Source organism: Sceloporus undulatus, chromosome 1, assembly GCF_019175285.1.
Source record: "Sceloporus undulatus isolate JIND9_A2432 ecotype Alabama chromosome 1, SceUnd_v1.1, whole genome shotgun sequence".
NCBI lineage: Eukaryota > Metazoa > Chordata > Lepidosauria > Squamata > Phrynosomatidae > Sceloporus > Sceloporus undulatus.
In genome coordinates this window covers 90,478,177-90,550,265 of record NC_056522.1, presented here as the reverse complement: position 1 = coordinate 90,550,265, position 72,089 = coordinate 90,478,177, and the positions used below count along the sequence as shown (strand labels likewise).

General features: G+C 41.1%; 2 protein-coding genes across 4 annotated transcripts in view; both read left to right on the top strand.

Moving 5' to 3' along the window:
* The window catches only part of GJE1 (gap junction protein epsilon 1), a 12,850-nt gene extending 8,354 nt beyond the window's left edge, over nucleotides 1-4,496 (top strand). Inside the window, exon 3 of one of the 3 annotated variants that reach the window (XM_042445438.1) lies at nucleotides 4,284-4,496. In XM_042445438.1, coding sequence (XP_042301372.1) covers nucleotides 4,284-4,442 — 159 coding nt within the window. In that variant the 3' untranslated portion in view covers nucleotides 4,443-4,496. Of the gene's footprint in view, nucleotides 1-1,158; nucleotides 1,555-4,283 lie in introns of those variants that run through there. The other 2 variants (XM_042445437.1, XM_042445439.1) reach the window with 2 other exon arrangements.
* Nucleotides 4,497-14,518: 10,022 nt separating this feature from the next.
* VTA1 (vesicle trafficking 1) lies at nucleotides 14,519-59,898 on the top strand. Its single transcript, XM_042473391.1, has 8 exons — nucleotides 14,519-14,707; nucleotides 24,996-25,090; nucleotides 36,907-37,034; nucleotides 37,514-37,589; nucleotides 46,207-46,315; nucleotides 50,546-50,722; nucleotides 52,177-52,257; nucleotides 58,826-59,898. Exons 1-8 carry the CDS (start codon nucleotides 14,599-14,601, stop codon nucleotides 58,969-58,971), a joined length of 921 nt encoding a protein of 306 aa, XP_042329325.1. The 5' UTR covers nucleotides 14,519-14,598; the 3' UTR covers nucleotides 58,972-59,898.
* Nucleotides 59,899-72,089: the final 12,191 nt, after the last annotated feature.

Here is a 72,089-nt window from a genome sequence, read left to right as displayed (position 1 = left end):
AGATACATTACTAATAATCTTGTAAATGTTAATTCTAACATTTAAAAATATGCAGAGATTTTAAAAAATGCATGATTCTTCAAGTATACCTTGTAAGTATCCTTATCTGCTTCTTTACGGTTGTGGAATCCCTTCCATGTTGTTTAGACAACAACTGTTATCACAACTCTTTCATGTTACAATCTCTCAATAATGGCTAAATCTAGCAAATGAATGAAGACCTGCATGACTTCAGTGAGCTCACAAAATCCTTCTGATATACACTATGATTAGAGAGTGTTCATGAGATTCTTGCTCCAGATTAGACAGGAGAGTTGTCAGTAAGCAAACACCAAATCCACTCTTCCCTCCTCCATATCCCAACCGGGTTGGTGTTTTTTTTTTCATAGTTGTGATGGAGACAACCTTCTGCTTTTTCTACTTACTACTTATATCCAAATTTCCAGAATGGTACAAATCATTTCAGACTGTGCTTTCTGCTTTGGATCCAGCCCATCCAATCCAGACCTGATCCAAACCAACCAATTCACTTCAGAATTTGGCTATACTGGTTTTGCAGCCTGATTTTGATATCACGACTAGCACAACATGTTGATGTTAATATTGCTATAGCTGCTACTAATATACCTGTAACAGCATCCATATAGTATGTAGTATTTCTTGCGTACAAGATTGTTTCATGAAAACTTTTCTATGATAGTAATAAAGTAAGTACTGAAGAACAATTTATTTACCATTACCAGTGTTTCCAGAAACATTCTTTTACACACTCTCCATTCACACATGGCCCAGCAACCAAGCTAATTCTCATTCAGTGAATTTAATATATTCCCCAGAGCAAGATCCAGAAATTTCTACAACATGTGTAAAGGATTTCCCAAAGGCAGAAAGTCTGAAAACTGTCAGTTTGGTTTTACAGTATTATCAAATTTTCAAAATGTTGATAGGGAAATTTTAAATGAAGTTAATTGATAATGAAAACATCTTTTGGAATAAATTATAATATCATATTTCATATAAATGCTATGTTTAAATTAGAATTTAAGATTATCTACAAAGAACAAAAGAAAAGTTTCAAGGCACTCAGAAGGATGTCTGTATCAGGTAATATGGTACAGTCATAAATGATCTGACAGCCGAGTTTCTGCTACACTTTAGGTATTCTGGGCTTTACAACTAGTGACCGTACTGGTACCTGGAGCCATTTTCCATCTTTATGCTGCATGTAAAAGCATCGCTCAGGAAGATATCCTTCAAAGACCTGCCTACACCGTTTTTTATATTCTCTCTGTTCTGTTAAGGATCATCCTTGAAGTTGTGGCTTTTTGGCTTCAGAGTCAGCTCTTTGGTTTCCAAGTGAACCCACTCTACAGATGTGATGCAGGAGCCCTTGATAAAAAGTTTAATATTACCAGATGCATGGTACCAGAACATTTTGAAAAGACCATCTTCCTTATTGCTATGTACACATTTACTGTGATCACAATTATGTTATGTATTGCAGAAATTTTTGAAATCTTGTATAGAAGGTTAGGCTTCCTGAATACTCAATAACTTTGTTATAATTAATTTATCCTGTTTGTTCATCAACACATATTTTTATGTACAATGTAGTTCTCTGTTTTAAACAGAAATTACTTTCTTCTAATACCAAAGTTTGGTGACTCTTTAAAGGCTAACAAAAGCAGCTAGCACCTTAAAATACTCTTTGAATATTTCACCAAGGAATTCTTGAATACCTGAACACACGTTGTATATCTATATTTACATAGATATATAAAATATCCTGATTTGAAACATTCTTCTTGTTTGTGTGCCCTCAAGTCATTTCTGACTTACCCTAAGGCAAGATTTGTTCAGAGGGGATTTGCCCTTTCCTTTCTCTGAGAGAGTGTGACTTGCCCAAGTCCACCCAGTGGATTTCCATGGCTGAGCTGGGATTCAAACCCTGGTTTCCTACACTGAAGTAAATGCAGCGGGCTTATTTCCAGGCTGAGTTGTGATATTATAAAATTTTAAGTGAAATCAAATGTTCCTGAACTCAGGTGAGACTTCCAAGTAAACTTTGTAACTTTGGCTGTAAGTATACCTAGGATCACACTATAAAAACATCAAAGGATATTTATAACTTTACTGACTATAATGGAAACAAACAAGATGCTAAATCTTGTATATCATTTAAGACAGACTTACCAGAAAAAAATATACTTAAAAAAATCAGAAATACATTTTAACTTTAATGTTCTGTGTTTTCCAACAGAGCAGGTTGGTTGGTCATAATTAGGGAATTTTATTTTAAACCTCATATAGAGCAAGAAGAATAACCATTTTCATTGACAATTACCTGTTGCATCAGATGCATGTAGTCCACAAAAGTTCGTAATAATAAGTGTGTTAGTCTTTAAGATGCCAAAAACCTCCTTGCTGATTTTGTTGCATAAACTAACATGGCTATACCTCAAGAGATTATATTCATTGAGATTCCATTTTATAACACCACTTTTAATTGTATGAAGTAGTTTCTGTTATAAACAGAATGAGCTATGTTGTTTGCTGCTTGTAAAGTACTTTTAAGCTACCATGTTGAAACTGTTCTTATGTTGTCCTGTTTTCCATTCTATTTTTCCTTGTTCTATACTATCTCTTTATCTTAAATAAGAGATAGTGATAATTTATTTCCTCTTTTGTTTTATATTTTGTATTAATACAGGAACTTGTTGAAGATATATTATGCACAGAAAATTATCTCTGGTGGGATGAAAGAGACTTTATTCAGTATTTCCTGTAGTTTTAGATAAGATAATAATAGAGCTCCAATTTGTTTAGTTATCAGTATGAAATTATGTTTCTGAGTGGAGGAAGGATGTAATCATGTTGTGCCAATTTTATTAGTTTCATAGATAGTGGATAAGAAAAGCAATGAGGTCAAACAACTCTGCCATATTTCTGACACACAGTAATGGGAAAATTGCTGGACATGTTTCTATATTGTTTCTATATTTATAAGGTTATAAATACTTCATACGGTTTTAGCAACAGAAAAGCTTCCTCTTATTGCACTGAAAACCATATACATGCTGACCAAAATGCAGACCTCATGCTTTAATTTCAAATACTTCAGAAATAATCAAGTAATAGTTGAAGTTTCCTGCATAGTAAATTACCTTTTCAACAGATTCTTTATGGACTGCTATTTAAAATTAAGGGCTATTGTGTATGATCAGAAAAGGTATCTCGCAAACATACAGTATTTGAATATTTCTGTGATATTTATATATGCCCAATCCAGTAGTCCAAATGAATTTCTAAATAAATATCAATAGAAAGGAAGTACATAGATAGTACCCACACATAGCTTGCTACTGATTTTTATTTTCTTTTTCTTTTTTAAAAAATTGATAGTATTCCATCACTAAACCTTGATTGAAATACAGATCATAAGCTAAAACAACCAGTTCAATTTACTGATTGCAGCACAAACACACTATACAAAACAGCTCATTACTCCCCCCCCCAAAAAAAAAAACAAATAGAGATTAGATAGAACTGTATGATCCATCATAGCTATGTCTAACCTAGATACTTCAGGTCAGCTAGGCTTCATAACAAGCACAGTGTTAAATTCACAGCACAGTATAAATTTCAAAGGTTTAATGTGAAGGCAATGTATGATATTTCTTACATTCTTTTCCTAAGTCTACTTTCAACATAATACATAGCATTGTTGTCTCCTTTCTGTTTTTGAGTCCCTTCCTCTTACACCAATGATAGATGCATGGCATCTCTATGTATAGCTTTGGCAGTAATTTTAGATCATTAATGCACCATGGCCATGCTCCCAAGTCCAAACAAAAAGGAAATACAAACAGCATGTGCTCTTGGCTTCTTCATAATCTTCCCAGCAGTAGTCCAACTTCTCAGCCTTTGCATAACTCAGTACTTTTATAAACATAGAAATACAAAATAAAAGCAATCATTGATTTTCTAAAGCAAGCCACCAGGAACTATTGGAAAAGAAAGCAACAGAGAAAGCAGTTCCTTTGCATATCACTTCACAATGGTATCTATGTATTTTGTACATTCTATGTACAACACTTTTAATGGATTAGAATCCATTAAAAAGAGAAAGATACCTTTTAAAGTTAACCTATTTCTTAAAGTCTCAAGAAACATCCCAGCCCAGCTTTGACAAGTAGTCAATGTCTTATTTCAAACAATAGTGACATACCCATCACTCCAAGGGTTCAAAGTGACACTTTTTTTTCATCTCAATAACCTTATAGGTTAGAGAGTGGCTTACCCATGATTATCCAGTAAACTTCACAGATGAGTGGAATCTGAAAAGCAGCTGCCCCACACTGGATCTCATTCAACATGTGAATAATCTCTATTGGATCCCTGACCTGCTGTTCAATGGAGCACCACTCTTAGTGGTTGAATGAAGAAAGTCAGAATCTACTTATATTGATCAAAATATAACAATTACAATTCTAAGTCCCAAGACAGTTTATGTTATAGGTGAATGCTTTGTTTCTGCATAGATATGAGTTATGTGTTATGCAGATCTACATGTAAAAAGGGATGCTGTGAATGTGGCTTGCCAGCTTCTTTTTTTCAACCCACCCCCTGCTTTTAATAGCAGCTTGATTATGTCACTTGGCAATAATGTTTATCCTCACACTATTAAAAACTTTTTTGGCCAATTGCTGGAAATCAAACTGTTATTAAAGGGACAAGAACTGGCCAGATATTGTTTACTAATCAGCTGTCAATGCTACTTTATATTATGCAATGTCTTTTGTTCAGTGGCAAAGCAATGATTATTGTTTTATCAAATATCCATCCATGTTTCTATTTAAGCAGAGACGTTGTCGTTTCCCCCCAGATTCCAAATGTATAATCTCAGGTACAATAAAAACTTTTTATTCACAACAATATGGGGTATGTGAATGTATTACACAAAAGCTATACATACACTGCCTATTCTGGTTAAAGTAAATTAGATTATAGCCAAAGCCATCCTAATTCTGTGCATGGAAGACAAAGTTTCATAAAGTACAAATGCACTGGTGTAGTGGGGCTAGGGCTCACCGAGTGAGAGTGACTTTTGATTAGCAGAAACACATACTTCAGGCTTTCCTACTTTCTCTGAGTTTAACTGCAGTCCCTACAGTAGCTAGGAAGGAAATGGCTTTCCACAGCAACAGTATATTGATGGGAGAGACCTGTACTGGAATGTAAAGTGCTTCTTGATGGGTTAGTTTTAAATAGGCAGTTAAGACCCATTAGCTTTACAAAAGATGTAGTTATGACAGAGATACAAAACTACTAGCACTGATAAGGAGCAACACAACTGGGCTTTTTAGATTATTCCTAGGGCATAGGTGGCAAAGTGTAGTTCCCTAGATGTTGTTGGACTGAAACTCCCATACCTGGCCCAGAGGGACCTTGAAACTGTCGTACATGCTCTGGTAACCTCGAGATTGGACTTCTGCAATGCACTCTACATGGGGCAACCCTTATACCAAACCCGAAAGCTACAAATGGTACAGAATATGGCAGCCAGGCTGGTCACTGGTACTTCCAGGGCCAGCCACATAACACCGGTGCTCCAAGATCTGCATTGGCTGCCTATTCGCTTCCAGGCACAATATAAGGTGTTGGTGATGACCTATAAAGCCCTAAATGGCTTGGGCCCAGGATACCTGAAGGACCGCCTCTCCCCGTACATTCCGTCCCACACCCTCAGAACATCTGGGCAGCAATTACTTAGGGTGCCAGGGGCTAGGCTTACCTCTACCACGAGGAAGTCTTTTTCTATCGCTGCCCCAGCCCTTTGGAACATGCTGCCCACAGAGCTCCGCTCAGCCACCTCCCTGGCCCAATTTAGAAAGGATTTAAAAACCTTTCTATTTAAGACCGCATTCCCCCAATTAGAGTCCTAGTAGGCCTCCCCTCCTCCGTATTCCGCAGGAGGACTGACTAACGGGGGCTTTTATTCTGTTTTATTCTGTTTTATTATATTAGATGTGTATTTGATTTTTGTTGTTCTTATTGTAATTTGTGTGTTTATTATGATGTAAACCGCCCTGATCTTAGGAAGGGCGGTATATAAATAAAATTTTTTATTATTTATTATTTATTATAAAGTGTAGTCAGCAAAGCCAGTGGTGAAGAAAACATTGAAAAGTGCAGTTCAAACATACTCTTCTTCATGGGAGGGTTTTAAGCAGAGGTTGGATGGCAATACAAAAGGGATGCTTTTGCAAGAATTTTCTGGATCAGCAAGGGGTTGGACTAAATTACTTTTGGGGTACCATGAATCTCTATAGTTCTGCCATTCTATGAAATGCCTAAGAAAGCTTGAACTCCAGCACCAAAGGTCAAAAACACACTGCAGAGATAATCTAATTTGAGACTGTTTTAACTGCCCTGGCTCAGTGCTAGAGAATTCTGGGAACTGTAGTTTTGTGAGACATTTAGCATTTTCTGTCAAGAGCTCTGGTGCCACAAAAAAACTATGATTCCCACAATTCCCTAGCACTGAGCCAGGGCAGTTAAAGTGGTCTCAACCTAGATTATTTCTGCAGTGTGTTTTGGGCAAAACTTAAATGAAATCCTACAACCCTCTCCTTTAAATGTATATCCAAAATCAAACCAGAAAGTGATGGTTCAATACAACCATCTCTTTTGTTATACCGTCTGCTCTCTATATCCACAGATTAAACCACCCATGGCTTGAAAATATATTCAAAATTCCAAAAAGGAAATCTTTTGACTTCTTCACTATTTTATAAAAGGTACATCATTTTACTATACCACTGCATATAATGGAACTTCACCATCCATGGATTTTGGCATTCATGGGAGGGGTGTGTGTCTTGAAACCAAACCCCAGTGGATACTGGGGGTATTATGTACTCTTTCCCATATGAAACTATGATTAGACTCCTTGTGTTGGGGAGATGAGTGATGGGGGGAAACCATGGAAATTATTACCGGTTAATGGAATTGACGTATAAACAGGAACAAAACATGATGCAGGCTTAAATAACTACTGTATGTTTTCACTACTGCAAAAGTTATTTTGCTTCCTGCTTTCTATTACTTTATGGAATAAAAATTGCTTGCTGGGAACATGGTGACTTTTAATGAAGAAACTGGCCAATTGGGGATGTAAAAAGAAGGGAGATGAACAGATAAAAAATAAGAAATTGTTAATCATTGTACAACATCAATTAACTGGGTATTCATAAACAGTGATAACGAATACTGTATATACTCATGTACCTGTATAAGTCTAGACATTTTTGTCAAAAATGAGACCCCCAAAAGCTGGGCCAACTTGTCCACAAGTCAATGTAGGTAGTGTACTTTAACTCTTCTTCTCTGAGTAGAGTGGCAAAAGGTAAGTTCATCCTGGGAGCACCCCAAAAAAGCCCACTAATCCCTCTACTCTTTCCACCAGGATGCTGCGTCTGGCTTTTTTGAATGCTTGGATGGGAAAATGGCAATGGTGGCACCTCTTTGGTGCTTCCCCTCATAGGAATGCTAAGAGGAATTGGGCTTAGAAGGATCTGAATAAGACATTTCTGTATGAAGACAGTAAACATCATTCTTTACATCCTTTGTTACATGCCACTAAATTTTATCCTTATCCATGAGTCATATCAAAATCCATAATTTTGGCCCCAAAACCTATCCTTGACTTATACATGAGGTCGACTTATAGTCGGGTATATATGGTAAGTATACCCTACTTTGCCTCTGTTCAAGCAATGCTATGTAAACGGCAAAATTTAAAGCAACATGGTCCTTCCCAATTCAGATTACATAATCTGCTAGAGAGGAAGGGGGATGAAGAAGATCTGAAGTGGACATTTAGAACTAGATGGAAAAGTAAAATGAGAATGGGTTTGGCCAGAAAATGAAAAGGAGATTGTCCAACAGACGCTTGAGAAACAAAGGGCTGAAACAGACATAGTGACAATGTGTACAGTCATGGTTACTAGTAAAAACATTCTACTCACACCCTATTCCTGCAAGTAGTATACTTGGCTCTCCACATTCACGTCTTAGCCACTTGCAATTTTGATTATTCACGAGGTCAAGGCAGGGTGCATGTGCACTCCTCTTTCCTCCTGGGCTTTTCCCCTTGGGGGGAAAAAGCCAGGAGAGAAAAGTTGGGAAGGGTGCACACACCAGTCGTGCCCCTTTCCCAGTCGGATTACTACCTTTGCCAGGCATCGATCCACCTGGGAAAGAGGCTTGGAAAGGATGGATCCATCTCCTCCCCTCTCCTGGGTGGATCAGTGCCTGAAGGCAGGCACTCATCCACCCAGGAAAGAGGTTGGAAGGGGATGAATCCATCCCTCCTTTTCCCAGGTGGATGGGTATCCATCCACCTGGGAGAGGGATGGGGAGCCAATTAAAGGGACTGGAGGGTGGGAGGAAAAGAGAAGTGTGCACACCTGCTCCTCTTCCCCTGCCCAACCTCTTTAACTGGCTTCTGGCCACGCCAGTCTGTCCTTTGGGGCTTCTCTCTGCTCTGCGGATGGCTATGGCTAAGTTCTGGGGGAGAGGAGAAAAGGGGAAGGAAGAGGGAGAAAAAGCCCCACACCAGTCGTTCTCCTCCATCTAAGGCAGCCTCCTCTTCTTCCTCTTCCTCATACTCTTCTTCCCCCTTCTTCTTTTCTTTCCTCCTCCTCTTCTTCCCCTCTTCCTCCTCTTCTGTTGTAATTGTGAGCCCTGAACTCCTTTCTGACTTAGGGCAGCCCTGCAGAGTTCCCTTGGCATAGTTTCTTCAAAGGAGGGGAGGATTGCCTTTACTTTCTCCTAAGAGGCTGAGAGAGTGTAACTTGCCCAAGGTCTCCCACTGGATTTGCATGGCCATTCTGGCTCCTCCAATTCTCTAGCCACCAAGCCAGCCCCCTCTTCTTCCCCCCTCCTTCTTTTCTTTCCTCCTCCTATTTCTTGTGTTGTTATTGTGTGCCTTCTTTCTGACTTATGCCAACCCTGCCTGGATGTGGAAATTGTAGTTTGCAGAATGGCTGTGGCACCAGAGACTTAGAACTGAAAAGCACTTTGAGACCATAATAAGACAAACCTATCCTGGGGTTTCTTAGCAAGATGTTATTCTGAAGAGTTTGCTGCCTGACCTATCATCTCTCCTTGAGGCTGAGAGAGTTGAGATTAGGACTTCCCCATACTCTATTTGTTAATTCCAACCTTTTGGACCTTCTAGTATTGTCATTATGATTCTTCACATCGTCTATCTTTCAGGATTACACTTATCAAGAATGTTCACACATATTAAAGCATTCTATGCTAACAAATTGGACACACAAGTACAGTAACAGCCAAAATCTACTATGCAGTGATACCTGTATAGTACCAACCAAAATGCACAAAATATATCATGCAAGCTTTCAAAGCTCCACTGACATCTTCATCAGGCAAAAGTGTTAAAAATCCAACAGAAGCAAGAAAGCAAGAAAAAATGATAGTGTAAATGTGCTATGTGTGTGTGTGTTTTAGAATTGGGTGTGTATGTGGCCAGAAAGGAAAATACATTCCTGGCATCTGTCCAGGAATAATGTCAAAATGTCCTCCATTTTGGTCATGCCTAAGAAACATGCATTTAGATTAACATTTTTTTTAAAATCACCATTTTTTTCCGTGTGTCCTCCATTTTTTAGAAATGTTGTCCTACACTTGTCCTACATTTGTCCCGGTTTGGAGGTCCTGACTTATGGCAACCCTAGGCGTGGGGCTTTTTCTCCTTCCTCCTTCCCCTTTTCTCCTCTCCCCAGAAGCCATAGCCAGCCACTCGCAGAGTAGAGAGAAGCCCCAAAGGAGGAGCAGGAAAGGCAAAGCAACGAATGTTAAAGGGTGTCCCTGGTGCCTGCCTCCTTGCCTTTTGCCTTTGTGCTGAGCCCTTGGTGACGGAGGAGGAGGAGGAGGAGGGAGGCTGGGGGGCAAGGGAGGCTGCCACACCAGGAGACCCCCCCCCGCCCTTCTCTTTCACCCTGGAGGCAGCCATCTTGGCTGCTGCCTGAGCTGTGTCCTGGCTGAAGAGGAGGAGGAGAAGGAGGCGTGACTAAGGGGGTCCCATGGGGGGAAGGAGCCAATCCTGCCTTCTTCCAGGCAGGCAGAGCTTGTCAGTTAAAAGTCTTGACTGGGGATTGACAAAATCTGGCCTGGAGTCAGCAGGAACCCGGGATTGAAAGGGCAAAACGGGCAGGAAACGTTTTAAACCCTCCAATCCGTGAATTTCACGGGGGCAGCCGGGTTATGGCAAGCCTACTTCCGGGGGGGAGGGAGTTATTTGCAGTTATTTCACAGTCGCAGGGTTCTTGTGCCCTTAAGCCTCCTGAATGTGAAGGGCCAAGTGTACTTTTAAAAAAGTACTTCTGGATCATACCAAGGGTGTCTCTAGTCCTAATCCACACATTGGCCAATTAGGTTGTCCACAAGCACCCCATGAAGGCATTATGGGTATACCACATTATTCCTCCCCACTCCTGTAACTTCTATTAAGTAGAATACTGGAAGTATGACTAATAGCTATACAGAACAATTTACACTCAGTAGTGATAAGGCAAGACTTTGTTGCACATGCCTAGGGCTCCACTCAACAAGATAAGAGGGGTGGAGTAGAACAAATGCAGCAATGCTGGTTCAACACATTTAGGAGAAAGATACCAGTCTGCAAGATCCCTGCATCCAGATTCAGTCATTAACTAACTGCAACACTGTGGTCGTCATTAGCAGCTACCATTATATACAGTGACTTCTTTAAACTAGAAGTCATGTGAGTCAACCCATTAATGTATCGAGCTTATGACTTTATCACACTGGGGAAATAAGGCAAAATCGGGATTTAAACAGCCAGTTATCCCGTGTAAAATGTGATATAGCATTTAAGATTTTCACATAATGTTGCTATTAAAGAGGTAATAAAAAGGGTATAAATTGCAACAAATCATTCATGGGGAAATCCCAAAAATGATTTGTTGCTCTTTATTGCTGTTTATTGCCTCTTTAATAGAGGTGTGACTGAAAATCTTAAATGTGATATCATATTTTGCACGAGATAATCAGCTGTTTAAACCCCTGATTTTCCCCGTATGATAAAGTTCTTAGTGACAACTGTCAAGAGCCCCAACAGATGGGTTATTTAGCATGCTAACTCCAAATGGAAAGGTACCAACTCACCTGATAAGTAAGATTTGAGGGAGCCTGCACAGAAAGCCTACATGGACAAATACTTTTCCATCATAAACTTCACATCTCTAAAATGTACACATCAAAAATTAAATAGAGGTGTCAGATCGGGGTGTAAATGTTTAGTAGAAACATGTTGTAATGTTTAGCTGTTGCAAACATATTGTTGGGCTTAGCTGGGAAATCCTCATTGGTCTTTGGCAGAAAATGAAAATCAAGCAGAATTTTAAAGTCTGTACCTGTTCAGTTTCCACTCACATCATAAGCTATGAAAGAAGCAGTAACCTTACCCCAGACATCTCCCATTCATAACTTGTTTTCTCCTTTTAAAATAATGGCAGAAAACAATGCTTTTTGAAGCACTGAAACGCAAAGGATCTAAACATTTACACTACTTTGTCTTTAGAAGCTAGGGGACACTAGCAATTGAATAAAGACAACCCTTTCTTATCATTTACTATCTAGCAAATTCATTTGCTAATACTGTACATTTATTAATTTATTTCTACTGACCAAGTAACTTATTTCTATAATTTCTGTAATTTGTTGTTGTTAACTGCCTCAAGTTAACTGTGACTCATGGCAACCCTGTGGATGAGGCATCTCCAAGACCCTCTGCCATCCACTGCTCTGCTCAGGTCCTGCAACGTCAGGCCCACAACCTTTCTGACTTGAGTCCGTCCATCTAGCATGCCATCTTCCCCTCTTTCTACTACCTTCCTTAGCACTATTGTCTTTTCTAGTGAGTCATGCCATCTCATGATGTGACCAAAGTACAACAGCTTCCATTTGATCATCTTGGCTTCCAGGGGGAGTTCAGGCTTGAGCTGTTCAAGACCCCATTTGTTTGTTTTTTGGCTGTCTGTGGTATCCTCAGCGCTCTTCTCCAATACCACAGCACAAATGAGTTGATTTTCTTCCTCCCTGCTTTCTTCACTGTCCAGCTCTCACATCCGTATGTGGTGATGGCGAATAAAAGATCTTCATTGGCTGCCCATTCGCTTCCGAGCTCAATATAAGGCGTTGGTTATTACCTATAAAGCCCTAAATGGCTTGGGCCCAGGATACCTAAAGGACCGCCTCTCCCCGTACATTCCGCCTCGCACCCTCAGAACATCTGGGCAGCAATTACTGAAGGTGCCTGGGGCCAGGTTAGCTTCCACGTCGCGGAGGACATTTTCCACAGCTGCCCCAGCCCTTTGGAATACGCTGCCCATTGAGCTCCGCTCATCTACCACCCTGGCCCAATTTAGGAAGGACCTCAAAACCTTCCTATTCCAGCAGGCATTCCCCGATTAAAGATCCTGTGGGCCTCCCTCCTCTTCCGTGGCCATGAGGATGGGCTATTGGGGGCATTTTATCTGTTTTTAAGATGCTGTATTTTTATTGTATGTTTTTAATCTTTTGTAATTTGATTGTATTGTGTTTTGTATTTTGTAAGCCGCCTTGATCTTTTGGAAGGGCGGGATATAAATAAAATTTCATTTCATTTCATTTCACAATGGATTGAACTATTCTAACTTTAGTGCTCTGTTGTAGATCTTTACTCTTTGGGATCTGGTCTAGTTCTTTCATGGCTGCCCTTCCCATTCCTAGTCTTCTTCTGATTTCTTGACTGAAGTATCCATTCTTATCAGTGTTTGATCCAAGGTATGGGAACACTTTAACCATTTCAGTTTCCCCAGAGGAAGTTGAAAGGCTCTCCCTACATCTTAGCTGCTATCACCCCGGCCTCAGGGGGAAAGAAGAGGCAGGCACAGCTCCACCATACCTAGCCCCAGAGGCAGACAGAAGACCCTCCCTCCATACCAACTGCCACCATCCTGGCCTTGGAGAGAAGAACTGGCAGTATTTGTTGGACTTGATCTCCTCCCCCATTGCCACGCCCTTGTCCTTTTGTATCCTATCTTTTTAGACTGTAAGCCTGATGGCAGGGAACTGTCAAATAAACAATCTGTAGGGCATTCTGAGAGCCTTTGTGGCTGAAGAGCAGAATATAAATAGTAATAACAAATAAATACATAATCTAGGTTGAACTTGTGTAGAATTCCTGTGGTCATTATTTTTGTTTTCTTTATCTTCAGCAGTAAGCCTGCCTTTGCACTTTCTTCTTTGATCTTTCTTAGTATTTGTCCCAAGTCTATGACGTTTTCTGCTAGTAGTATGGTATGGTATGGTATTTTAGATTGTTGATGTTCATTCCTCCTGCCTTTACTCCTCCTCCTCCTCTTCATGAGTCTAAACATGCTTTTCCTATGATATTTTCTGCATACAAGTTGAACAAATAGGGTGAGATAATGTAGCCTTGCCTGATCCCTTTGCCTATTGGGAACCAAAAAAGTTGGCCGTGATCAAATAAAAGTTAAAAACAGTAATATAAATGTAAACCCCTGCTTCTTAGTGATGCTCAAAATGGAGGCCATTTTGGAATTCCTCCAGGAAAGAAGGCAGAAATGGAGGACAGGTCCTGGAAAAGGAGGACCTCAGGTCACTCTGTCTCTTTCATCAGCTTCTGATGCACTTCTGGAGGGAAGCATTCCAATTCGCAATCTGATTTGATGGTTATTTAATGCAGCTATAAGAAGTAATTTAGATATAAGACATCGACTAGGAAAGATGATACAAAAATTACTTTTAAGCAAGAATGTAAAGCGGTCGTATTACATTTCCCTTCTGTATTTTCAAATGACGCTGTTGCTGACGTTTTGTGTTCTATTCATTTGATATCACCTATTTGTTTTTATATAATGATTTTTTGAGTTCTTAAAAAAATGGTATCCTATACAAAACTAATCATGGCCAAAAAAGGCATATGTATGTATACTTTAGTTTATTTTAGAATTATTTTAAGAGATGTTTTGGTTTTATGTCCCCTGTTTACTCTCAGGCTGCATCCACTGTGGAGAAATAACCCGGTTTGGCAGCGCTTTAGCGCTTTATCAGGCTGAAAGCTATGGAATTCTGGGAGTTGGAGTTTGTTGTGGAGCTCTGGGCCCACAACAAACTCCAGCTCCCAGAATTCCATAGCCTTGAGCCAAACAAAGAGTTAAACCGCTGCCAAACCGGGTTATTTCTCCACTGTGGATGCAGCCTAAGAGAGGGATTCGTTTCACTTCACAAAAGGAAACCGGAAGTGTCTATTGAAAGCTTAAGAGAATAACGTAACGCGACGCGACCCCTTTTGCTGGTCCTTCCCTCATTTGCTCACTAGATGGCGCTGCGGCCGCGTTTGGGGTGCAATTCGCACAATACGCATGCGCCTTTTAAGCCGAGCCAGGCTAAGCCTACTCTTCAGCTACCCCACCGGAAGCGGAAGTGCCTGAGAGAGACTAGATTGGAAACCCTAGTCATAGTGGTGATACAGATAGCGCTATGGCGGCCTCGAGTCTCCCGCCGCTGCCCTCGCAGCTGAAGCCCGTCCAGCATTTCCTGAGGACCGCGCAGGAGCTCGAGAAGCGCGAGCCTGTGGTGGCCTATTACTGTAAGTGAGAAAGGCGTCAGCGGCCGGCAAGGGCCCCGCCCACTTCGAACTTGGGCCGCGCTGCCCCGCCCCCTCCCTTTCTTCCGTTAGTGGGAGGAGCCAAAGGCGCTCCTGCTGGCGCCCCCTTCGCACTTCGAGTGCGCATGTGCAGGGACACTTAAGGGTGCTGCTGTAGCATCTGCGGTGAAAGTCCTGGAAAGCTGTTATAGATCCCCCACGAAGCCCCCGCATCCCTTAATAATAATAATAATAATATTTATTTCTGCCTCTATAAGATGGAGGCGGCTTACAATAATAATAAAAAACATACAGTACAATAAAACAAATCCCATTGTCCCCCCGACAAATCATAATTCCAACATAATAATAACAATAATAATAACAATATAATTTATTTATGTTTAGGCTTTTCCTGAGGGAATCAGGGCGGATTACAAAAAACAAATATAACAATAAAACATAACAAAATGCAAACTTTTAAGATACAGATTTTGTTTATTTGTTTATTTATTTATATGATAATATATATATTTTTAAAAGTACATTGAAAAGGATTTTTAAACTGGTCCAACATCCCAGCCGGTCCTTATAGCGATTCCCTAAACGCCTGTGTGAACAGCTAGGTCTTCACTGCTGGCGGAAGGCCCTCAAGGAGGGAGCCCTTCTCATCTCCTGGGCAGGGAGCTCCAGAGTCTGGGGGCAGCCACTGAGAAGGCCCTCAGCCGTGTTGGGAGGGAGAGAAGGGCCTCTCCAGAGGGTCTCAGAGTCCATGCCAGTCCAGACAAGGAGAAACCGTCTGCCAAATAGTGTGGCCCTGAGCCATGTAGGGCTTTGTATGTAATTACCAGCACCTTGAATTCTGTCTGGAAACAAACTGGCAGCCAATGAAGCTGTTTTGCATATCTAAAACTTGTACGCCAGCTGCACCCATTCCTTGAGCAGCCAGATTTGGCCACGGTGGTACATGCCTTGGTTACATCTCGTTTGGACTCCTGTAATGGGCTCTACATGGGGCTGCTTTTGAAAATTATTCGGAAAATTCAGCTGGTTTAAAGAGCTGCTGCCAGGCTGTCATACATACTCCAGTCCTAAGGACTGCAGCTCACCTTTGGCACAACTTCTGGCCTCTTAAGATGCATGAGTCATTTAAACAGCTTACCTCCAAAGTGACCTGAAGCACCTTTATTTTGGCCTGTCTGTTTGGGCTCTAAAAGCATATGAAGACACCCCACGGAAGGTGCTTTAAACATGTGAGAGGACTCCGGGACACAGGCACACGCAGGTTTGTGGTGAAAGGGAATCGCCATTTTGAGCATGGTCAGATGTGACTGTCAGGTTTTTTTTAAAAAGGCAGAGTACATTTTGTTCTGATATTAGAAGCTTTTTTGCTTGACTCGATTCTCCCACTTTATTGCAATACAATGCTTGTGAACCCCATTTTGCCTCATGCACACTTAACGTCAGTGCTCTGGACAGACCTGTTCAACTTAAGATATGAGTCTCAGGTTGCAAATCATTTGTCCACCTCAACTCATGGTGACCCTGCGGTTGAGACAACTCCAAGGGCCCCTGTCCTCAGCTCTGCTCAGGTCCTGTAAATTCAGGCCCCTGGCTTCCCTCATTGAGTAACCATCTGGCGTGTGATCTTCCTCTGTTTCTACTGCTCTCTACCTTCCCCAGCATCATTGTCTGTCTTAATGATTCATGCCTTCTCATGATATGGCCAAAATACAACAGCCTCAGTTTAGTCATCTTGGCTTCCAGGGAAAGTTGAGGCTTGATTTGTTCTGGAACCCATTTGTTTGTCTTTTGGGCTCCCCATGGTATATCCAGCACTCTTTTCCAACTCAAATGAATTAATTTTCTTCCTACCCTCTTTCTTCACTGTCCAGCTCTCACATCCATACATAAATACAGTTGGCATTGATCAATCCTCACTTTGATGTTCAGAGTTATCTGTTTACATTTAGGATCTTGTTCAGTTCAGTTCCTTCATAGCTTCCCTTCCCATTCCTATTCTTCTAATTTCTTGATTGTAGCCTCTGTTTTGATCAGTATTTGATGCAGGATATGGGAACTCTTTGGCTATTTTCTCATTATTTAGGATGAATTCTTGTAGAACTTCTGTTGTCATTATTTTAGGTTTTCTTTTAACATTCAGCATTAATTCTACCTTGGCAATTTCCTTCTTAGCCTTCTTCAGTAATTGTTCCAAGATTTTGTTGGTTTATGTTAGTAGTAGACTCCCCTGTCCTTTCTCACAGACTTCAGGTCCCCAGTCTTGAATATTCATGGAGGGGTGACCTCCATTACTTTCAATGGGGTGTGCCCCTGCAGCGCACGCTCCGCACACGTTTGCAGGCACACGCCCTATTCAAGGCTATGGGGCTTGGATATTGGCAAGTTTTCACGGGGGGAGGGGGGCGGAACAGATCCCCCGCGAAAATGGAGGGCCGTCTGTATTGTCCCATCTGCTTATCTTAAGTTGTTGATATTCTTTCCTCAGCTCTTCACTCCTCCTGTTCCTGAGTCTAAACCTGCTCTGCATGTGATACTTTCTGCATATAGGTTGAATAGGTAGGGTGATTTATTCAGCCTTGTATGACCCCTTTGTTGACTGGGAACCATTCTGTTTCTCCATACTCTGTTCTAATAGTAACCTGTTGTCCTAAATACAGATTCCTCATCCAGGCTATCAAATGTGATGGCACTCCCATCTTTTAAGGATATTCCATAGCCTTTCATGATCTAGCTCACATCACTAGTCCCAGCTTCTGCCAACCTAGCAGTTCGAAAGCATGTAAAAGTGCAAGTAGATAAATAAGTACTGGTGGGAAAGTAACAGTGTTCCATGCAGCCATGCTGGCCACATGATCACAGAAAACATTCAGGGGTAGCTATGTTGGCCAGTTAACAAATACAAACAAAAATCCACCAGTGATACCTTTATTGGCCATCCAAAATGCATAATATACTTGTAAGCTTTCGAAGCTCCATGGGCTTCTTTATCAGGCAAGATGTTACAAATAAAATAGGAGGGGGGGAAATACCACATTGTAGCTACAACAGGGGAATCCATTGTCTTCTGCCTACAAAGAGGCATGTGACCTCACTGGAATGGAGACATACAGTGGATCCTTGCCTTACGTCAGTTCCAGACCCCCACCCCCCCCGTGTAAGGCGAATTCCGCCTATGCTTGAGCCCCATTCACTTGAATGGGGCTTGTGCATGTGGTGGTGCGGCGGCGCAGGCACACACCCCATTTATCTGGATGGGACGTGCTGCCCCATGCGCTCCCGCGTAGCTTGAGCACATACGCTCAAAGCCGCGTATAGCGCGCCCACGTTATATGCGGGCGCACTGTATTGGATTTCAAAAGAGCGGTCCCTGTTGAGATGCATTTAAGCACTCCCCAAGCAGTTTAAAATGTGTAACCTAGTTGCCCCCAACAAACTGGATACTGCTGGTGCTACTCCTGCTTGGGCCTCTGCCTTCCAAGTGCCTTCTAAGAAGCAGAGCCCTCCCTCCAGTTCATCTGGTGCCATCAAACCACAGAGGGAGAGATGCAGGCCCAGCTCCATTGGGCCTGGCCTAGATTAAGCAGCAGAGCCCTCCCTCCAGTCCATCTTCCTTGGTCCAGGCCTCAGAGGGAGAGAAGAACAGCTGGATTTGATCACCCTTCCCCACCACCATTCCCTTCTCCTGTTATGTCATGTCTTTTTAGATTGCAAGCCTGAGGGCAGGGAACCGTGTAATTAAAAATAATAATAATTGTAAGCCACTCTGAGAACCTTTAAGGCTGAAGGGCGGGGTATAAATACCACTAAATAAATAAATAATTTTAGCGGCCTTGGAAGGATGCAAGCCTGAGTCAAGCTTGAGTCCTTGGCTGGTATTGAAATTGCAACCTTGTGGTTTGTGAGTGAGTCGCTGCAGTACAGGCATTTAACCACTGCGCCACCAAAATATGACATGAACTACGGTCCTGAAAAATTTAAAGACCATGTAAAAATATATATATTTGTACTATTAAGCTTAATTGAACTGGAAGCAGAAAAATTCTAGAGCAAAGCCAGAGATGTTGTCAGGAAGAATACAATAAGATGCTGTCTGTAGCAAAAAGGACAGGGAAGCCACATTGGATAACAACTGAACCTCTTCAAAAAGTTAAGGACAAATGAGAAGCAAAAGTAAATGGTGATAGAAGTAGTATCAGAATTTTGAATGCCAGTTTATTTCTGGGCACAATTCAAAGTGCTGGTTATGACCTATAAAGCCCTATATGGCTCAGGTCCACGCTATTTGACAGACCGTATCTCCCTGTATGAACTGACCCAGGCTCTGAGATCCTATGAAGAGGCCTTTCTTTCCGTTCCACCACCATCACAAGCACAGTTGGTGGGAACCTTGGAGACTGCCCCTAGACTCTGGAACTCCCTTCCCAAGGAAACCAGAATGGTTCCTTCCTTGTTGGCCTTCCGCCAACAGGCAAAGATCTACCTGTTCAACAGGCTTTTAAAATGGAATGTTTGTAAAGGACTGGCTTGGGATGTTGTTTCATTTTTAAATATTTTATACGGTTTTATCTTTTTAAAATATATTTTATTCTTTAAATAGCTGTCTATTTTAACATTGTAATAATTTAATTCTTTTTAATGAACCTCTTTTTTATGTTTTTAATTGTTCTTTGAATATCATAAAGCTGCTCTGAGTCCCAGTTCTGGGAAGAGAGTGGGATACAAAATAAATATAGTAATAATAATGATGATGATGATGCAACTATTTAGAAACCCATGCATAGGGACAAAAGGAACTAATATAATAATCATTGCAGAGAACTAAGAGGTGAAAACAACAAAAAAAGTAGAAGAAAACCTTCCACAAGATCTGAGAATTCAAAGGGAAATTTAAACCAAGGGTAGGATGATAGATGACCAGCAGGGGAATAAACGAGATAATTAAGAAGAAATAAAAAGTCAATGGACACAATACACTAAAGAACTATGTAAAAGAGATGAAAAGATAACAGATTCAATCAAGTGAGAACAATTTGAAGAGTGAAGTGGAAGGTACACTTAAAGCACTTGGGAGATATAAATCACCAGGATCATATGGCATGCCATTAGAGATGTTTCAAGCTACAGAGACAAAAATCACTCAAATTTTAACTAAAATATGAAAAACGAAACAATGGCCCGCAGTTTGGAGATATTCAATATACATTCTAATCCCCAGGAATCGGGACATCAGGGAGTGCAGCAATCAGCAAGACATTGCCTTAATATCCCATACAGGCAAGATGATGCTCAAAATTTTACAAAGAAAGATTTTTACATATATGAAGCAATAAATCAGAGATGTTCAAGCTGGGTTCAGAGGAATAAAAGGCACTTGGATCATATTGTGAACATACACTGAATAATGGAGCACACCAAAGGTTTAAGAAGAAAATCAGTTTGTTCTTTATGGATTATAGCAAAGCCTTTGTGTGAAAACATACATATGCATTGTTCTTAAAGTAATTAGTGTGCAACAATGTTTCACTATCCTGTTGTAAAACCTATACTGTACTCAAGAGACAAGGTCAGTGTAGGGCAGAATATGGAGGGATGGAATGGTTTCCAGTTGGCAAGGCGGTGAGGCAAGGCTGCATTTTAACATCTAAGGTATGCAGATGAGAACATACTTGGTTGCTGTTATGTGCCTTCAAGTCAATTCTGACTTATGGTGACCCTAAAGGGAACTTATCATGGTTTTATTTATTTTTTATTTTTTTACCAATATTTGTTCAGAGGTTTGCCATTGCCTTTCTCTTGGGCTGAGAGCATGCGACTTGCCCAAAGTCACCCAATGGATTTCATGGCTGAGCTCGAATCGAAACCCGGCCTCCTTAGTCATAGCCCAACACTGAAACCACTAGAACACACATCATCTTTGAAATAATGTTCTGCAGACGTTGTCAGTAGCATTACAGTATATGGCCTGATGCATCTTGCAAGAATGGCAAGGAGGTTAAAAGTGATAACATACCAAAAAAAAAAAAGGATGAAAATGGTTTCTATTGCATTTTGAAAAGTAGTTAAATCCTCTTAGTTTTACCAATTACATTTCAGACTTGCAAAGCTTTATGGTAACATGTGTAACTCATTTTTTCAATTAATTGTCTTGTAAAACAAGCTGCTTCCCTGAAAGAACATCATGTTCTACTGTAGTTCATAGTTCTTAAAGTGCATATGTAAGTCATTTGACACAGTTTTGAACATTGTCTTGTCCCTCAAAAGCAAATAATTGGGTCCAGTGCAGAGGTTGGCAGCCTTGTGCCTGCACATAGCAGTGGTACAGGGAGTGAATGACAATTCTGCTCTGAGATCCTTTCAACACCTCTGAAAACACAATTAGGTCTGTTTTGCAATTCTGCCACTTTCCTTCAGCTCTTTCAGTATGCATTTTTAAAAAAGTTTGTAGGTGATCCACAATGAGTGTTGGGTGATTTTAAACATCTTGGCTTGGTTGCCAGTGAGATCAAAATAATGTTTAGTGCTTGTAAAGTGGGCCTTGGTATCTGCTGGGGTTTGGTTACAGGACATCCCGTAGATACCAAAATCCATGGATGTTCAAGTCCCACTAAATACAATGGATAATAAAATGGTATCCATTATATAAAATGGCAAAATCAATGTTTGCTTTTCAGTATTTATATAATTTTTGAATCTCTCCAAGCTGTGGATGCTTGAATCCATGGTTAAAGAATCCATGGATATGGAGGATTGACTAGTTTAAACGGGGGGGGGGGGGGGGATCCAGAGTGGCCCATTAGGTGCACAAAACACCTCAGAAATGTGTGTGAAGAGCAAGGGAACCCCCTCAACAGCATGTTTTGAGGCAAAGGGAGGGGGAGGTCCTGAAAACCTTATGATCACATATTTGCAAAGAATGATAACAGTGGATAATTTGTATTTTATAGAGAAGGTTGGCCAAAGCTTGTCTTAGGGCTTCCATTTCTGGCAACAATCAACCATAAAATATACTTCACCCTAGAAGTTAGTGTAGCACTGTATGGTTATACAGTCATAGGGGATCCGTTCCGGACACACACACCCCACGAAAACAGAGGTATGCATATATCCAAGCCCCATAGGCTTGAATGGGGCATGTGCCCACAAGCGCACACAGGACGTGCACCGCAGGAGCACACCCCATTGGAAACAATGGGGGTCACCCCTCTGTGAGTATTAAAGGTCGTGGATCCCAGATCCGTGAGTTAGGAGGGGCGACTATAGTTAGAGCAAAAGACTAGTGTAAACAACTGTTCCCATCACCCTTTCCATTCCTTGGCAATGTTCTCAATGCTCCAGAAAAATAAATTCAAGAGAAATATTTAGGCCCTATTATTATGGGTTAAAGCTACTTTAGGCCCTAGCTCACCAATAACATTTAGAGTTTTTAATCTTTCTCCACTTGTTTTGTTTATTCTGAAGAAGAGACTTTGCCTGTTTGTAAACTGTTTTAACAGCTTGTCAGAGAGCTGTTTAAGAGTGAAATCTACTCAGATTGTTAAAAACAGGTCCCCCCCTTTGAGGTTTGTGTTTGTGTTTGTTTTTTGAAATTTGAAATGTTTGCGATTTGTATTGCTTTTCAGTATACTGTCTAAACTGTTCAGAAGCAATTAGAACAGGTTTCCACATGTAGGCAGTATCAGCTCACTGATCAAACAGCTCATGTAGAAGAAGTATTCTGTAGTTTATTAATTCTTAAAAACCAGTCTCATGACGCCATGAGATTGCATAGCATAGCAGCTGTCGTGCCATTTCTAATAGAGTCCAGGAACTGAGATTTTACTGAAAGGTATTTTGTGGAGCTGGGCATGACTATTAGAGAGAAACTATGGATAAAATATATTCAACTGAAATACTGAGGCTGGTAGCAGATTGATTAAATAAGCTTTTGTCTAAGCAAGCATAATAGTTTGACAATGCTTGTTATGTAACTGTTCCTCAAAATAACAGGTAGAGAAAGAGCAAGCTATGAATAGCATGCTCCCCCCAGAAGCTACTGAAAGGCCCTCAAGAGCCCCTCTCCAAAACAAGATTTTTGAAAACGTTCGAAATGTTCTTCTTGCCTTCTAGAGGGATTGGAACATAATTTTTGCCATGTATGAGGAGGATGGGCTTGAAGTGCAATGGAGTGCATCCATTGGTACGGATCCTGTTCTCTGGAGCAGCAGAAAACAAGCTTGCTCCCTCCTCAATATGACATTATTTAAATAGGGCTATCATATCACCTCTTAAAACTTCTCTTCTCCAGATTAAATATCCCCAGCTCCCTAATGCATTCCTCATAGGGCATGGTTTCAAGACCCTTCACCATTTTAGTCCCCTTCCTTTGGACACGCTCCAGTTTCTCAATTTCCTTTTTGAATTGTGATGCCCAGAACTGGACACAGTATTCCAGGTGGAGCCTGACCAAAGCAAAATACAGTGGCACTATATTCTGGGTGTTGGTGGTTTTTTCCCCCTCAGAATCAGGAGTGACCTGATTTTAAAAGGTCTCTTAAGGGCCTGAAACCATCAGGATAATAGGGTAGGATTTTGTTTGCCACATTCACCCCATAATGGGTGCAGGGGGGTATTTTGACGTAACCAAATGAAAGAAATTTAAAGGGAGTTGTGTGATATCCCATGAGAGTTGTTTGTAGCTGTCTTACTTGAAGTGGTTGCCCATTCCAGCTTTAAATAGCAAGTTTTTAGGAGCTGGCCACTGATACAGAGCATAGCATCTCATGTATTTAATCAACAAGTTAAGATATATATTGTTTGCTTCTGAGCAGGTCCATTTTTAAAAAGGTAATTTGCAGGTGTTGATTTCTATGGCAGTATTGGAACACAGTCCAGTGAAATAGCACTGAATGATGAAGTTGACAGGCCTAATGTAACCTTTATTGTAAACATATCAAGCCAAGAATGGTTGCACGCTAACAGCATAGCGTTATTTCAGCTGGCTGAAATATATGAACAACATTGTAAACTTTAGATTTACCATATAATTTTATAGATCATTGTTCACTTTAGATTGTTCACACTGTTGGCATTGTTGATTTTTACTCTGCTGCTGGTACTGTATTTTTATTTTTTATTTTTTTTTGCACTGGTTCTTTTTGCAACATTTGTAAAAAATAAATAAAACATCAAAGACTTTCCATTCCATTTAAAGGTTATTCTTTGGGACCATTTAAAAAGGTACGCTTTGAGAACTGTATATTCCACCTGCTCCCAAATGAAGGTATCTAGAGTGGCCTGTTCTCCTTCCATTTAAAATTTAAATTTTTTTAAATTGTTTGTTTTTTAAAAAATGTATCTACATTTTAATACTTTCATATTGTTTTTAACTTGTATGTTTAAAATTTGTTGCTAGCCTCTTTGAGTCCCTATATCAGGAGAAAGGCAGGATATAAATAAATAAATAAAATAATAATCTCAGAGCACAGATGGGACATTTTGATTTGTTTGTTTGACCCTTCAGACTGCTACACAGAGTTTCAAATTCTTTAAACATCCATCCACTTTCAGTAGCTTATCATGTTGTATGGTGGTGATTTCAGGTCCATATTTTTGTTTGTCTTTGGCAGGATACAGACCGCCAATTTGGGGCAGACTGCAGCCGCCCCATTGCGCACCGTATTGGGGCCAGGGCAGCCACAGTGGCAGCCCAAACGCCCCAATACGGCGCTTTTCGGGACCAGGGTGGAGCGGCAAAATGCCGCTCCTCCTTGGTCCCGAAAAGGGGTGTCCTTGGGGCTTCATGCCCCAGGATACCTCGGGAGCCGCAGCCAGGGGAGAAAGGGGCTACTCGGCCCCTTTCCCCCTGGTGCCATTCCCTTGGCAATCTAGTTGCCACAGAAACGAGGCGCCCTCTGGGAAGGAGCTCCATTTCAGAGCTCCTTCCAGCACCACTGAAAGGGCGCCACAAGCGCCCTGTGGCAGCGCCAGGATGTGACGGCCATGCCACGCCATTTGGATGCGCCGCGCCTGTCATGTCAAAATGGCGGCACCCATGTAGACAGGGTGCCGCCATATTGACTTCCTGGCGACGTACTAGGGTTAGGGAGCGTCTAAAAAGGATGCTCCCAGGCAACCCTAGTATGTCGCCAGGATGTACTAAAAGGCCCATCTGTACAGGGCCATGGTTACTAAACACATGATACTGGCATGGTATCAGATTAAGAAATCTCAGTATGGCATATGTTTTGTATGCTCATCTGTCATCCTCATTGAATCTTGTTTCTTACAGGCCGTTTGTATGCTATGCAGGCAGGTATGAAGATTGATAGTAAAAATCCAGAATGTCGCAAATTTTTGTGCAAGCTCATGGATCAACTTGAAGCTGTAAGTAAATCTGTTTTGGTGTTAATGTTGGTATTGTTTATAGAAACATGGAGACAATTGCTTTGTATATCTTCTTGCATAAACATGAATACAATTTTTTTTTGCTACTAACAGCTATTTCCTTCATTATATTTTTCTCCATGGCACTTTTCTCTGCAGGATCCCCAGAGCATCTCACAGAGAGAGAAGAATTTATAGTAAGGGAAGGAGAGTAAGAGGAGGAAAAGGCTGAATGAGTATTATGCTAGGGCAGTGCTTCTCAATTATTTTCTGTCATGCCCCCCCTAGGAAGAAGAAAACATTTCGCGCCCCCCACGCGACTGTAAATAGTATCATGTCCCACTCACAAACACGCTTAGCATTTGAAACAGAACAGGCAGCCTCTTGTGCCCGCAAACTACATGTCCCACTCACAAGCACGCTTAGCATTTGAAACAGAACAGGCGGCCTCTTGTGCCGGCAAACTACATGTCCCACTCACAAGCACGCTTAGCATTTGAAACAGAACAGGCATTCTCCTGGAGGGTTTCCCACAGGGTTGCCATAAGCCAGAAATTCTGACATACTCCAGCTCCCAGAATTCCATAGCCTTGAGTCAGAAAAGATTTAAAGCATTGCCAGCCAAACTGGGTTACTTCTCCAGTGTGGATGCAGCGTGATGGGCTCCCTCCTGGGCTCCCTTTTGCCTCCCCCTCAGCCCCCCTCATGGCCCCTACAAGTCCTGCCTTCCCTCTTGTTGGGAAATGCAGGCCTGGGCCAAGGGGGGAGTTGGGCACACAACAACAACAACAACAGAGGAGGGGAGGGGGAGGGTGGAGCAAAAAGAAGGAAAGGGAAAAAGAAGACAAGGAGAAGAAGAAGAAGAATAGGAAAAAAAATAAACAGAGGAGGAGGAACGGGAAGAAAAGGAAGAGGGGAGGAGGAGGGGAAGAGGAAGAGAAAGAGGGGAAGAAAATAGGCGGAAGAGGAGGTCGGGAGAGAAAGAGGGAGAAACAGAATAGAGGAGGAGGAGGGGAAAGAGGAAGAGAACAGGGGGAAAAAGAGGTAAGCAGCTTGCCTGCAATTTTCAAAGCCCTCTCCAGGCTCCAGCCTTGGGCCCGCGCGAGGCTCGAAAGAGAGGCAGTCTCCTCTCTTCAGGCTGGCTGGCCAATGGGGAAGACTGGGCTGGGGCAGGTCCTGCAGCAGGAGCCAGGCTGTCCAGCCATTGGCCAGGCCAGCCTGAACAGCAAGAACCTCGCGCCCCCCTTTATGGAGCCTCGCGCCCCCCCTGGGGGGCGGCCCCACTATTTGAGAAAAACGTGCTTGCTAGGGAAAGAGAAGGAAAAAATGTTGGGTCCAAAATGCACTGCAGAATAATCCATCTTTGAGACCACTTTAACTGCCTGGTTCATGCTAAGGAATTCTGAAAACTGTTTGTGAGACATTTAGTATTTTCTGTCAGAGAGTTCTGATGCCAAAATAACTAACATTCCCGAGATTCCTTAGTTACTGAGCCAGGGGAGTTAAAGACAGTCTCAAACTGGATTATTTTGCAGTGCATTTTGGACCTTGGTTTGATTCCCAGTTCATAGGCAGCATTTAAACCAGGATGGGTAAAGCATGGCTTATTGCACATGGAGCCCCCAGTTAACCTACAGTGTACCCCGGGATACGAAGCACCGCGTTACGAAATTTCGGGATACGAAAATTCTATAGGAAAAAAAACTGTTCCGGGTTTACGGTTTTTTTTTTTTTTTTTTTTTTTTTTTTTTGGCTTCGAAAAAAATTTTGGTGCTTTTCGGCGCTTTTTCGCCACCAAATCGCGGCTTCCAGCGCTAGCGCCTATGGCTTTTTCGGCTTTCGAAGATTTCGGGTTACGAAGGGCGCCGCCGGAACGATTATTTTGTACCCGGGTACCACGGAGGTGGTAACACTGATTTTATTTTATTTATTTGAAGTATCTATCTTTCACTTCAGTTCATGCATTGAGCGTATTACAAGAGGTAAATGGTTTAACATTAAATGCTCATTAGAACACATTTGAAACCATGCTAAAACATTGTCTTAAGAAAAGCCTAAACTACAGACAATTTAAAAAGAGCCGCCCCCCCTCCCCTGGTTTAAAGCCAAAGGCCATGAGAAATTAAATGGACTTACCTGCCCACTGGAAGCTTGAAAAGGATGGAACCAGTCTGTTCTGTCCTTTGGAAGGGATTCTATATCAGTATGCCTGTACCAGAGAAAGGCCTTTTGTGTGCTTCAATTTGTCTCACAGGGTGTAGGACCATGCAGTTGGAACCTCTGCTGGGGGTGTATAAATTTCAAGCAGGCTCAAATCATAGGTTGGAAGAGAGCACAAGGGCTATCAGTCCAGCCCCGCTGCCATGGAGGAATACACAATCAAAGCACTCTCTTTAAATTGCCATCCAGCCTCGTTAAAACCTCCACAGAAGGAGACTTCACACACTGTCAGGGAGTGTGTTCCATTGTCAAACAGCTCTTACTGTCAAGACATTCTGCCTAATGTTGAGGTGGAATCTCTTTTCTGTAGCTTGAATTTGTTGCTCCATTTCTAATTTGGAGCACACAGAAAACAAGCTTGCTCATCCTCAATATTACACCCTCTCTCAGATATTTTAATAAGGCTATTATGCTACCTCTTAACCTTGTCTTCTCCAGACTAAACATGCTCCTCTAGCAAAGAGTACACTGCAGTACTAACTAATTGTAAACCTCTGTGTTGGTTCTGTCCTCCCTAATAAAGGGCCTAGCTGGTGTGCTACTCAAAGCTGAGAAAGAGCATTCTGCTCTGGCCAAGGCAGCAATTTGGCCTCCAAGAACAGTTCCAAACTATACACTTGTTCTGTCAGAGAGAGGGTACAGGCATGCCAAACAGGTTGTTACAGAGTTTTGCCTTTTTGGGATTGAGTCTAAATTTTTACCCCATACCCATTCTGCTCTGTATTCAAACAAAGGTACCTTGTAGCCTTCTTTGTATTGGTTATAAATGACCCCTTTGTATTGATTAAAATGGGAGTCCAGTAAGACCTTTCCCCATATTTTGGTCTGATTTAAAAGTGCCTTGTTGATCCAAGAATAAAATAATAAATAAAAATTTTTTTTATATGCCGCCCTTCTCATACGATCAGGGCGGCTTACAACAGATTAAAACAATTGACAAGTCAATTTAATACACAGATTAAATCAATAAACAGCAAAAAAGCCCCAGCCCAACCTCTTGGCCACGCGAAAGAGAGGGAGGCCCACAGGATATTATTCGGGGAATGCTGTGGAATAGGAGGTTTTAGATCCTTCTAAATTGGGCCCAGTGTAGTAGACGAGCGGAGCTCTGTGGGCAGCGCGGTTCCAAAGGGCTGGGGCAGCTATGGAAAAATGTCTCCGGTGGTGGAGGCTAACCTAGCCCCAGACACCCTTCAGTAGCTGTGCCAGACTTCTGAGGTGCGAGGCGGATGTACGGGGAGAGAGGCGGGTCCTTTAGGATTCCTGGGCCCAAGCCATTTAGGGCTTTATAGGTAATTACCAACACCTTTATTGAGCTCGGAAGCGAATGGGCAGCCATGGAGATCTTTTAGAACCGGTTTATATGGCTGGCCCTGGGAGCGCCAGTGACCAGCCGGGGTGCCCTATTCTGCACCCTCTGCAGCTTCGAGTTTGGTATAAGGGTTGCCCCATGTAGAGTACATTGCAGAAATCCAGTCTCGAAGTTACAGAGCATGTACAACAGTTTTCTAGGTCCCTCTGGGCCAGGTATGGGCGCAGCTGGGAACCTGTCAATCACCGAACGCTGATAACAGGGTCTTGACCGTCGCATTCACTGAGCAGTAGGTGAAGCGACGAGTCAGAAGCACCCCCAGACTGCGCACGGAGTCCTTCACAGGGAGCGTGAACCGTTCAGGACAGGTGGAAACACCGCCATTCCTGGACCAGGAGAACTCTCACTAGTACCTCCGTTTTCTCTGGATTCAGTTTGAGTCGGTTTTCCCTCATTCCAGCCCATTACTGACTCTGAGTATGTGGGGCAATGTTGCAATGCCTCACAGCATGTTTAGGCCTTATGCAAAGAAATGGGATGGCAGGAATGGCCCTCCAATCTATGAGGAAGAGTGGTGGGAGCTGTGTGAGATTCCAAGACCTGTGTAAGCTGCTTATCCTCAAAGCCAACATGATATGGTGAGGGGGGATGCAAGTATAAGGATAATTCAGATCTTGTTGTGCGCCTTCAAGTCGTTTTCAATTTATGGCAGCCTTAAGGTGTGAACCTATCGAGGGGATTTTCTTGGTAAGATTTGCTCAGAGTGTCTTGCCTATCCCTTTCTTTTGGGGTTGAGATAGTGTGACCTGCCGAAGGCCATTCATTGGGTTTCCATGGCTGAACACGGATTTGAGTACCGGATTCAAAAACCATTACATCATGCTGGATCTGATCTAATAAAAATATTTTTGAGCTCACATTATGTATATGGATCTTTTGAAATGTGTTTCATCCATATAAAAAAGCTGATTAGACTTCACCTGAACTTGCTTACTTCAGAATAATTGGATTTATTATAGGGCTTTGGACAGCTGTGCAGACTTCCCTATCCATTCATTTATTGAAAAATCTAAATAGGGGCATATGGTCACTTAGACACAAATAACAAGTTTTGGTTTCTATGCCCAATTGTATCAAGGATTGGAGGGTGTTTGTAACAATGGTCTGTCCACTTTAACCAACCCAAGAAGCTTTGTTGTTGTTGTTAGCGGTTATTTTATAGCACCATTGATTATGGGGCACTTTACAAGGAAAAGGGGTCCTGCCAAAGACCTACAATCTAAACTTTATACAGAAAGAGAGCGCAAGAAAAGAAGATAGAAATAATAAAAAATGTAAGGTCTGCAATCCAATTGTAACAGATTATCTAGTTAAAATACAACATAATAAAGCAAAACTGTCAAAAACACATTAATTAAAATATACAAGATTATAAAAAAAATCTAAACTAACGGGTGTTACAGACTGCCCCTTTGGGGCGGCCTGTAGGCGTCCTTTCCTCGCCGGATCGTGGGCCTTAGCTGCCAGAACGGCAGCCTCCAAGCCTGATCCGCCACTTTCCAGGCTGCTTCCCCCGGCCTGGAAAGGGGTGTCCTTGGGCTTCAAGCCCCAAGGACTCCCCGGGGTGGCGGGCGGGGAGGTAGAAAGGGGCCCGCTCAGCCCCTTTTCCCTTGTGTCGCTGGCGCAGCCATCTAAGGCTGCGCCCGCACACACAAACCACAATACAAACTCCGCGGGAGGAGCTCCGTTCGGAGCCTCCTTTCGGCTACCTTCTAGCACCGCGGAAAGGGCGTTTCTATTCGCCCTCGTGCAGAGCAAAAGAAGTCACAATCCGCGCCGCCCGTTTGGAGGCGGTGTATTCGTGAGCGTCGAATGGCGGCCCCCGTATGGAACGGGCGCTGACATTTTGTACGCCTGGGGATTGTATTGCGGGTTAGGTGCGTGCATAAGGCAGCACTTTCCCTAACCCTAGTACGTCCCAGGACGTACTTTACGCCCATCTGTAGGGGCCTAAAGATTCCAAAGCTTTGAAAAACACAGAAGTTTTAATTGAGTTTCCAAATATGAGGGAAACGCAGTCTTGCTATCCATTCATGGAAGCATTCTAGGATTATGAAACTGAACAACACAAGAATGAGCCGCCAAAGAGGAGGAAACCCTTGGGTGAGAAGCCTAGAGTTCTTAGAATTCAGATCTTGAGCAAGATGGTAAAATAAGTGCTGTGAAAGATGGTGGGGGAGCTAGGTTGTGTAGGGCTTTGAAAGTTAACAAGACGCTTAACTGAGATATGGGTAACCCGTGAAGTGATATCAACGTGGGAAACATGCGCAAAACGACAGGCCAGAAAGATAATCTTAGCAGCAGAATGTTGATGGAAACCAGAGGACTAAGTAAGATAATCAAAGACCAGTCAACAGAAGATTACAATAATCAAGGCAGGAAGGAAATTACCAGGACATGAAATGAGGTCTTACCGAGGAGTCAGGAGGAAAAAATAAGGTCTGATTTTGGCAGTGTTATAAAGAAAAAAGTTGACATTACTTTGTTACATCCTCCATGTGAAAAACAAAAACAAGAGTAAACACAGGAGCATGGAATAACATAACTGTGATTTACAGATATCAGTGAAAACTGTTACTGTGATTTTAAATACCTGTGATTTCAAAACTTGATTTCTGTGCTCTGTACACTATTTTGGAGCTCGTAACAGAATGAATCACAGTCACAGAAAAGTTAGCAGTTCACAGTTTGGAGGCTCAGAGTAGCAGAATGAATCACAGTTACAGAAAAAGTAGCAGTTCACAGTTTGCGAGCTCAGTAGCAGAATGAATCACAGTCACTGAAAAAAGTAGCCGTTCTGTGAAAATCACAGTTTGGGAGCTCAAGAGCAGAATGTGTGGCTGCATCCACACTGCAGAAATATAAATCATCCGTTTCAATCCACTTTCAGTGCCATGGCCCATCCCACGGATTCTGGGATTTGTAGTTTGTTGTGGCACCAGAACTTGTTGACAGGGAAGCCTATGTCTCACTCACAAAACTACACTTTCCATAATTCCACAGCACTGAGCCATGGCATTTAAAGTGGTGCCAAACTGATTATTTCTGCGTGTGGATTGCAGCACAGTCACTGCAAAAAGTAGCAGTTCTGTGAAAATCATAGTTTGGAGCTCGTAGCAGAATGGAATCACCAGTCACTGAAAAGTAAGTAGCAGTTCTGTGAAAATCACAGTTTGAGCAGTCAGTAAACAGAATGAATCACAGCCACAGAAAAAGTAGCAGTTCACAGTTTGGAGGCTCGCGTAGCAGACATGAATCACATTCACGAAAAAAGTAGCAGTTCTGTGAAAATCCAGTTTGGAGCTCAGTAACAGAATGATCACGTCACTGAAAATCACAGTTTTGCCTGCAAGCCAGTCACAGTTCCAAACTGTGACTAGTAATATCTGTGAAAAAGTAACAGTTCGTGATTCTATTCCATTCTCTAGTAAAAAAATAAAGTCAAGGATAAATGGGAACCTATTAGTAGTAGTAGTGATGAAAGAGGAATGTATATTATAAAGACAATTCTAGAGGAAAATTATAGTAGGTCTGTCTTTGCCATGTTAAGTCTCGGTGACAATGAAGCATTCATGCTGTGAGATACTGAAAGACATGACTGTAAGATGATATTCAACGTCAAAGAGCATTCTGGAGAAATACATCTGAGTAGTTATCAGAATAAAAATGATATTGAAACACCGTACAAACTAAAATGCCCAAAGAGAGTATATATACGCGGAGGAAACAAACAAAGGGCGCAAACGAACAGAACCTTGTGGAACTTCACCTCGAAAGAAACAGAAGAAGACCCATGTCCTCCAGTGTTACCACATGAATGGACAGCCTTAGAGATAGATGAGAACACAACTGAGGACTTGACTAAGGTAAACCCTAGGTTGTGAAGTGCTCCCCCAAAAGAGCACGATCAGCTGTGTCAAAGGCTGAGGGAGATCAAGGTAGGTAAGGACTGCTATAGGCCTTTTGACTTGGCGTGAAGGAGATCATCTGCGGTCTTTGTAAGAACTCTCTCTGCAGAGTGAGAGCAAAATCCAGACTGAAAAGGATCCATTCCAGAAATACACGAAGTCAGTCAAAGCAATATATATAAGTAACATGTTCCTAAGCTTTTGAGAAAAAAGCGCAGTCGTTGAAAACAGGATGATACTTAGAAGATGGATCAAGTGAAGGCTCTAAAATAGAGAAATGATCGCAGTTTATGTTCGAAGGAAATAAGCCAGAAAGGGGGACATTAATACTATGGAGACAGAGGTGGGAGATCCCGGGGCAGCAGTGATTACAGAAGCCAAAGGAACAAGATCTAGAAAGCAAGTAGAACAGATGTGAAACATCAACAGTTCAGCATACCAAAACATTGAGGGGAACGTTAGACGAAACAAACATTTGATATGTGGGTAATGAAGAAGGCGCAGCAATATCAGAACAGATAAGTTTCAATTTTTAGTAACTATCCAAGGGTATCCGTTCCAGACCCTCACATGGATACCAAATCCATGGCGGATGCTCAAGTCTCAAAAAAGGGTGTGGTGACCAGCCCAGCAGGATTCCTGGGAGAGGAAGGTTCCCCGGTCATGGAACAGCAAGAAAGAAAAAGGCGGATGAAGTGGGGGATGAAGAAAGTGGCCATCAAGGGTTTCCTGCTGTTGCCTGGGGTGCCTCATCTGCACAGCCCTGGAATCAGGAGAGAAGTGCTGTCCAGGGACGCGGGAAAGGGTTGGCAGATGCTTGGAGGGCCCCAAGTCACTTTATCCCAGGAAAACCTGGTGGGGGAGGAGAAGGGACCCCTGACCCACCATGGCATGCCCTTTTTCAGGGAAACCATGTCACGAGGTGGTTTGCGGCCAGCGGTGGCAGATTCCTGGGCTGTGGTCGGTGGCCAGAGCAGTGTGAGGCGATGTAGCAAGCAGTAGCATGGCACCAAACTGAGGGGGACCTCATCCCCCTTCCCAGTTCCCTCTCCATCTTCCTCTTTCTTCTTCCTCCTGCTTTGCTACCTTCCCATCTTATTCTTCTTCCTCCTCTTCTTTTTCTAGCACCACTGCCTCTCTTCCCAAATCCATCTCCCGAGAAGAGCCAGCTGAGAATCGGGGGTGGGGGGAGGTTTCCCTCAGAGTCGAAGCCAGCCTTCCGAGGCCCTCTTGCTTGGGCATTCCCCAACATCAGGCACCTGGGGAGGCCGGGCCATAGGCCAAGGAACACCATACTGTGTTGACAAACAAAGGGCGAAACTATCAAGAGTTATAAATAATTAATAATAATAATAATAATAATAATAATATGATTTATTTGTTATACCGCTTTTCCTCTACGATCAAACGCGGTTTACAGCATACATATGCATATACCTATTGAAGTTTGAAGTTACATTTGGGTAAAGAAATAGCTAAGACCAAGGAACTAATAGAGTTGAAGGAAAACAGGAAGAGACCCAATGCTTGTGATTAGCCCTCAGGATTAACAGAATGAAGCTTTCAAAAGGAGCGAGCAACAGAGTACTGAGGGGTGGGACTATGAGCAAGAGCAAAAGAAAAAAGATGAGATCAAAGAAAATTCAAATAAGATATAGGAGAAACAATACTTAATAAGAACAAAATCAAACAGTGGCCAAAGTATCAGGTATTAAGCTTGAAACCCAGAAAAAAGTCAAAGAAGAAAAGAAAAAAGATAGCATGGGGATTTTTGGAATCATCCACCTGAATATTAAATCACCCATAATAACAATGGGAATATCATCTGAGAGAAAGGAAAATCAACCAAGAATCAAATCAGAAATAAAAGTTGAATGGGCCAGATAGGACATTAAATGACAACGACTGCAGGCACCGAGGTGAAAGAATCTCATATCATTGGCCTCAAAAGAAGATAAACTGTTGGTTGGTGGAAGAAAAAAAATGAAAACTGGAATGAGCTAAGTATGAAAAATTCACTCCACCTCACCCCTACCTCCTGGAGAAAAGGAGGTCCTCCAAAGGAGTGGGCAGCTGAAGAAGTACAGTACCATGGGCGAGCAAGAAGCCAGGTTTGGGTAAGAGCAAGGAGGTGAAAATGTCTGGAGAGAAATAATAAATCATGAACCGTAGCAACTTTAGCTCGTTCCATAGGGCAAGAAAAGAGAAGCTGCGAAGAAGGAAGACATGGATAGATATCAGATTGTTAGAAGAAATCCTGGATGCGGGGAGAAAACTGATAGAGAAGATATGGGTAGGAATGGAATGTATTGTATTCAAATTAAATGTTGATATTCCAAGAAGTATCAGATTTTCATCTGAACTTGACCCCTCTACTGTCAGTCCTCAGTATTACAGGGCCTCTATTTAGTTAACGTATGAAACTATGTAGCCAGATCGGGGCTGTGGCAGCCACGTGCCATGGCCCCTGATCTGGCCTTCCCAGGTCGTGAAAAAGGAGCCGCAAAAAGTGGTAGACGCGCGGACTACGGCTTTACGGTGCTCTCTTCAGTGCTGCATCATGAAGCCAGCGCCAGAGGAATGCCACATGGCATGCGGGTGTGTGTGATGTGTCACACCGTCTTAGGGGCGGAGGCAGGCATGCCATCATATGGACGCTATGCCCCGACCCCACCTCCAAACCAGCCTTTAGGCCAGTCTGCACAGGGCCATACTTGGTGTTAGAAATAGACTGCCATTCTCATATTTTCTTAGTTTTTGGCAACAACACAGAATATAAGAGAAGGTCCAAATCCTTTGTTTTTGTTTTGTAAGCTAAACTAGAATTTTCCCTAAATGCCAACAGTAAGTCTATTCAGGTGCTTAAATCCACCTGTTGTAACTGTAAGTGTATTTACTTGCTGATTTATAGGAAACCTGAGGCTTTCTGGACCGTACATCAACATGAAAAGAGGCTCGGATGATTGGTTTATGAGGACACTGCTTGACTCAAGAAGCAGAGAAAATCTTCCGGAAGTGATCAAGAGTCAGTAGGTTGAACGAGGGGTTTTCATTCAGATTCGTTCATCTTATATTAAATGCTCCAAGCTGTTTCACAGGAAGAAACTTCTATAGCTTGGTGACCTTCAGTGGTTACCAAAAAAAGTTACGAGTTAGAAAATCTTGATTCTATATAGGTGCTAATTAAGGTGTGAGATAGGCAGCAAAGTAGTTGTATGGTTTTAACATGGTCTATGACTCTTGAGGCCTAGGGTTAAAATCCCCATTAGCCATGGAAACTCACTGAGTAGTGACATTGTACAAGTCAATGTCTCTAAACCACAGAGGAAGACAAAGCAAAAAAAACCACCTCTGAGCCAAATCTTAGGAGAAGAAGAAGAAAACCCTGTGATAAGTTCATCTCAGGAGACCATGCCAGAAATGACTTGAAGGCACACAAGAGGGCAAAAGTGCTAGAACTGCTAGAATCCCGACTGTGATGACTTACTCTAGCTATACTACTCTAGCTAAGTAACATAGTACTGTATGTATTTATTTTTTGAAGAATGAGAATGTTTTTTTACTTCATCTTTTTTTAAGGAAGTAAGTAAAGTAAATAACTAAAACAGCATTGGGGACGGGTCTCCTCCCCACAAAAAACGCAGTATAGAATTATGAACAGTACTTTGATAAGGTCACCATCCCACACAACCATTTTTTCTTCTGTTGTACATGCTCCTTTTGTGTTTTTGCACTTTCTGACAAAACCTTTCCCAATGCTACCATGATTTTTTTAAAGAAGTGAAGTACAGTTGTTGAATTCCAGGACCTTTCTAGGAAAACATTTAAATTTCCCACACAATTTACACCTTTAACACTTGACAATGATCCAGACAGTAAGTGGCTTGTAAATTGTATTGAAGACCAAAATGATGATACTTATTGTAGACAAAGCTGTTCAGGTAATGTCACGAATCTAGCTAGATTGCACAAGAAGGCAAGGGCCCAGTTTCAGGAACAATTTACTTTTAACAAGCCATCAGTGGGAGCTCCCCTCAAACCAGAAGATTCTTACTATCCATTGCCATAGCATGAGTCATAACAAGAGCACCACAGTTGACAGGAAAGGAATGTGTAGGCTAACCTCATTCTCTTGGCACCCCCTGCCCCAGTGTACAGACATGCAGTAACGGTTTTGAGTATAGCAGGTGCTTTGTCTCTGAAGGAAACTCAAAGCAAGAGGTATGAGAGCTAGAAATCTAGGATACAGTATTTCCTTGCTGCTCAGTTTCTATGGGCAAATGTAAATAATCTTTTGAACCTCTGTATTTTCTCAGATGAAGAAGCAGCTGGGTGATAATGAAGCTGTTACTCAGGAAATAGTTGGTTGTGCCCATGTGGAGAATTATGCTTTGAAAATGTTTCTTTATGCAGATAATGAAGATCGAGCTGGGCGGTTTCACAAGTAAGTGGCCTAGAAAAGGCAATTTATATTGGAACTTGTAATTGGGGTAAATGTGGAATTGAAGCAGAGTAACCCTACCGATTTAATCAAAATAAATTCACCAGCTTAGCCTTGGGCATTTGGGGCTTGTTGTTTTTATTTTTATTGTACAATGCTCTGTCTTGTTTTTAACCTATTGTATGTATAATGTATAATGTATGTAAACCGCCCTGATCCAAGGAAGGCGCGGTATATAAATAAAACTTTTATTTATTTATTTTATTTAAACAATGCAGAGAGTCCAGATGAGTGACTTTTAGCAAGCTACTGGTTTGAACATCCACAACAACTTTGCAGTTAAGAGACACAGATACCCTGAAGTAGCCTTTTATTGTCCTCTTTAGCTTGTGGGGAAATTATTCCATTTCACATTCTGTTAACGTGCAAGCAGTGCCTTTAAAAAAACATTTGAGAAGTTAAAATGTTTTTCCTCTCTCCAGAAACATGATTAAGTCTTTTTATACTGCAAGCCTCCTAATAGATGTACTGACTGTGTTTGGAGAACTAACAGATGAGGTAAGTTGCACAGTTAAGTAATATGTATCATTAACAGCTGAATACAGAGAAACAGATTTTTGTCTCTTACCCTGCAAAAGTTAGTCATAACTAAATCTCATTAAAAGCAATGGGTTTTCTGTTAACTTGTTCCATTGTGTCAGTTGGATTTGCTCAAATTAACTTTAGCTGAATTGCAGTCTTTCTATATTGAAAACTCTTAGACGCTGAAATCCATCTCTAGTTTAACTCAGGTTCAGGCTTTCCAGTGACATTTTTGGACGTCCTAGCTTAAAATTACAAAATCTTTTACTGTAATACAATTTACTGTATAGTTTGAAGACTACTGTTTGAGAAACAGAAGCCCTTACACACCCTAGAGACAGAACCTTTTCCATGATTCTTTGGATCCTGGCATAGTATTTGCTTCATCGAATAGGAATTGCTGATTCAAAGTACTATAGTACAGTGTGCCTGCGTCATATGCTGGAGGCTGTGCCAGAAGAAATGGCACCACATACCGGAAAAAGTAATGGTGCATGCTGCCATGGGCACAAGCCCCATTATCTTTTATGGGTCTTGAGCATCCATGGAATTTCCCGTACATGGGGGGATCCGGAACAGATCCCTCATGTAAAGGAAGGGACCACTGTAGTTATGAGATGTTATAGTAATATGAACAGGGTTGGTGTCCACGAAAGCAGCCTAATTGGTTATTGCAAAAAGTCTTAATAGGGGGTACTGCGCTCCAGTGGCTCAGATCCTACCTCTCGGGCAGGTTCCAGATGGTGAGGCTGGGGGACAGTTGCTCTTCTAGAAAAGAGCTAACATCTGGCGTCTCCCAAGATGCCTCTTGTCCCCCATGCTATTTAACATTTACATGAAACCGCTGGGAGAGATCATCCCGAGACATGGGGTGCGGGGTTATCAGTATGCTGACACCCAAATATGCTTCTCTATGTCCCCGACTGTTACAGTGACTAAGGATGACATCTCCCCTCTGAATCCCTGCCTTGAGTCGGTAATGGGCTGGATGAGGAAAAACAAACTCAGGCAGAATCCAGTGAAAACAGAGGTACTTGCCATAGGATCCTTAGGCCTGGGGAAGGAAATTGGTCAACCACTCCTAGACAGGGTCACACTTCCTCTGAAGGATGAAGTTCGCAGTTTGGGAGTACTTCTGGATCCATCTCTACGATTGTCATCTCAAGTAGATGCGACGGCCAGAAGTGCTTGGTATCAACTTCGGTTGATACGCCAACTGCGACCCTACCTCAACCAAAATTACCTTGAAGCTGTAGCACATGTTCTGCTAATCTCTCGTCTTGATTTCTGCAATGCGCTCTACATGGGGCTACCCTTGTATCAAGTTCGGAAGCTCCAATTAGTGCAAAATGTGGCAGCCAGGTTGGTCACCGGATCCTCGAGATTTGACCACATAACATATTCTGAAAGATCTATACTGGCTCCCAATTAGCTTCCGGGCACAATACAAGGTATTGGTTGTTACCTTTAAAGCCCTACATGGCTTGGGCACGAGTTACTTACAGGAACGCATCTCCCTAGATACCAGCATCTAAATATGTTTCTACTTCCCAAAAAGCATTTAGTAGCTGCCTCCACACTATGGAATGGACTCCCAGAGGAGATCCGCCTTGCTACATCCCTGGAAACTTTCAAGAAGGGGGTTAAGACAGAGCTTTTTCGACGTGCATACTCACCTGACCTTCTATGAATTACAGACTGTTTCTGTATGGAACGACAGCATCTGACCCTATGATTATTGATTTTATGTTTTTAACTGTGGTTTTAACTTGTGTGATAATAATATTGTAATGTTTTAATTATATTTTTAAAACTCTGTTGTGATCCCATCTCGATCCAATTGGGAGAGGCGGGAAGATCTAAATAAACTCTATTATTATTATTAATCCCAGATTCAGCACACTTCTTAGAATGGCTTCTTGCTGTATTTAAAATAGAAATAGCATTGGTTTTAACAAGCTTAACAAAATTAATCAAAATGATCAAAAATTCAATTGCTTAGTCTTATTGTGATATTACTGTTTTGCATTTTCAGTGTGAATTAAGAAAACATTCCTTAGATAGGAGATAATATCTATGGAAGATCCGTGCCATTAAACAGATCTTATAAAAAGAGACCTGCTCTAAAGTTAGGTGTTATTCAGATAGCAAAACATCCTCTATGAACTTTAACACATGAAGCTAAAACGCTGAATTTTAACAGGATAAGAGCGTTTTTGGTCAATACTTACCACATGATGTCATGTCCATCCTGCTACTACTCTGCATTCAATTCATTACTGTAGTGCACCTTTTTATTGAAGAGCAAAACCTATCAATAGCTCGAAATGTTCCTATTATAGTGCAGTTGAATGGATGTAAAAGTCCCTTCATTTCAGTTCAGGCATTAAAGCAGTCATGTAGCAGGACAGGACCTGATTCTCCTTCTCTCTCCACCTCTCCTTCCCAAAAGGCTAACTTCATGACTTGTCAGTGTTATTTTTATTTATTTACATGCCACCTTTCTTCCAGTCAGAGACCCAAGACAATTTCCATAACAATGTTAAATGTTAAAATGTTTACAGAAAGTTTTAAAGCAGTTTAAAAACACAACATTAAAACACTATAAAACTGATTAAAATTATACAAGAGACAAAACATACCTATATTAGAAACTTCCCCTGCTTAAGCATTAAAAGCTTACTTAAATAAAAATTTTTTGGCTTGCCAGTGAAAGGAAAGCAGGGAGGATGCCATGCTAGCCTTCCATGGAAGGAATTTCCACATTATGTTTCCTTTTATAATGTGATTGCCACAAGACACAAGATTGATGTGATAATGTCCTTAGAACACACATTTATATCATGTTGTTAATTCATAGTTATCTGTTTGGATTCTCTATTTGTCATGTTATGTATTCTGAGTAGTCAAAGATGAGATGTAAACTATAAAAGGCATTTCAGTTAAGTTTTAGATAAGCTTATGCTTAATATTATCCTACTTGTGTGTGTTTATGTAGAATTGTAGGGGAGGTAACATAGGCCTCAGTCCATTGGACCACAAGGAAATATATTACAGTAGTTCCCTTCAAATGGATGATGTGAACATGATGCAGAATCATGACATGATTAAGGAGTGTGGCCAATATCTAACTAAGATTAGCAGCTGCATTTCCAACCATGATACTGAGTGCAGTATATGTATGAAAAAGCAGTTGATTACAAGGACAGATCCATTTGGTTAAAGAGAAGAACAAAACAGAGCAGTGTATGATGCTCCAGCTTGATTTTTAATATTTTAGTACCAACAAATCATTGTCAACAGGATATGAGAATGAAAGATGAGATGTTCCAGTACTCCTAGCTACTTCTGATCTCCATAAAATAACAAACCCAAAACCAATGTTGCCTTCCTGCATAAGAAAATTATAAGGCTTTAATTATAAGGCCTGCTGTATCAGACGACTAGCCATCTACAGATTTGATTGCCATGCCCCATAATAGTCAGTGGTGGCACCCACCCATGGATATGCTGACATGGGTGCATGTATGTTGCCACTCATTGACTAATATGGGCTTCAGCTCCAGCACTTTTTCCCACTGCAGGGGGGGGGGTATGGAAGCATACCCCCCACGGCTGGGAAGGATCCACTTTATGACATACATAATTTTAAAAAAGAAAAATAACATGACAGACACATATAGAAGTTAGTTGTGTAAATCCAGAATTTATGCCAGAAGTTGGCTCCTTTCACAACATTTGGTTGCCACTGGGACTAGTTCCTAGGGAATTCTATTTGTCTTACAACATCAGTGCAATTCTAAGGAATTCAGCTGGCAATTTAGACTACGTGTACACTGTATGTGTAACCCTGTTTTCTTGGGTGCCTTTTACATGACCTGTCCCTGCTTTTGACAAACTAGAGTAAATACAATTAAAGCATATTTAAACTAAAGCTCTTTAATTTGGCTGTACAGGATTAGAGTTAAGTATGCCTCTTAAAAGTTAAAAAATGGAAACCATCGTAACGTCTGCATTAAAATAAAGATATGTGCCAATTCTACCATAAATTTCTCTTGCAGACACATGTTCTGCAAGAGGTTTAGTCTGGGACATGCTGGAATAGATAAATTCTAAACAAGATATTCCATTTTCTGGCATTTCCCTTTTGGAAAATAAAATTGGAGAAATTGTGTAAAAATGGACAAAATGAAGAGGCCTGGATGGAAAAGAATGCCAGAAATGTTGGAAGCCTTGTGCAGAAATAATAAAATCCATTGTGTTAGTGTAGGCGAATTCTGAAGCTAGTCAAAGGGAGCTATGGAATGCCTATAAAATTAGTGGAACCCATGTTAAAGTAATTCACATCTCCAAAGCAGGATACATGAATTCAATTTATGAATGACGCCTAGAGCTCTGAGATTGAACTGCCTGCCTCCAATGAATATACTTAACATATCTTGACAAAAACAGCACACAGAAATTGGTTGAACTCCCTCCCTAGAGAGCTCAGGATGGCCCCATCCCTGCTCTCCTTTCTAGGACAGACAGGTAAAAACCATTCTTGTGCCATCAGGCTTTTCCAAACTGACTAAAGTTGGCCTTTTAAATGCTGTGTAATTCAGATTTTAGAGTTTGTATAGAGTTTTTCATAAGTTTTTAAATTTTAATGTGTAGTGTTTTTAATTGTGTTTTTTAAACTTTGTATCTACATTTTAATGGTTTTGTATTGTTTTTAACTTGTACTGTTTTAAATTTATTGTTAGGCTATATCAGGAGAAAGGCAGGCAGGCAGGCAGGCAGGATGATGATGATGATGATAGCAACAATATCAACTAGTACCAACAACAACAACAACTTCCTACTAGAGAAAGGAATAGTTTAGTAAGCCTCTTCTTTATACCTTCTAGGTAATTTATAGTGGGCGATTAGAAGATTGCAAAGTCAGAACTTTATATTTGCTCAGAAAATATGTACAGAAACATCAATTAGTGTGCCTTTCTGAAGCAAGACAGATGATTCCCATTAAGAGGCAAAGTTTTGATTTTCCCTCCCAATGACCACAAATGTTCCAAGGAGCAAATAACCCAGCATCCGTAAGAAATGGACTGCGTTCCTGTTATTGTCACTGTTTCCTGTTAAAATTTATCTAGGAAAGAACCACCTTCTAGAAATTAAAAAAAAAGTAGAAAACTTCGAAGCTTGCATATTGTTAATTGCTGCATAACAGCAAGAGCCAAGGAAAGAGAGAGAAGTTTCACAAATGCTGTCTGTTTTCCAACAGCTCTTGATTATTCAGTGGGAAGCAGCACATTGCAAGTCTGTAGTGCTGGAAAACAAACTTGAACTAGTTAACCCCAAAGAATTCTGAATTGCCAAAGGCATGATTGGAAAAACTGAAGAGAAGGGAATCTCGGGGCCTCAGTCTATTACTCTTTTATCAAGTTAATACATTTATCTGGTTTCCAAATATTCAGTCCTAGTGGGGGAAAACAGCCTACAGATATCACTTGAGAATCATTACCTCTTTCAAAGTTCGTTGTTATTCAAAGATTTTGCATTCTGCCAGGTGCCAGAAGAAATGGGCTAATGGAAAGCCCCCCCTTTCTTCCACTGAAGGTCAGGGCAACCTCTTGAATGGGTTGAGCTCTGATGCAGGGGGCTAAGAAGGAAAGGGAAATGGATGAAAAACTGATGAACACACATATTCTGTGTATAGAGTTAACTCCTTAAACATCTTCAAGACCTGGTACTATGCTTTTATTTAAGGTTTGCAACTTTCCAGGACAAATCTAAAGGGTCAGGAATTAAAAAGATATAATTCTCAGATAAATATCAGTTATTCTATAAGTTAATGTCAAAAACAAAGTACTTTCCTAGCTAGGCACTAACACCCATATTCTAGTCACCAATATCTATAATAGTTATTAAACAGCAAAACCTCCTTGATTCTATGTAATTAACTGCTGTCTCTGCTGAATATGTGCTGGATATTATTGCTTTATTTACAACTTCTCTTTTTTGATTTTTGATTGTATGTACAATATGTCAGGCACTACTAATCACAGAAGGGATAGTAGAATTTGAACACAATCTAAGAAAGTTAGCTGTAATGAAATCCATGGAATGGAATTTATCTCTTTCTAAATTTTACTGGATTGAGCTTTTGACTGAATGTAAAATAAGTGTTGCACAGCTAGGTACTGTCTCTAAGCTAGTACAGAAAGATTATAAAATTGAAAAAGTCTTACTTTGGGTAACATCTAAGATATTTTAGGGAGATATTTTCCCCGATCTGCCATCCAAACAAGACAGAAGTGCTCCTGGTCAGTCAGAAGGCAGATCGGGGAATAGGGATCCAGCCTGTGTTAGATGGGGTCACACTCCCCCTGAAGACACAGGTTCGCAGTTTGGGGGTAATCTTGGACTCAGCTTTGAACTTGGAGGCCCAGGTCTCTGCTGTGGCCAGGAGTGCTTTCGCACATTTAAAACTTGTGTGCCAACTGCGCCCGTTCCTTGAGAAGCCTTACCACGGTGGTACATGCCTTGGTTACATCCCATTTGGACTACTGTAATGGGCTCTACATAGGACTACCTTTGAAAAGTGTTTGGAAAATTCAACTGGTTCAAAGAGCTGCTGCCAGGCTGTTAAAAGGGGCAGATTACAGAGACCATACAACTCCCCTGTTGAAACAGCTTCATTGGCTGCCAGTTTGTTTCCAGGCACAATTCAAGGTACTGGTTATAACCTACAAAGCCCTTCATGGCTCAGGTCCACACTATTTGGCAGACCATTTCTCCTGGTATGAACCGGCCTGGACTCTAAGATCCTCTGGGGAAGCCCTTCTCTCTGTCCCAACATCATCACAAACACGGTTGGTGGGGACACGAGAGAGGGCCTTCTCAATGGCTGCCCCTAGACACTGGAACTCCCTGCCCAGGGAGATATGAACGGCTCCCTCCTTGATGGCTTTCCGACAGCAGGCGAAGACCTACCTGTTCAAACAGGCTTTTAAGGAATTACTATAAGGACAGGCTGGAATGTTGGACTAGTTTAATCATTTTTTTAATGTACGTCATTTATTTATTTATTTTAAAAATGTTTTAAATTGTACTGTTTGTTTGTTTGTTTGTTTGTTTTTTAATGCTGCGAAGCCGCTCTGAGTCCCAGTCCTGGGAAAAGAGTGGGATATAAATAAATAAATAAATAATGTTACTCCCACATATCATTGAATGTACTATAAATTAAGTATAATTGAAATGCTATTTAAAACGTGCCCTAAACATGTTCAACGGCTAAAATCCTGTACGGGAGATATGTATGCATAAGCACTCTAATTGGGGCTGCACAATGAACTCTGGCCCAAAGCCCCTCATATGCCCAAAGCAGCCACTGCAACTGAAAGACCTGACTGCCATTTCTGCCCCTTCCCATGAGCAATCTCTGGTGTGTCATGCAGAAGAAAGACACCTGTTGCAATCCCCCTCACACTGAAGATGGGTTGCACCACAGGGGACTAGAAATTTCAGCCAGGTGCTTACTGATCAATAGACAATAGACCTCTGTTGATCTCAGCTGCTGCTGTCCGGGAAGTAGGGACTAGATATTTTCACAGTCTCTACATAGACTCTAAACTAGTGAATACATAATAGTCATGAATATGTAACGGTCCACAACTGCGTAACTCTGGATTAAGCATTTGTAACTACGATAGAGGATTCAAGCCACTATCTTTGGTCTTTACAAACATCATCTTTGTCTCCACCCCTCACTGTTAAGCACTTATGATAATTGGGGTGAGAAGTCAGAAAGTAGTGTGCAACTGATGGTTGTTCTGTTGTTGTCATCATTGTGTACAAATAGTTTCTGGTGTCTGGCGATCCTAAAGTGAACCTATTACTGTTGTTTCTTGGCAAGATTTCTTTAGAAGGTTTTTTGGTTTTTTGATTTGTTTTGTTTTTTTATTTGCTGTTGCTTTCTTCAGAGGCTGAGAGTGTGACTTAACCAAGGTCACCCAGTGGGTTTCCATGGCCAAGCGGGGATTTGAACCTCCAGAGTCCAATGTTCAAACCACTACACCACTAAGGCTAACTATATAATACATTTTTATCTCATCTTTTTAAAGTACTTATTTCTAGACTTGCTCAGAATATGTACAGATATGTATTAAATTCTTTTCATTCCAAAATGGTATAAAACACAATTGCACATCATGATTATAGGGCCTCAGAATGCCATACAAATTAAATTAAGAAAAGCATTTTAGCCTATCATACTCATTGATCCTTTTGAAAGAAGGAGGTAAATATTTTCAGAACCTGTTGCTAATTAGCATGTCTGTATTTCATTAGGGCATATTATGTTGTGTTACTATCAACAAATCTTACTAGAAAACTGAAATATCTTTTTTAAAATGAGTTTCTATAAAACATCCAGCTAGAAGACTAGTCCAAAGACATTTAATGGTGGTAACTAATACACAGAAACAGAAGAAAAGCAGAATCTTATAAAAGTATAAATAATGACATTTGCTTACCTTTACTTTTTAATTACAGACTTCCACAGACTAAGAAATTAAATAATTTAACTTTAATTTTATCTTTATTTTTCTAGAATGTTCAGCACAGAAAATATGCCAGATGGAAGGCAGCTTATATTCATAATTGTCTAAAGAATGGAGAGACTCCACAGTCTGGACCTATTGGATTGGAAGGAGAATTCTGTAATCCTTGTTTCAAATATTGCATATAGATCCAATTTATTTTGGTTAGACCCAGAAGCAAAATCACTGAAACTCTCTCCATCTACTCCCCCACCATCACCACCACACACACTTAACCATTCTAGCAGGAGTCTTTGCTGCATCTCAATCTCTTCTGGAAACAGAAGGAGCCCTTACGTTCAAGGAAGGGCCAGTTTTGCTGCAAAAGAGAGAATTACATCGTTTTCTTCAGAAAGATGCTAGTGCTTCCCTTTTCTACTTACCAGCATGTAGAGATCTGAGTGGATGTGTCATTGATGTGCAGACTTGACAGATAATTGGTAGACTTGAAATGGAATGTGCCAGCATGTTATCTGTGATGCACATCATCTCTGTTTGACACTCAATTCTGTAAGGGTAGTCTTACTCCCTCCTGTCAGGCAAAGGGAAGAGATATTTTCTTTGTGTTGAATACTGTTAGCCAGTTCTACATCTGTAGCAGATGCAGAAACCTTGCAAATGTCTCTTAGTTATATTAAGTGCCAGAGCAGGTTTATATTTGTTGATAGCTGGCACTTCAGTGACAATACTTTTACACATTCCTGCCAGTATCTGTATCATGGAAGTTAAATTCACAACTTCCACTGTGATTGCTCTGTGAGCTTCCTCTCACCCCTGGAATGTTCCAGACCTTTCCGCTAAATAATTAGCTAGCATGTTTGCTTTTAAAGTCCTTCTTACACCTGAAAGATATAAGAGGAAAGGTACTGTCAGTGCTTTATCCAGCCACCTCATATAAAGTTAGCCAGTCTCATTTTTCATTACTACTGCCAATGAAAGCAAAAGTGCTCATATGAATGAAAAGCAGTAATAGTACCGTTTATACTCAACTATAGATCGGCCTCATGTATAAGTTGAGGATACATTTTGGGGGCAAAATTGGGGTTTTTGTAAGACCTGTGGATATGTCAAGTGGCAAATATGATTGCCTCACTGCCATTGGGGGCAATAGGCTCAAAGAAGCTCACAGTTTGAAAGACCAATGCAAATAAAATACGAGGGCTTGAAGGAATTGGGATGGGAGGATAAGTAAAATAAACTTGTAACAAGTAAAATATTTAAAATAGACTCACAGTAGTCAAGAGGAGTCCCCCCACAAAGTCCTTCTTTGTTCCCGGGCTCCACGTGTGAGCTCCAGGCCCATTGCTCCTGGACCCCCAAAAGTCATTCAGCGCACGCCACCACCTTTTGCGGAGGCTTCCTCGGGCCTAAGTTTACATGAGACCAGGAGGGGATTTCCAGGCTAGGTTGCAATCTCAACTTGGTGCCAGCGAGCATGCAGCAGAGCTGCACAGCCTCTTCTCCTCTGTTATGTCATTCACCTCTAAGCGGCCAGGGTGTTTGGTGGGTGGCGTTTTTGTCCCTTTGCCTCATCTGCCGCTGCCACCGCAGCCATTAGGAACAGTGGAAGCCCTAGGTTGCTCAAAGATGAATGATACAGCGGAGAAGGAAGAGGATGCGGCAAAGAGACAAAGCTGCCTGCCCATCAAAGCCCACAGGCTGTTTGAAGATGAATGATGTGGCAGAGGACAAGGAGTAGGATGCGGTGGGCAGGCAGCCTCATCTCTTTGCTGCCTCCTCCTCATCCTCCACCATATCGTCCATCTTCAGGCAGCTTGGGGGGGTTTCCATTGTTGCTAATGGCCGATGTAGTGGAAGAGTCGGAGACACAGCAAAGAGATAAGGCCGCCCACCTGCAAAAACCCCCATGCCACTTGAAGATGAACAAAGCAGCAGAGGACGAGGAAGACGATGTGATAGGTGGTTGGCCTTGTCTCTTTGCCTCTTCCACTGCTACGTCATTCACCTTCAAACAGCCTGGGGGCTTCCATTGTGTCCACTAGACACAGCTTCTCTGGATGATACTGGGGATACAGTGGTTGGCAATGAACGATTTCTTAGCTGGTACCATTGTCACAGCATAGGCTTTTCAATGAGCTCTAGCCCATGTTCAGTCAGATTCTGAGTCTTCCTTCATTGTCACTCTAGTCTCCATCTCACTCCCTTCATCACCACCAGCTCCCTAGGGAACCGAGGCCCTTGCTTGGCTCCACTCTGTGAGCTCCAGGCCCGCTTTTTAGGAACAGTTGTGTCTACTGCCCTAGCCATTTCCCTATTCATAAGATCAGCCAAGGATTCACCTGCTAAGATAACAGGGAAATTCCCAGGAGCTATCAGGAATCCATCTGGATCCATAAACTTGTTGATCCATGACATACTGTATTAATCAACCCCCACCCCTTTATGTCTGAAATCCAGTTAGTCCAAACCCCACCAGATACAGTGGTGCCTCGGGATACGAAATGATCGGGTTACGAAATTTCCGGGATACGAAAAAGTTGGATTGGCAAAAACTGTTTCGGGTTACGAAATATTTTTCGGGTTACGAAATTCATTTCGGCGCGAAATTCAAATGCTGCAAAGTGCAGCTATAGGCTTTCCAGTGCTAACGGAAAAGTGTTTCGGGTTACGAAATTTTCGGGTTACGAAAGGAATGGCGGAACGAATTAATTTCGTAACCCGAGGCACCACTGTAATGGTCTGTCCTTCACAATGGAATTGTGGAAAGTTCCTTCACATTCAGATCACCATCATCTAACCTTATGCAGAAAATAGTCCTGAGTGTGTCCTACAGCACGGATGGCACCAGATGCAACTTGGGAGAGACCTATGGTTGTCATGGTGGACATGAAGTCCTGAGCTGCTCCAGGCATAGTAGTTTCCACCTGACTGTCGAAGCCCCCCAATACATAGCTGCAGGGACTCAGCACCATCAGGAAGGGAGACTGCTTCAGCAGGGTGAGCAGTCCACCAACAGAATCCCTATTTCCCAGCCTCCAACCTTTAAGTACACATATTCAAATTCAGCATTGTGAGACTGGGCATCTGGTGAGGGAGATGGAATCCCAAGAGACTACTGCAACTCTACCTTCCCAATTCCCAGCCTGCTTCTCCACTGAGACCTAGGGGGACAAATTTGGAACAGGTTAAACACACACAGACAGACTATTTTACCCAGCCAGGTCTTTATAAACTAGTTAACAACTCCATCCAAGATCATGTCCTGGATCAGGAGCAATTTTTAAATACATAATCTCTCTGAAAACTGACTGCTGAGTATGTTACACTTAACACTTGATTTTAAAAATATATAACTGAAGTATTGCATTCATTAGTAGTGTTTTTGACTTGCATTAAGCTGAACTGAAGTGCATGTAACCCTGCATTTTTAAAAATTTACTACCTGTTTGGGTGAGATTGATAACTCCTTTAAAGCAGTGGGTTGATAGATATAATAATCATTTAGTTTTATTCTATCTGCGATTAAAAAAAACAGTAAAATCAGTTTTGCAGTATGTTCTTAAAGTTGTATTGTATGTGATATATAAGCTACAACTTTTAGGGTCTTGTAGTGCCAAAGTTCATATGGAAAAGGATTTGTATTCCAAAATACCCTGAGAACGTCTCATAATTCCTGCTTTGTGCAAATGAGAAAGAAAAGCAGCATTGTTTAAGTGTGCTGGAGGACTTCCCCCATTCCTTTCTGCTTGCTCACTTTCTTCCTTCTCTTGCAAGTGGAAAAAGACAAGTGTTGAAAAAGACTGAAACTCATTTTCTATAGCTTGACAGAATGCCATATTTTCACAAAGTGGTGTTCTCCCTGTAATTCATGAAAACCATACTGTAAAGTAAAACTCAGACACAAAATGACCCCGGAATAACCACTTTATTCTGCAATATGTATATTAAACTACATGGCCAGTTGCTTTGTAGCAAAGTAATCACCAAATAGCACATGCACAGCACCTGATGGACAAGCAGCAGTTGTTGCTGACAGTCTTTCAAACAGAGTCATTGTGCCGTCATAGCATCTTATTCTCTTGCAGTGTATTTTAAGTGACTAGAATTGCACTGACATCCTTACATGATACTCCAGTGAATGGTTTTATGCAGCTGGTGTATATTGACTATACATGGGGAAGCTTTTATCCTAACATTTTTCTTATTTGTATATATGCAGCTGAGCCATTAATCTTCCAGGATGTCTTCCATTTATCATCACAAGTAACCTTGTGAAGTACGTTAGCTGGGAAGACATCTGTTTTCAGTATATCACATATTTATAAATCTAAATAATTTCAGTGGTAGTTCATTAAAATAATCAGCAAGTCCCTGTTTTCTATTTACTAGATGATGAAAATGAGGACGTTAGCTCTCCAGCTTTACCTAACCAAGAATCACAACCATCATCATCCACCTTTGACGTGCCCACAAGCAACGTGCCCACAAGCAATTACACTGGCATACAAATCCCACCTGGTGCTCATGCTCCAGCTAACACTCCTGCTGAAGTGCCTCACAGCACAGGTATGCTATTTTATAATGTACGTTTCAGCAGTAACTTTCAATAGATTTACTGAATATATAGTAATGTGAAGATTAAGTGAAGAGGTCTCTCATCTTCTGTTCAGAACCAGTGAAATGAAAGGGAACTACAGCATAACACTGAATTGTGCCCTTAACCAGTGTAGTATAAGGTGGAATTGCAGTTATTATTTGTCTGTAAAATCATTTTGAAAAAGGCTGCAATAGCATTGTGAAGACTAACAAATTTATTCTAGCTTAAGATTTCATGTACTATAGTGTTAGTCAGAGTGTGAGATTGTATTCAGTGAGGTAGCAATTAAATGTAGAGAGTACTTACTGACTGTGACAATCACTTTATTAGTATTGGTCATCCCCACAACAGTTGCTAGTTGACCAAATATTCTGGCACTGGGTGGACCAGTTAACAAATTTAATGTGATAAGAGTTATCCCAGTTCAAGATACTGGTGATAGACAAGAGTTGCTTAATGAATTGTTACTTGACAGCCTCTCAGATTGAAGTTACTTTGATGTATAGTCACTACTTTATGTTCAGTGAGAGAGTATCCTGGATGGTGAAGTTTTATTCTACTTTTAATTTTAATACTGTGGGACCTTCCCATCTGTGAGGGTTCTGAGTTCTGGGATCCCTCTCAGATGAGACAAAATGCAGGCACTCAAGGCCCATGTTTCTCAGTTGTGGTGATGTGCATATGTCCATGTACACACAAGCGCCGTTGAATAATATGCTACAATGAGTCTGCCATATTGGCAAGCTAGTGAGCAGCGGATTCAACCATCTGCAAATTGGCGCAACTTTGACAAACACATCACTGAACAGTGGGATTTCCTTCTTCCTGTATTTCTGTACTTACATTTTATAAGTAGTAGAAGGATTCATTGCCATGGCTGTTGCTATTTAAAATACTGACTTGGGTTTTCCCAAAGAAGGAGCCTAATTGTTTCCTTCCAGTCTTCTTCCAGTACAGTTATCATAGAGGGGGATGTATATGAAAACAAAAGAGGGTAGCTTGTATGGTCCCTTTTTCTTGTTCTCCACTTTGTGTGGTATGTAATTCTGTCATGTTTATATTGCTTAATACCACCTTTTGCATGTTTGTGTAATTGAATTACTAAAGGCACAAATGGATATCAAATATTTAATGAAATATGCTAATAATGTATGCCTCATAACTCATAAATTATGGGTTTAATGTTCTCTTTTTGAAATTATGTTGAAATTTTAAACGTACACCTCCATTGCAATTACGATAAAATCACAGAAGATTATAGACACTGTATATCAATTACATTTTCATGTTTAATTTTTAAACCAATTCATATTGTTTCTGTGGTATGCTTTACACATCTCGCAGCAACTTGTGAAATAAGTTGAACTGGAGCACAGCTATGTGAAATAAATAAATAGGATTTGTTTCTTTTTGTTACCCACAGGTGTTACAAGCAGTACAGTTCAACCCACTCCTCAAAATATTCCAATTGTAGACCCTTCACTTTATAATGTCCAGCCTGGAGGTAAGATTTTTGTTTTTCTGTATCAGTTTACAACATACGAAAAGCATTAGCTGCAGAATTTTACACAGAGCTGTAAACACCTGAGTAGCTGAAAGCAAGTGGAATGCATTCACCTAACAACCATTGTTTTAAAAAAGAGACAATAATTTGAGTGATGTCAATACAGCAGCAAAAGCATTGCTAACATTAAAATACTCATTTATATTAGACGTTCCTGTTTTGTTCATAAATGATGATGTTACATCAAGATAGTCTTGAAGAAATTATATTTGAAAGCACTCTCAGAAATACACACACATTCACCAGCCTTGGATATTTAGTCAGATAACAAAATCTAACCAAGAAGGCATTGTTTTCTCAGGGAGGAAAGGAGAAACTTTGGGAGCTTGGCTAAGGCTAGAGTACTTTAACCACTATAAAAATATACATAAAAACTTGTGTTGGCAGTTGTATGAGTTCCAAATTTGGCTGGTCAGATTTACATTGCCTGCTACTAGTATATATTAAATGTTTAATATGCTTATTCTTCCAGTTTATTGTAGAATCAAAACATTGATAGACTAGTCAGCATTACGCAAGTTAGGATTAGTGGATTGTGTGCAGCATAGTTCCTTTGCTGTTCTTTCTTCTGATAGAGCTAGCCTGTGTGAGACTCTGCTCAGTAGCCATGTGTTGACAGAAAATGCCTTGAGAAGCAACCAGATCTTGTGTACAAAACTTGTTTACAAAGCTAAATTTTTAAAACCTTTTCCTAGATAGAAAATTTTGTGTGAGCCCCCATAACTGGGTCCGAATTTATTTTGTCATTTTGCACAAAACATAGAATCATAGAATCATAGAGTTGGAAGAGACCACAAGGGCCATCCAGTCCAACCCCCTGCCATGCAGGAAATCCAAATCAAAGCATCCCCGACAGATGACCATCCAGCCTCTGTTTGAAGACCTCCAAGGAGGGAGACTCCACTACACTCCCAGGAAGTGTGTTCCACTGTCGAACAGCCCTTACTGTCAGGAAGTTCCTCCTAATGTTGAGGTGGAATCTCTTTTCCTGCAGCTTGCATCCATTGCTCCGGGTCCTACTCTCTGGAGTAGCAGAAAACAAGCTGGCTCCCTCCTCAATATGACATCCCTTCAAATATTTAAACAGAGCTATCATATCACCCCTTAACCTTCTTTTCTCCAGGCTAAACATACCCAGCTCCCTAAGTCGTTCCTCGTAGAGCATGGTTTCCAGACCTTTCACCATTTTAGTCGCCCTCCTTTGGACACGCTCGTTTCTCAATGTCCTTTTTGAATTGTGGCGCCCAGAACTGGACACAATATTCCAGGGGGGCCTGACCAGAGCAGAATATAGTGGCACTGTTACATCCCTTGATCTAGACACTAAACTTCTATTGATGCAGCTTAAAATCGCATTGGCCTTGTTAGCTGCTGCATCGCACTGTTGACTCATGTTCAACTTGTGGTCTACTTGGACTCCTAGATCCCTTTCACATGTTGTCTCCTTAAGCCAGGTGTCCCCCATCCTATATCTGTGCATTTCATTTTTTCGCCCTAAGTGCAGTACCTTACATTTCTCCCTGTCGAAGTTCATTTTATTAGCTGTGGCCCAGCTTTCTAGTCTATTCAGGTCATTTTGAATTTTTAATCCTAGAACATGTTTTGAAGGCATTTTGCTCCCACTCCACACTTAAATCTGTTTTGTGTGTTTTGTAATATATGGGAATGTTGCCATGGATGAACAGTTAGTTCTGTTGAGTGAGAAGGGCCCAATAAGGCAATATGTATCATCCACATCTGAAAGGTATGACATAATACTTTGGATGTTTCCCAGTTCCAAAACATGTTTACAATTCTGGCATCTATATGCATGCCCCAGTAGCTTGGAAACTAGTCAAATGGTAGGTGATAAAATATATTAGAGACCCAGAAGTTCCATAATGGGGCTGATGGAATGGGTCCCATCGGTCACACATGACCTCCCAAGGCTTTTTAATAACATACTTTCTCCTCTCCTGAGAAATAAAACAAAGGAAACAAATGATTTTTACTACTTCTAGAGTGCCTCAGAAGCAATTGGTTTGGGTTTTGCCACATCAGGAGTCCTCCACAACTCCAGTCCATAAATGAAAAATCAAAATTGGAAGAGATCAAATGGGTACTTCCTGTTTTGTTTTTCTTTTTTACTGAGCTCTTAGGGGTAAGGAGGGTTGGTGCAACCTGCAGCAAGTTGCTGTTCCCACTCCCCAGCCAACACCACCAAATGTTACCCACTATGATACATAACAACTGGTACAGTTGGCCCTCCATAGCAATGGTGTCTATCCACAGATTCATATATCCACACTTGAAAATATCTTTTAAAAATATAAATTCCAAAAAGCAAACCTTAATTTTTGCCATTTTATATAAGGGAAACCATTTATACTATCCATTGTATTTAATATGAGTTGAACATCCATGGATTTTAGTATCCATGGGGCTCCTGGAACCAAACCCCAATAGATACCAAGGGCCTATGTATGCTTTTCACCAGTGTGCCATTTGCCGGAGACTTCCTAAGAAAAGCCTGGCTGTGATCAGTATACTGAAAACAAGCATACTGGCTTTTCATGCCCACACATCCGCATACAGATTTTCAAAAGGACCTGACATGTTAGTTATGTATCAGAGAAGAGGCAATGTTTTTTCTTCTGTGGATGACAGTATAACAATCTCAGATTATCAGCTATTATTGTAATATTGTAATATTATTGTAGTAATACTTTTTAAAATGTAATGATTTTTAAATATGATAACTTGGTCAATTATATTTTAAGTATTCCCTATAATGTTCTTAGCTTATCTTGTTTTAGCCTTTTTATGAGCTGCCTTTGGTCCAGTGCCAGGAGGAAATCTTCATATAAATAAAATAAATAAATAATAAAAATAAAAGTGTTCTAGAAACCTATACTCGAATAGCCTACACAAAAACATATAAAAGCATTTACTCGTTCATCATAGTTGTATGCCACACAATAACAGAATGCAGTAATATAAAAACATAAAACCCAATTATGACCCAAAACAGATGGATGTAAAAAGCCAGCTTCCACATGGCTTGGGGGTGTGACATTTCGATGATGCACACCCCCAACCCATGTGGAAGCCACACCGGGGTTGCCCAAACCCAGCCCCAAAAGGAATTGATCTTTTCCACTCCTTGCGGTAGTCCATTTGAGACCGCGACAGGGGTCAGCATCAGGACAACATCATGTTGTTGCAATCTCACAGCCCTCTGGATGGAATCAACCTCTAGCTGCTCTTTCCTGCCTGTCTGTTCCTCTCCAATTTCCACCTGTGCCCCAGCATAGTGGGCATTCCAAAAGATGTCACTTCCTGGTAAATCAAGTCTTTAGAGTTGATCAAACCTTAGGTAAAATCTAGATGAGTGGTTCTAAAGAGACTGTTGAATTTAAACTCCCAGCATTCCTATCCATTGGCCATACAACCTAGGGCTTCTAGAAAATGCACTCCAAAACATCTGTGGGCCCAAATTTGGGACCTCCTGGTCTAGATACATAACCAGATTGTCTGGGACATCAAGGGAGATATCTTGTGCTGCTTTTACAGTGATTTGCTTTGATATCCTGCCATTCTCCACAGTTCTTAAATAGCTAGTTCTTAAATAGTTACACGTTTTGTCAGACACATTAAACTGCTTTCCTTCCTCACTAGCCTAATTTCTTTATCCCTGACCTAAATCCATTTCAGCTTCTATATCAGGTTCCAAACTGTTTAGCTGAAAGATCCATAGCTGGTGGAAGTTAACTGTGGACTGTTACATTGCAGAAATGAATATAACTACTATACTAATATTATCCTTGGATTTGCAGAGAGTCTGGCTTTTTCTAGGCTGCATAAGGCACAGCTTTACCCATATGTCAATATTTTTGGTATTTCAGAATCCAGTTCTTTCAATTGATGCAGATGAAAAGAATCTACCATATATACTTAACTCTCATGTTTCTAAATGCTCCTTTTTTGAAATATTTCCAGCTTTTTCTTGGTCATTTACAAATAATGGTAAACCCTTTTCCTGATATGTTACTATAATGATATCTGAAGTAGGCCTCAATAATAAAAAGGCCTGTTGCCAATAGAACATGTAATAGAGTAGGTACTGTAAAAATAAGATTAGATTGGTTAATTTAGGCTTTGTTCCAAAAAAAATCAGTTGAATACTGGACTGATGCCTTCTCTGTTTTCTAAAAGAATGATTTTCAAGTTGCTTTTGGCATCTTCATATAAAAAAACAAAATGTGCTTGAGACAGTCTTTGGGGTAATTTGTTCTTGCTGTGTTTTTTCAAATGGAAGGAGGTCACCACTGACCAGATCTTACAAGCGAAATGTGGACTTAAACGTCTGGATATCCAGCTGCATATTACAAATATAACTGTATAAAATAAACCCTTCAGATTCAGTATTAAACTTACAGTTGACAGAAATTTAGTATTTTTCACAGGAACAGTTGGAGTGGTGTGCAATGAAGTGAATATTGCCTGCTGTGTATTTTTATAAGTTGTTAAAAAGGTTGGGCTGTGAACTGAACAAAACAAGATCTAGCCCATTGACAGTTGTCAAATATATTGGGTTGATTATAAAGTTTCCCTTCCTCACACCAGAAGAAGCTTCCACCAGTGGAATGTGTCCATCTATCAAAGGCAGACTCCTTCCAGTCACAGAAGGAAATATTCAAATCCAACTCACTAACTTCATTAGAACAAAACCAAAATAACATAAATAAATAAATAATCACCATATTTGACACTTAACACTAATTGCATAAATAAATCTAGTTCTTCAACAGTAGAAGTAACTCAAATGGTGAATGAATTACAGTTATGTAATATGTCCATAAATGTAAAAGTTCCTGGGATGAATTCAATTTAGTCCCAACTAGAGTAAGCCCACTGCATCAATGGGAACTTGTTAGCAATGGAAATAAATTGCACTGATTCAGTGGGTCTGCTCCAGTTGGAGCTGAATGTTGAATTTATCTCTCATCAGATTTCATCCTGTAACATCAGGATAAGTTTTCAGTTATACATCTTTGAAAAATGAAATTAAGGCTGCAGTCCTAAACATAAGGTGTAAGCCTCACTGGAATTTTTTCCAAGTAAACACACAGGATTGTACAACATAACAGAGTGACAGCATTTTTAAATTGGGGTTGAGGAACCTTTGGCCCCCTGAATATTGTTGAACTTCACCTGCTATCAGCCTCAGCCACCCTGGCTAGTAATGAAGAATGATGGGAATAGAAAGTCATCCATATCTGCAAGACCACACTTCATTACTCCTAATTTAAATGTTTGTGAAAACTACCCTAAATGCCTATATTTCAGGCTTTCTCACTGTGTAGTACAAAGATACAACACTGAATACTAAAGTTAGGATCACCCAATCCCCATCATAATATATTAATGGGAGAGCTGTACAGTGAAGAAAGCCAACAAATACAGAAGTAATATAATATATAATATAACAAGAAGACGGCCACCCCAACAAGACAGACCAGAGCCACTGTAAAGCTATGCCCCCAGATTCCATCACACTCCTCTTACCTAGTTCCCTGCATATGTGTGTGTGTGTGTGTGTGTGTGTGTGTGTCAAAAAACTCCTAAATCAGTTAAGTTAGCCCAACCAAAGCTGTTTTTGTCTCATAGCTGGGCCTGAAGCCAGAGTGACATGTATCTAGATAATACGTTTCATCCAGGAACTCCACCACATGCTTTAGAATCTTGCCCAAAAATGGAATATTGGAGACTGACAGCAGCTCTCCATTATGGAAGAGCTATCTAGGAGGATTTTTTAATTTTATTTACCCCCCAATAATGGCCTCATCACTGGCAAGATGGAAACCTGACTTGCTGTAGCGAGGCATTAACTACTTGGGCAGGCTTAATTTAGTCAACTTGACTTTCAGGGAATGTCTAGTTCAAGGAGCCATTTGTTTTGTCTTTTTGGCCATCCAAGATACTAAATGTAGATGAATATATTTTTGTTTTAACTGAGCACATTCCTTATGTTTTTCCTTACTAAAAATATTCCACTGTTTGTACCAAGTTGCTGCTGCATTATTAATACAAAATACAGGTCTGGCTCTCTTTCACCTGCCAGGAAAAAGAAAATGCAGCAACAGTGTGCATATCTTGCATTGCTGAATGAGTGTATTTGTAACAGGGATGTTCCCCTATCTAGACAAATTATGCAGAGGCAGCATGAATGGCCTCAGTTGTGTTCCCAGCTGAGGGGGGAAAGGGGAAATGTAAGGTTAAAGCATGAGGCATTGTCCTTCATCTTTGTGCAGATTGTAACATGATGATGCTTTAGCTGACTGGAGTTTTTAAAAGCTTTCCTTAGTGGCTTCCGATAAAGGGCAAATCTCTCTCAAAGTATTAGCTTTCTCATTAAGGGTATCAGGCAACTTCAGTATTCACAATTGATATTAGCCATTCATTTCAAGTAGTTAAGTAAATATGTGTGTTATGTAGTGACCTTGAATCTTGGTCTTTATTTTCATAGGGGAAACTCGTTTGACTCCTGAAGACTTTGCCAAGGCCCAGAAATACTGCAAATATGCTGGCAGTGCTTTGCAATATGAAGATGTAAGCACTGCTGTGCAGAATCTACAAAAAGCCCTCAAGCTGCTGACTACAGGCAAAGAATGAGGTCTTTGTCTTTGACTGATGCTTAAAGAACTAACAGTCGATTACTCCTACCTTCAACCTGTCAAACAAACACAGTTACACAAAACTTTTTGATTTCTCTGACAAGAAAACAAAATCTGCTTCTGTATCAGATTCTTTCTACAGTCTGGAGCTATGGCCTGCCTTTACTTCTTGACAAAGTAACAGGAACCATCTGAGGAAAATGATTTGAACTCACAGTGCAAGTTCTGAGTACAGTACTTCTGATCCATTGATGTGAACTGTCCAGACCTTTATGCTATTGTTTTTTTTTTTATAATTTTGAGGTGTGAGGGTGGAGGTATTTGCCACAAGTATCAAACAAAATTGTTTGGAAATGCAATTTAAGGGGTAAGTTCACAATATAAGAAGAGGAGGAATATACCATCAGATTCTGTTGTAACAGAAGGAGAAAGCAGGAGACATTTTCTTAGGTGCTGTTAAATCAATGTAGAAAAAGTAGGTAGTATTTGTAAGATATTTTGGGAAAACCATCCTAATAATTTGTGATTGCAGCATTCAGTCAAGCTGTATGATCTGCTGTGTTTGGTTTTTTTTTTCTCTTTGTGGGTATAAAAGAAAGATGCATCCAAAATCTAAAACCCAGCTGCTGATAGTTTCAACTCTATACCTTACAAAAAAGCCATTGTTCTAATTAAATATCTCAACTATGGTGTTGAGCTGTTCACAGTATATTTTATTTGTGTCCATTCCCAAACAGTAAATTTGCTGCATAAATCAAAATTTTCAACTAATGCTGGATTATAGATAACATTAAAACATATTTGACCCTTTACATGTAATGCTGAATTCTTAATATAATTTCAAAATGTATATGTATATATATATATATAGTTTTAACAATGAATAAAATAGTCCAGTTTCAAACACATAGTTCTTGTTGATGTATTCCCAGTCCTGAATCACAGTAACAGTGCAGAAAATACAATTGCTGCTTCTGAATATTCCTTATAGTAGTGTAAATGTGGGGTGTGGAAGTTATGAGACTGTGAATAACTATGGTCCAGGTTTTTCCTCTTCAGAAGGGGTAAAAGACCAGTCTCTAGTGATCTTACACAGATCATAGTGACAGAGCTGGATAAATACCCCTCCCTCCCCCCTTTTCAAATCTGACTATTTTATGGCAAGTCATTCTTATCATGATAGCTTGAACACTTATCTTCTCAGGAGAATAAGCCATTAACCAACAGTAGAATTAAGCACTGTGTGCTCATCCAGTTATTTATTAAAATAAACACCAACATAATGCTGTCACTGACCTTGAATATTACATAATGCAGTAAAATTCAAATGCCACAACAGTATTGATGTAATTCCATTTCAAAACTTCATGTAACTTTAACATGAGGTTACAGGTAAATACTGAAGAGTATAAGGGAAAGAAGAACTGGGATTTCAGCATGCTCACAATTCCCCTGCACAATCTGTTCAGTTTGTTTCACCATGGGAAATTGGAACTGGTCAATCTGTGTTCTTCCAAGATGGATGATGATCGAACAAGTGGGTGTGGACAGAGTGTATGGTACACTCCTCCAGCTCACTAGTTCCCCAGGTCACCTTTACTGAAACTTCAAAATAACGTGGTTATAATAATTGTAGTCTGCTGGATATAACAATTCTGTTCTGTAGAATATTGCAAAATCTCCAAGTAGTTCATAGTAAAAGACAGTGAAATGGTACCAGAAGTTTAAAACACTTGATCTATTCCCCCTCATCCAGGTTGATACTGTCTCCAGCCAGCTGTTCAGCCAGGGTCTGGGACCAGAGAGATAATGTAGGGATAGATGATTCAGGGGCCCTCTGTGGGCCCCATTGAGATATGGACCAGATCAGACCTGTAAGCTAAGTATATCCTATCACTGTTCTGAATGTTTACCAACATTTTACAATATTTTTCCAACAGTTCTTTCAGGTCTCATTTAGCACCAAAGCATAAAAGGCTCCCAAGCCAACTAGAAGCCACCCAGCTGTTTACATGGGAGCTGGCTTCCAGACACTCTGGTGGTGTGTTTATATGCCGTACACCTCTGGAGCACCGTAAAGTCGGCTTCCAACCACCACAGGGCGAAACAGCCAGCTTTTTGCTGGCCCAAAAGAAATGGCTCTTTGCCTCTCCTTTTTCAACCAGCAAAAAGGCAGATTGGGGCTGCGGTGTAACAACAGTGCAAACAGTACTCACATTTGAATATCTCAGCATTGTGATTGCAAAGAAAATACTAAACATCTACTTGCTGTTCTCAAAAGTTGAGCTAGTTCATAGTTGTCATTTATATAGCACTTGGGAGTTTTCAAAGGGCTTCACGTACGTGCTTTTCTAAGCCCTACTGCAGTCTCGTCAGGCAGGACAGTATTCCTAAATGATGTAGCTGAGGTTCAAGGGGAATGTTTTCCCTAATGTCACCTAAAGAGTCCCAGGAAGAAGCAAATTCTTTGCCAAAGATTGTCTGATTGTCAGTTTTAGTCTCTGTGCTGCAACAGCTCATAGGGAGCAAACAAATGTGGAAAAAAAACCCCACCACATTTCAAATGTAAAAAACCGCCAGTCTCCCAAATGTTTAACAACTGTAAGCTTCAAAATAAAGCAACGGTCTCTATCTGCTGAACATTGGAAAGATATTTAGTCTCTGTTTCAACATGTAACAAGAGGGGATAAGGATTTCCTTGTTACCACAGAGTCTTCATTAAGGGATATCACAGGGTTCCATCTCAGCCTTCTGCTGGGGGTGGGAATGATGTAGTCCTCCAAATGTTCCTGGTCTGCATCTCCCACCATAGGAGAGCCCTATGGTGAGGAATGCTAGGAATGGCAGTCCAATAACATCAGCAGTCCAATAGCTACCAAAAGTGTTGCATCATTTCCACCTATTCCCTAGGCTCTTTTAACATTGATATGAAGTCACTGGGTGAAGTCATCTATGGCAAGGGTTTGGAATAAGATACCATTAGCGTTCCAACTTGTTATCTAAGTAATGTCAGTTTGTGGAGATTTTGAACAGATACCTGGAAGAAGTAGAATGTCATTAAACAAGCCAAATCCCAAGAGAAAAGAGGTTGTGCAGGTATATGGACAACAGGCCAAGAAGCTAGTGTTCAGTCTTTTTTGACAGGGTTGTACTTCCCTTGAAAGAGGAAGTTCACTGGGAATACTTTTGTATCCAGCTTTGTCAGTCAGTGCCCAGATGACCCCAGGGACATGGAACATCTTTTACTGGTGTCATCTCCTTGCCAACTGTCCCTGTTTCTGTACAGGGGTAGTCTGGTCACAGAAATCCATGCTAATGTGTAATGTCCCAGTAAGAATGCTTCAATACCTCATATGTAGAACTGCCATGGAAGATAAAATAGGAATGTAAACTGTACTAGATACTAGATATTTATTCTGGAAATGGCTTGAAGGCACCCAGAACAAAAGCATTGTTTCTTTGCATACAATAAATGCTTTGTACAGAATATTTTGGAGGAGGGGTTGAAATAGTTTTCACAAAGAAATCCCAGCATTTGAAAAAAAATCTCATAGCAGCTGAACATTTTCATCTTGGAGTGTGTCAATCTGCTGAGACAAGTATTTGGGTGACAGCCTTTCTCATCAAGAATTAGAAAACGTAAATAATTAAGCCATATAATAAATTCTCTCACACTCTCCTTCCTCGCTTCTTCACATCCTCCAACCCAAACATGATAGTTAAGTATTGATTCCAAATACCTTCCGTAACATAGTTGTTAAACCTATTACTTATTTCTTTATCTTTCTTTCCTCAAAGTATGCTAACACTGGTTAATTATTTACATATATTTCTAGTCTTTCTATGTTCATGTTTAGAAACAACGGTATAGGAAATAAGAAGAGTATACACCCACAAATTTTTATTGAAAAAGAGAGGATTATAATACATATTTGGTAGTAATAGTAGCAAAGATATTAACAGAGATCCAAAGGAGTTAATTTTATGGGATAAAAGCAAGTTACATAAAATAGAATATTTTGGAAATCCAAGAGATCATGCGGGGAAGAAACTGTTAAGGGTTGAGGAGGAAGTTAGTTTGCGAGGAGATATGAGTGAAGGCACAGGCAGGTTATGTAAGAGAGGGGAGAGAGGAAAATGTTAGTATGTAAGAAGAATGGAAAATGATGAAGGGTAATTTGGTAGATGGGGGAGGAGAAGGATTATGGAAAGTAGAGATATGCAAGAAGAAGGTACTGAAAAAGAAGAGAAAAGAAGAATGGAAGAAAGAACAAGAGAATTCATAAGATATATAAAGGGATGAAATTTCTATGACCCCAAATATCATAGCTTATGTAACTGGAAGGTGTATGTTTTGTGTGATGTTTTAAATGCTAAGTGATTGATTATCAGATTGTTTGATGTTTTTAGCCAATAAAATAATTTTAAAAAATAATTAGAAAATGTAAGAGTCTAAAATCCATAATTCCAATTTGTTTCCATCCTTAATTCTGATAAGAGTTGGTATTCAACATAATTTGGGAGGCCACATCTTCCCCAGCTGTGCCAGAAAGATTTTTAGCCTCATAAATTATTTGGATCCCCATCTATAACCCTTGTATCATCAAAAAACACACTCACTGGCAAGGACTGTGTGTGTCTGTATCTGTGTCTGATTTCTATTCTCCGTTATCTTTTCTTTCACCCCAAAAGGCCTCCACTACAGTCAGGAAGACTCCAGACCAAATTTGAAGGAGAGCTAAAAACCAGAACAGTCATCACATGTAACATTAACCAGGTGTTCAATCAGGAATATCTTAACTAAAACCTACACACTGACTTACGTAGCTTTTTCAGCGTTGCATCTTGATTTGCTCTGTCAGAGTACAGAGCACTCTGGGCAGAAAATGTCAGAGATATGGCTGTAGCTTGGAAGTGGGACAAAGGTGACAAGGTAACCTGAGTTAAGGTGGCAGACATGATGACTCAACATTTGGAGAGCCCTGAGTCACAGGAAGCTGATGAGAGAGGGGCAGGAGGTGAAACCAGCAGCATTCAATTCTACAGAGTTACAGTGATAGGAAATTGGATGACATACCAGGAGGGGGAAGGACTCAAAACCCCAGGAGGGGATGTGTATATAAGAGAGTGAGCTGAATGCTCAGTGTGGTGATGGTTGTATATAGGTGTCTGGTCTATTGTATATATCAGAACCAAAATTAGTGAGTGCTTGGCAGTTCCGCAGTTCTTTATCCGTCCAGCAGCTTCTGCGTGGGAGGATTTTTTTTTTCTTTGCAGCCTGCACAGAGCTACATAGCAGAGACTTTCCAGTGGCGTTCCTGCTCCATGTACGTGTCTTCTGCATGTTGCATTTTAATCCTGTTTCTACATACCCCAACATGCTTTGCCCAATAAAAATTCTGTCGCCACATGTGAAATCCTGAAAATCCTTCAGTCCCCAAATTTCTAGCATTGCTGTAACTTAAAACTCCAGTTAAGCATATAGAAATACAGTTCAAGCAGCCAAAGAAAAGGGGCAGGCAAAGGTACCAAAGTGGTGAAACCAGGAAATATGAGTTCTAGGTGTGACTGATTTTCAGTGTTTCACTCTGTGCAATGCTAGAAATTTGAAGGAAAATTTCATTAGGGGAAGATTCTCATTTGAGGGGACAATACCCTTATTTCCCCCCTTCCCCACAGCTGCGTCCCTGTGTTTGAAATACACTTCCATCATCCCCAGACAACTGGCTTGGGATGGGGGGGAGGGGGGTTCCAAATATCTGGAGGACACAGGTTGGAAAAGCTGATCTAGTACATGCTGAAACCCTTCAAGGAATAGAGAATGTCAGCTATTGACAGAAATATAATAAGTAATACTGTGGTAGAAATGCTGCTGGTACTGAAATATATACTGCTATGGCAGAAAGAAATGTTGGTATCATTATAGCCACAGACGCACACAGTCCTTTCCTATGGTTAATTTGCCTGAATCATGAAGCAGCATTACTTCCAAAGGACTCGCTTTGGAATTCTCTGTTGTCTCCAGGAGTGGAGATTCCAGCGTGCTCAGTTCAGCCGAGCCAGGAACAATGTTGCTCTGGGTAGTATTTTTCATCCAAATAAATCCTGGAATACTTGCAAATTCCAAAATTAGAAAATACTCCAGCTTTTTCTGGCATTGGCTGAATGTGGAAACTTTGTAAAACAGAACACTCTTTTGCCAGTAATACACAGTAATACTGTTTTTGAGAACTGAAATCCAGTAGGCAATTGAAAGTGCTATGGGAATTGTGACCATCAGGGTTTTGATCCTCACTTTTTGCTCTTATATGGGGGGGGGGGGATCTTATCATTACAGAAGTATTACACACATAGAAGAGGTTCTTTTGCTCACAGAATCCTGGTTGCCATAGAGCCTTGAACTTTTACCTTGAAGTAGAACTAGCTATTTATTTTTGGAATACTTTTTACTTGAAAACTACTGTCTCAGCCACATTTCCCGCTGGCACGCTATGAAACTGAGGTTTTAATGCCTACCTGGAACAGTACCATCTTCAGAGTCATCTAACCATCTTGCGTTGGCTCTTGATATTAGAGTTTTTGAACTCTTTACTGGCTAAACCCACTCCTACATTTTAAAAAAAAGTCAATTTGCAACACATATCACCAGAACCTCTGTCATTCTTATCAAGGTATTTACTAAGGCAATACTCACTCATCTAAATCTTCTTCCAGAGCTAGCAAAGAGCAACTGTTATCTGCACTCTAGTGACATGGCACCATATTTTAGACATTTTCTCTAGCAATGTGGCAAAAAGGAATTATAATCTGATAACCAGAAATGCATACCTCTTTTTAAGATGGTACAAAAGGTAAGCATTCAGTCTGAGCCAATTTTCATTTCCCTGTCATTTGCAGGTTATTCTGTTTGCACACAACAAATAGGTGAAAGAATTGTAAGTGGTTTATTATTCTATCAAATGTCAGTCCTTCTTTGTTTTACTTCCTAATACTTTTCTGTAGTCATATTGTGATTTTGTACATACCAGAAAGCTAGGTGAGGCCATAACCAACTGGAGTTATGTATATAAAAGGTATGTGTTAGAGCAAGAATGTAAAAATATATCAGCCTAAATCCAATTGTTAGTCCCAACTACAGTAGACCCATTAAATCAATAGTACCCTAGTAAAAGAACACTTGAGTACATTCCATTAATGTAATGTTTCTACTTTACTTGGATTAGCAATTGGATTTAGGCCATTTGTTTCAAGACATCTAGAGCTTATAGGACCCTTATTAATTCTTGAAAACTCAGCACCATATCTTGAAATGCATTCTGCACCCTAGATTATGAGTCTTCTCCCTTAAAATTAACAAAACAAATGGTCAGTGATGTTACAGAATTTGTACCCATAGACATGCATTGAAGCTAGTAATCTAGGATGCAGAATGTATTTCATGATCTGGTGTTGAGTTTTCAAGAATTAATAATGGTCTTGGAAGTTTTGAAAGTCTTGAAATGAGTGGCCTAAATTCAACTGTTAATCCCAGGTAAAAATGAAACATTGCATGACTGAGCGAACATTGCACATTGCAGTGTTTGCACCTATGGCCATGCATTAAAAGCCAACTTGGTATAGTGGTTGAGTGTTGGGCTATGACTCTGGAGACCAGGATTCAAATCTCCACTTGGATATGGAAACCCAGTGTGGGCCTACAAGTCACACTCCCACAGCCTCATAGGGAGGCAAAGGCAAACCCTCTACTGAACAAATAGTGCCAAGAAAACTCCACAATAGGGTTGCCTTAGGGTCATCATAAATCAGAAACAACTTGAAGGCACACAACAACAACAATAAAGTCATGCATTCTTTATTTGTATTTCATTCACTCTTCTGAAAGAACCAAACACCTTCACTTTTTCTTACTCCAGTGCTTCTGAGACTATGTGATGTGGGGGGCTGGCAATTTCCCCCCCCCCCCCCTTGTGCCAGAGACCAGCACAAAATTTGTAACTATTGGGTACAATTGTTTCTTTCTTTCCTGGAAATTTTCCAGGGACCAGCAATCAATAGCTCAGGGACTGGCACTTGTCTAGGGACAACCACTTTGAGTAGCACTGACTTAGCCCAGAAATATTTCTTAAGACATCATTTTATTTTGTTTCCCTTTTCCTCCTATTCTTTGTGTTGGTCAATATTGTATTGTATTGTATTGTATTGTATTATCATCTATCTCCTCCTCATTATCACCATCAGTCAACATTATGTTGTCGTCATCATCATCATCATCATCATCATAATCATCTCATCATCATTGTCACCTCTACCACACCACAGGCCTATCCATCTTGCATAGGTACAAGAAGCCAATCAGTAAATTTTGGAGGAGTCAGATTTCGCTACCTCAGGTATCTCCTGCAGACCCTCAATATCTGCTCTAGTGGGCTGGGAAACCCCCTGGAGTAATGTTTCAAGTGACACAGAGCCTTAGGAAGTAGTGAAAAGAGATGTCCTCTTACAGGGGTGGCATGGAGGAGAGGAAATCACTTCCTCCAAGATCCTCCAGCAGACTGTATTCTATCCAAGCAAAGATTTAATAGGATTTTAATAGGATTTTAATAATACCTCATCCTCCTCTCATGATCGTTCCCTCTCCAGCTTTTCTAGTGAAAACCATTCTTTTATCATATTACTTCAATATATTTCAGTGATATTATTCTTTCTTTATGTTTTATGTCTTGTGGCATACTCATGCCTCCTTCAGCTTGTCTCTCTGTTCTGAATGTTTTCTTTTCCCTGTTCTGGAACACATAATCAGAGGCAGGAAATCAAAAATCATTCCCATTAGGAAAAATGGTTAGTTGGAATCCAAGGCCCTTTTACACTGCATAGTTATAGCACTACAATTCCACTTTAACTGTCATTGAGTTTTTAGGATGGGGGAGCACTAGAGCAATCTGCTGAGAATTCTAAATCTCTTTCCCTAAACTGCAAATACCAGGATGCATAGCATGTTGCCATGGCAGCTAAGGTAGAACCTTACTTCTCTAACTGTGTAATGTGAAGTGCTCCCCTTTGGGGAGACTTTGGCCCTGTACAGACGGGCCTTGAAGCATGTACTGAGTACGTGCTAGGGTTGCCCAGGAGCATCCTTTTCAGACACTCCCTAACCCCAGGACATACTCAGTTCGTCAAAATGGTGGCGCTCTGTCTACATGGGCGCCACCATTTTGACGTAATGACCGCATCGCATCCAAATGGCGCAGTGCAGCCGTTACATTCTGGCACCATGTCAGGCCACTTGTGGCGGCCTAACCGCGGTGCAGGAAGGAGCCCTGAAACAGAGCTCCTTCCCGGAGGGCGCCTCATTTCCGTGGCAACAAGATAGCCGTGGGAACGGCACCAGGGGGAAAGGGGCCAAGTGGCCTCTTTCTCTTCTGGCTGCGGCTCCTAGGGTGTCCTGGGGCATGAAGCCCCAAGGACACCCCTTTTCGGGACCAGGGAGGAGTGGCATTTTGCCGCTCCTCCCTGGTCCCAAAAAGCACCATATTGGGGTGTTTGGGCTGCCGCTGTGGCTGCCCTGGCCCCAATACATTGTGCAGAGGGGCGGCTGCAGCCTGCCCCAAATTGGCAGTCTGTATCCCACCTTTGTGAGCAATATCTTCAGTACAATGGCATCCTGCACAGCTTTTTATCCTTCCCACCTTTTGCTATCATATGGCAGTGTTGATGACCTCAGCCTGAAAGAAGGAGCACCTAGCAGCTGCTCCTGTAGTCCTTGTTTGTGTTGGTCCTGATTCTGTCCCCCACATAGGCTTCCTCAAACACTGAAAAGGACACAGCTGAAGTCTGAACTGGCAAGGAGAGAACACTTTCATCCTGCACAGAATGAAGGTGGTCTGTGATAAAACTTTGTTAGAGAAGCCCACAAGCTGTCCCAGGAAGCTGAACATGACAAACTCCTCTTGCCAGACAGAATGGCTGGTTGTCAAGTGTCAACAACCTGCATGGTTCAGCCAGTGAACTGTGATGGAGGTGAAAAATGCTGTTGTATGGACCTTCATCCATGTGGAGCTGTGATTTGTGATGGACGTGTGGTCCTAGGCCCAATGCCTTTGTACTTTGCTATGTTGTGGTCCTCCATAGTAGCCTCTTGGCAGTATTATGCAACACTAGCAAGGCAGCAGCCTCAGGACTTGGGTGAAGAAGGGATGGAATTGTGGGATTTACTATTGCTTCAAACATATTTCATTCACAACTGTCTTATAGCAGTGGGACTGGTCACTGGCAAGGCAGTAGCCTCAGATCTAGGGTGAAGCCTGGGACTATCTGCTGGCAATTTGGCAGCTATAAATTCATCCAGACAGGCTTATAGTTCTGCCTGTTTCATTTTGTTCTGGCTAAGGGTGGGATGGGGAGTATAGCCATTTGGGAGTTCTCTGTGTTAGGCAAAAGGAGGCACAGACCTTTTCATTTCCTAATCCCAACACTGTACAAGACCTAGACTGAGGCAGACAGGCTCCAAATCAATTCAAATAAATGTGGAATGTTCTCCAAGTGAGCCCCTGCGAAACCACCACTACCACCACCACCATGCTAAAACCACATTTCCTATAAACCTTCAGGAATGGGAAAAAAAACATTTTTTTTGTTGTTTTGTTTTTCAGTTGGTGGGGGAGGGGGTAAGAATGCAGAAACAGCCTTAGCGAAAACATTTGGCGTAGGGCTAACTCTTATCCACCCTGATTTGAATCTTGATGATATTTTTAATATTTTGCTAATTATTTTTTAATTATTATTTAAGTACAGAATTGAATGAAATTTGTAGAGAGTTGCCCCATCAAAGAGGATCAAGCCTGCCAAGTTTCAGAAGAAAAAGTGCAAGGAATTGTTTTGCAAGAGCAGCCATTTACAATTTATGGGTCTGTTCCACAGTACAAACTTGCTCACATCCCACTCCAAGTTTTGGTTTTCTTTTGATTTTTCATGTGGTTGTTTGAATATCATTGTTCAGTAGTCAAAAAAAACCCTCAACATTTCAAAAGAATAAGTACAACAGAGTTTGGTTCAACTTAGATATCTAACCTCTATGCTTTTTTAGCAATATGGTATGTGTCACAGAAGGCTCCCTCAGCAACAAACCTAGGGACCTGCAGCCATGTTGCAGTGGCTCTGGAGATATGATGAATGAAAACCAGTCTAAGAGGTTGTACACACAGCCCCAAAGGGGCTGCCTCCAGCCACCCCTTTCACAGCCAAATCGGGGCCACAGCAACCATACGCCGTGCCCCCAAACTGGCCTTTCCAGGACACAAAAAGGAGCCACAAAAAGTGGCACCATTTTTCACCCTGGAAAGGGTGAAATAGCCACGGTGCCATAGCGCTGCAGCTTTACAGTGCTCCTTCGGTGCTGTATCGTGATGCTGTGCACTGTGCAGTGAAGTGTGCAGCATGACAACACCCTGGGGGCAGAACCAGGGCAGACATCATGTAGACGCTATTCCCTGATTCCGCCCCCAAGCCAGCCCAAACTGACTGTGTGCACAGGGCCTATGTTTACTTTATTTTAACTCAGTTGGCAGCAAAGTCACAGAAAGTGCAGTAGGACTGGAATGGATGATGGCTATGCACAGAAAGTGACAGAGCATTTTCCAAGAAAGCAACACCCTCCCATGTTACAAGATTCCTTCAAAAGAGTTTGAACATGCCTGTTCTTGAACTTATAATAGCCCTGATTCAATCAGTCTTGCAACATATTACTTCAACATCCGTCCTCCAAATCATTGTGATGCAATGGTTAAATGTTGGTACTACAGCCATTCACAGCCACAAGGTTGTGAATTCAATCCCAGGCAGGGCTCAAGGGTCCACTCAGCCTTGCATCCTTCTGCAGATCACTAAAATGAATACTCAGTTTGGTAGAGAGAATTAGCTTACACATTGTAAACTGCTTAGGGAGTGCTTAAGTGCACTGATAAGCAGTATAGAAATGCACTTGCTATTGCTGTTGATAGATCACAGTCGGTGATTAGATTCAAAGTGATCTTGTAGCACCTTTGAGATTAAGGCCCGTTACAGACAGGCCTATAGTACCGACTGGGTCCGTACTAGGGTTAGAAAGGGGCGTCACTTCCGGATGCCCCTAACCCTAATACGGACCGAGTCCATACAAAACGGCAGTGCCCGTTCCACATGGGGGCTGCCATCTTGACATCGCGGCCGCTTTGCGTCCGCATGTCACACGGCACATATGATGCCGCAAGTGCGCCATTGGCGCCTCACAGCGTCATAACCGCAACGCAAAGAGAAGCCCCATTTTGGTGCTTCTTATTTGCAGCGCGGAGGAGCCATGCAGTTTGGACGCTGGGGCTCCTCCGTGCTGCAAATGGCGGCGGCGGCAGACCGCCCATTCTGGGCGGACTGTAACACGCCAAAGTGAGAGAAAGAAGTGTGATGAACTGACTCACAAACCAGCCAATCAGAATCCAGAGACCCTAAGCCAATCAGATGCTGGCTGAGGAGTTTGAAGATTCCGCTTGGCAGTTGGTTTTAGTCAGTCAGGGTTTGGAATCCTGAGGGAGGAAGCTGGTGTTCAGTTGGGGAATAGTAGAGTCCAAGGGAGGACTGTGTTCCAGGAGTCCCTGAGGGAACAATAATTTGAGAGAGTGGGTTTTGATTATAGACCAAGAGAGGGTCTAGTAGTCTCAAGAAGGGACAATAGTCCAATTGAGAGTCTTGTAGTGAGAGACTCAGGGTTAGCCAGACTCTGGAAGAGGGGTCTCAGTTGATTAATATCCTGTAGGATATCATAGCCTGAGTGGCTGACTTTGGTTTGCTACTGAGAGAGAGTAGTGTGATATCTGTAATTAATTTGCCAAGTAAAGATACAATAACAACTGTTCTTCAAAAATACTTAATATATTTCTGTTATTCAAATAAACGTTTATTATTGTTTGAAGAAACTGCTTGGCCTGAGTGTTCAAAACACAAAAACATTCTACTGTATGTTAAAGACCGGAATAGAAGTAGGTTGGGGTGTGGAGTACATCACAAGAAGTCCGTAGGCTAAGCTTTAAGTATGTTTCATCAGATGCACTTTGATTAGATACTAGAGCTGCCATTTACAAAACACTT

Excerpts from the sequence above, each read along its gene's own strand:
- VTA1 (XM_042473391.1), top strand. The coding sequence starts at position 14,599 with ATGGCGGCCTCGAGTCTCCCGCCGCTGCCCTCGCAGCTGAAGCCCGTC. Across the intron at positions 25,091-36,906 it reads TCATGGATCAACTTGAAGCT|ATGAAGAAGCAGCTGGGTGA; the intron begins GTAAGTAAATCT and ends GTATTTTCTCAG. Across the intron at positions 37,590-46,206 it reads TTGGAGAACTAACAGATGAG|AATGTTCAGCACAGAAAATA; the intron begins GTAAGTTGCACA and ends TTATTTTTCTAG.